The 72,089-nt window shown below is 36.5% G+C and overlaps 4 protein-coding genes across 14 annotated transcripts; 2 read left to right on the forward strand and 2 right to left on the reverse strand.

Moving 5' to 3' along the window:
* Positions 1–10,157: 10,157 nt before the first annotated feature.
* LOC145790341 (protein disulfide-isomerase-like) lies at positions 10,158–16,284 on the reverse strand. 5 transcript variants are annotated; one of them, XM_082868083.1, is made up of 8 exons: positions 16,184–16,284; positions 14,957–15,041; positions 14,453–14,526; positions 14,264–14,298; positions 13,925–14,037; positions 13,694–13,739; positions 13,303–13,385; positions 10,158–10,275 (listed from the first exon to the last, which is right to left on the reverse strand). In XM_082868083.1, the coding sequence occupies exons 3-8, from the start codon at positions 14,497–14,499 to the stop codon at positions 10,237–10,239; spliced, it is 363 nt and encodes a 120-aa protein (XP_082724209.1). In that variant the 5' UTR covers positions 14,500–14,526; positions 14,957–15,041; positions 16,184–16,284; the 3' UTR covers positions 10,158–10,236. The 5 variants fall into 5 exon arrangements, with proteins under 5 accessions (XP_082724209.1, XP_082724210.1, XP_082724207.1 ...); XM_082868084.1 differs by having other exon boundaries at positions 14,453–14,508; positions 16,151–16,284; XM_082868081.1 differs by having other exon boundaries at positions 16,151–16,284.
* Positions 16,285–21,618: 5,334 nt separating this feature from the next.
* On the forward strand, positions 21,619–23,242 carry LOC114316904 (putative galacturonosyltransferase-like 9). Its single transcript, XM_028263599.2, has one exon. It carries the CDS (start codon positions 21,930–21,932, stop codon positions 23,094–23,096), a length of 1,167 nt encoding a protein of 388 aa, XP_028119400.2. The 5' UTR covers positions 21,619–21,929; the 3' UTR covers positions 23,097–23,242.
* A 26,086-nt stretch (positions 23,243–49,328) lies between these two features.
* On the forward strand, positions 49,329–60,481 carry LOC114280520 (uncharacterized). 7 transcript variants are annotated; one of them, XR_014330950.1, is made up of 11 exons: positions 49,329–49,454; positions 50,395–50,510; positions 51,121–51,810; positions 51,947–52,357; positions 52,499–52,563; positions 53,239–53,313; positions 53,607–53,708; positions 53,806–53,877; positions 53,966–54,075; positions 54,553–54,767; positions 59,975–60,481. XR_014330950.1 is itself a non-coding variant. In XM_028222906.2 (10 exons), exons 2-9 carry the CDS (start codon positions 50,469–50,471, stop codon positions 54,050–54,052), a joined length of 1,539 nt encoding a protein of 512 aa, XP_028078707.2. In that variant the 5' UTR covers positions 49,329–49,454; positions 50,395–50,468; the 3' UTR covers positions 54,053–54,075; positions 59,975–60,481. The 7 variants fall into 7 exon arrangements, 2 of the variants coding, with proteins under 2 accessions (XP_028078707.2, XP_028078724.2); XR_003635605.2 differs by having other exon boundaries at positions 53,612–53,708; XR_003635608.2 differs by lacking the exon at positions 54,553–54,767.
* Positions 60,482–61,148: 667 nt separating this feature from the next.
* Positions 61,149–64,017, reverse strand: FH8 (formin 8). Its single transcript, XM_028222894.2, has 2 exons — positions 62,876–64,017; positions 61,149–62,731 (listed from the first exon to the last, which is right to left on the reverse strand). The coding sequence occupies exons 1-2, from the start codon at positions 63,913–63,915 to the stop codon at positions 61,402–61,404; spliced, it is 2,370 nt and encodes a 789-aa protein (XP_028078695.2). The 5' UTR covers positions 63,916–64,017; the 3' UTR covers positions 61,149–61,401.
* Positions 64,018–72,089: the final 8,072 nt, after the last annotated feature.

The raw sequence follows: 72,089 nt of genomic DNA on the forward strand, positions 1-72,089 counted from the left end.
ACATAGACTTATAGCATACTTGGACTTGTAGCATACATGAACTTATAACATACTTGAACTTATAACATATTAAACTTGTATATACTTGAACTTATAAACTTACTTAAACTTGTGCATACTTGAACTTGTCACATATATTAACTTGTAACATTCTTGACTTATAACATATGTAATCTTGTAACAGACTTGAGCTTAGAACATACGTAAACTTGTAACCATTCATTAAGTCATAACGTAACATATTAGAAAACAGGGCCTTTCTTGTCATATTATGTCATTATTGTGCGCCTAACATAATAGAATAATTCATATTCTTATGTAGTCACATAAGGATGTTAAACCTTTGCATTCATTTGTAACACAACCAAACAACTTCAGATTCGTATGGATTCACATAGTTTTCCCAATTATTCTGATTCTTCGAAAATGAACATCAGTTCCACTTATCCTTTAAGAAATCACAAAGGATGCTTATAAATAACAAAGGGTTAATATTTGTCATTAACAGAATAACGGATTCCAAAATCATACCGACGTACGCGAATCTTTCAGTGTTCATGTCAGTTCATATTGAATTCCAATTGTCATAGATGTTCGTATAACACTTACAAAGAACGGAGCATTAGTAACAATAATTATCAACAATAGATAAAATATACATTTTTGTACTACTACTCACAGTGTTCAGGTGCGTGGTCCGTCCTTGTAGCTAATCCTACACAAGTCACGTAATTCAATCATAATTCATCATAGTACAACATCATTTAGTTCATGAACACCATTTGTAATTTAACATAATTCAAATAAATCTTTGAATTCCATATCAACCTTCTAAAACCAAGTTCATATCATCTATATCCTTAATAGATTATTTCCCTAATTTTTCCTTTACATGATAGCATGAATTCCACCATTTATAACAAATTCATTCGCAATTCTAAACACAATTTTCAAAAATTCCCAAATTCTAATTCAACTTCAACATACATAATTCAATACTTCAATTTCATTACTCTACTTTCAACTTGAGCCAATTCATTGGTTATCATCATTAATCAACCTAGGGTTTCCAAGAAAATTGGGGGTTTTCCTCTTTTCTTAGTGAAATCGCCAAATCAACAATTACTATATGCCAATATGCTAAAAACATTCAACATCCTTTGTGAAGTAGAGTGGAAGCCCCAATTGTGCATAAACATAAAGCCATAAGTGTCCCTATCCCATAATCAACTCAAGATTCCAAAATGTCAATAAAATCCCAAGGTTCCAACAAAATCACTTTGAATCATAAACATTCAAGGCTAAGAGAACCCCCTACCTCGAAATTGAAAGCAAAGAAGCTAGGTTGAATGCATCCTCTCGAAATCCCAAAATCTAATCGGTTGGAAATGTTGATCTTCACTTCTTCTTCACCCTTGATGCACGATCCATGATGGATTGTTGGTAAAAAATAGATGAAATCAAAGGTTTGAGGGTTAGGGTTTCGGACTTAGGCAAGAAGGAAGGGAGAGGGAAGAAGAAAAATATCTGAAATGATCCAAAATCCCGTTTTTAAAGCTGCTGTCCCGAAAATCCCGCTCGAGCGTCCTTATTCCCGCTCGAGCGGACCTGTTCTCAGCACAGATTCCAAAATTTCAAACAGGTGTAACTCTCCCATCCGGACTCCGTTTTAGGTCGTTCTTGTGTCGAAATTGAAGCCCCGGAAATAAGCTTTCCAATGGTTCTAACCTCACATCCAAATTCAAAGTGTGGAAAAAAGAAAAGGACAAAAGAGTGACGGCTGGTCGCAGACAAATCATTCTAATTCAAGCTTTTGGTCCAATCTTGCTTTACCATCATATTACCACCTCAACCAATACTCCAAGATAAAATAGAAAGTTCCAAAACACTAATAAAAATGTCCAAAAACGAACCCCTGTGCTTCAGAAATACAACTCAACTTGGAGACCCGCTCGAGCGCCCAACCTTGCGCTCGAGCGCGAAGACCAACAAAGACGTCCGCTCGAGCGTCAACTCCCCCGCTCGAGCGGAAAATCACAACTCCCAGAATCTCAGGCCGTCTGCACAATTTGCTGGAAACCCCAAAAGTACGCTCGAGCGCCTACTGCTCCGCTCGAGCGGAGGGAAAAAGTTCCAGATTGTTTGGTAAGGTCACCAATTCCAGTTTCAAAGACATAACTCAACGGATAGTTCTTTAATTCCAATAGAAAACACATTAACCCCTAATTAAATAAGGATAACTTTCCATACGCGTTTTTGGGGTCGTTACAGGTATTCAAGTGCATATTTGTTAAGTCATATTGGGCATTGCAGTGATTTTATATGATCTGAGGCAACCACGCTAAATTACATTGGGGTTCAAAATCATTTTGTGAAACATAAAGGACACTTGTATATTTGTATATGTGCAAAATACTACCATGTTTTTCTTTTTTATTTGTTCTCTATTACAAACATCATGTTCGGTCTCGTGGCAGTGAGATACATTAAACTACCCACCAGCTGCTTGTAATACATCTCATCAACTAAGTCTCCATTTCCGTGCTGCTTTATCATCAAGGATCACTTCAACTCTTTGAAGTTTTGAATTGTTATATACATTTCTACTAAATTGGTTTATAAAATAAAATTATTTATATATGAGTTTAGATGTAATTGATAATATATTAATTTTTTCCTTGTTTATTTTCTTTGCAGATTGGTTTTGATGACGTTCGGAAGCATACTTGCAAATGAAGATCAACTGTTGAATTTTTTTTCCTAAACTGATGCTTAGTTGTAGTTGCAAATCAAGATTGAGTGTTGATTTTTTTTTGTGGACTCCACGTTAGTTCATTTTGGGATTTGCTTTGATAGTTTTTTTGTGGACTTAATGGTTTTTTTGCTCTGATGCTTAAAGTTGTTTGATGGATATATTTTGATTTATAATATAAATTGTTTAGTGAATTTTTTTGTGGAGTGATGTATAATAGCTAATGGATTTCTTAGTACAATTAAAAGGCTATTGGGATATGAGCAGGAATATTTGTGAAATAATAATTTAAATTGAATATAAAATATGGAACAAGTTTAGTGACGAATTTGTTTTGTCATTTGTACTTGTTATTATGACAAAGTGATTATTCGTCACTAATAAACTTTTCTTGTGACAAAATTTACTGCAGTTTATATATGAAAGTTTCTATTTATTTTGTTGTTTGGTGACTAAAAATTTCGTCATGTATATTTCGTCACCCATGTATGACTTTTGAAGATGAAAAATTTCATCACCTTTACATCTAATTATGACGAAATTATTTTCTCATCAATGATCAACATGCGTGACAAATTTATTCGTCAACTAAAGTTATAAATATGGTACTGAATAACTATTTGGTGACGAAAATGAGAATTTTTGGCGGCAAAATGTTGTTTTATTGGTGACAAAAAATTATGACTTTTGAAGACGAAAAATTTCGTAACCTTTACATCTAATTGTGACGAAATTATTTCCTCATCAATGATCAACATGCGTGACAAATTTATTCGTCAACTAAAGTTATAAATATAGTACTGAATAACTATTTGGTGACGAAAATGAGAATTTTTTGCGACAAAATATTCTTTTATTGGTGACAAAAAATTTCGTCGCTGAAGTAATTTTATTGGTAACGAAATTATTTTTCATCACGTTGGTTTTTAGTGACAAACGTTCAATGGCGAAACCGGTGACGAAAATATTTCGTCACAAATATCTATAGTGACGAAATTAGCTCTTTGAAGACAAAAAAAATTCGTCATTTAAGACCCAACTTGTTGTAGTGTCTTCTTGTCTTCGACGTCTGCTTATATACTCTGGTAATCATTTCGTTGTCCCTTCCGACCTGTCACCTTGGCCGAAAGTCTATGCTCTAGCTTATCTTGTTCATGGTGAAGACGTTATGTTCCGACGGAGAGGGCTTGTCGCAATAAATGCTGTAAGGGGCTTCATTAATGGCGATGTGCAGTGGCAATAACTTTGCAGATCTTTGTCTGCTTATGTGGCTTGTCCTTCTCCTGACATGTGTCTTGATATCATTGGTTCTTATTGCTACGTGGGGCTTCGACAGTGCTGGGCCTTAGTATTTGAGTTGTGTATTGGGCCCTAAATGGTGGGCTATAACCTTTATGGGCTTACCCATGTTAGTAGTCCCCCATTCCCAAGTGCAGCTTTAGTCCAACGAAGGAAATAATCAAGAAAATGAAGGTGGTGAGAGACCGGCAGGGTGAAGGTCGACGGAGAGGAGTGACCGACCATGGGAAGGGTCGACCGCGAAGGGTGGCCGAGAGCAGGGACCGACAACGAGGAGGGCCGACCACGAAGGGTGGTCGAGTGGAGAAGCCGACCATGAGGAGGGCCGACCATGAGGAGGGCCGACCATGAGGAGGGCCGACCGTGAGGGGGGCGACCGCGGGGAGGGCCTACCGCGAAGGGTAGCCGAGCATATGGGCCAACCGTGAGGAGGGCCGACCGCGAAGGGTAGGTGGTGGTGCGCGGGGCTCGAGGGATGGCAGGGCACATGGTGATTTGAAGTGGAAAAGACAAGGTAGGGGAAGCGGGCAACGAATCGTGGCCGTACACGTGGCAGAATCCTAGAGGAGGGAAGGTTAGACGTTGGGCAAGAAGTGAAACAATAGGTCATTATAGGGTGTTTGAAAAGACAGTTTCGGGGGATTGTTGAAAATTTTCAAACTGGCAAAAATTAATTGTGACCCTTGGAATACAGGCAAGCCTTGGGCTTTTGGTACTATTCGTTTTACCTACTTTTTTGTAAAAAATCAATACCTTTCTATTAACTCCTTCGTTGCTAACGATACACTACTGCAACACTTTTTGAATTTTCTTGCGCCCGCATCTGAAGCTATTCGCAGACATACAAGAGAGATGGCTCAAGAGGAAGCAACAACCACGAGGGTTGATCCCCTAGGCGACGATGACGCGGTTGACTTGGCAGAACAATACCGGACGGAGCGTATGGAGGGGAATGGAGCGAGTCAAGCGGTGCGAGCTTGCCCCAGGACAATGATTTCGGCCGCGAGGCCTATCAGTCAGGTGGAGCCAGACCATTGGCACAATAAATCGGATAGATCTGTACTAACAGCTGAGGAGTTGGAGGGGCTAAGGAAGAAGTACCAAATACCCTCAGAGATAGGGCTGAGATTGCCCACCACCACGGAAAGGGCATCAGACGTACGACCAGGTGAATTTAGTTTGTACGAGGAGGCATTCCGAGGGGGTTTGAGGCTACCTCTCCTCTAAGTGGTGATAGATATTCTAAACAAGCTAGGAGCGGCGCCAGGGCAACTGATGTTGAACGCGTGGAAGATAATAATGGCCTGCGCGAGTGCTTGGCTTCAGGCGACCGGAGGGGCGGCAATGATAGTAGAGGAGTTCTTCTCCTGCTACAAGGGTTTCGGTCAGCAGGAGACTTGGGTCACTCTGCAAGCGGTGGCGGGGCGAGGGCTGGTGGCAGGTCTGCCATCGTCGGTGAAGGGATGGAGACCAAGATGGTTTTTCGTGATAGCGAACGCTGGGGCGAGAGTTTGCACCATATGGAAGGTGCCAACCAAATCGGTCGAGCCCAAGTTGGACAAGGCGGCTGAGGATCGAGTGAAAAGGGTGAGGGAATAGAAAGAAGAGAAGGGGTGAAGTGGGATGAGCTGGTCCTGCCTTCAACATTGTTCACTTTGAAACTAGGACTGCAACCGTTGGGGGAGGACCCAGTAAGGGAAGAGCTGGAAGCGCAGAGAAAGGCGGAGGAGGAGTAGAAGGAGGAGGAGAGAAGGTTATTTGCCCGAGCGGACAAGTACAAAGAGACACAACTGGGGCCTACGCTGAAACCGATCGCGAGGGAGCGCATCCGATCGCGCCCCAGGCCATTGGAGGAGAAGGATCTGGGCAGCTTCGAGCCACGACCGCCCCCAGTGGATTCTCTAAAAAAGAGGAACAAAAAGGAGATGGAGGGTTTGAAGAAGAAGAAGAGAGTCCGTCAGGCTGAGGGGGAGCCCGCCTTGAAGATGAGGAAAGAGGTGACGGCGAGGGAGACCCCTGAAATGGGGTTGGGGGGAGCGGCAAAGAGGGCGAAGAGTGGGGTGATTGGCCCGGAGGAACAAGTGCAAAGTGGGGCGGTCGGCACTGAGAAGAGGGCAGAGCCACAGCCTAAGAAGGGTTTGGCGCCCCAAGGAGAGGGGGAGAGGCCTGGGTTAGGACTGCCTTCTACCATGTCCCTGCGGTGTCTGGGCGTGCGGAAGGAGAATGGAGAGAAGCCAGGATGGCTGCAAACCGCCTTTTGGGGGTGGTGGAAGACGCAACTGTTTGCTCAGTCGCCGGTTTTACTAAGGCTGAGCTGATGAAGGGGTTATGTTCTGCCCAGATAGAGGTGGCTGCCTTGGCAGGAGCCTTGTTGAACAAGGCAGTGGTGGCGAAGGGTGAAGTGAGGAACGAGAGGGAGAGGTTGGAAAAGGTTAAGGCCCAGCTTGAAAATTTCAAGAAAGAGAGTGTAGTCTAGAGAAGGGCAGCGCAATGGCTGACACCAATGTCTTGGGCTAAGCGGAGACCTGCTATCAATGCTTCATATTCTGCCTCATTATTGCTTACATCGAACAAGAACTGGAGAGCACACTTGAAATAACCACCCTCAAGGGCAGTGAGAATGAGACCAGCCCCGTTGCCCTCTTTGCAGGATGATCCGTTAACGTTGAGAGTCCAAGAGTAAGGGTCTTTTGGCTCGGTAGGGGGTGGCGGGGACGGAGGAGCTGTGGGTTGGAGTGGAATTAGTAAATTCCAGGATGAAATCGGCAACAGCCTGCCCTTTAATCGCCGTTCGAGGCTGGTAGAAGATGTCAAATTGACTGAGCTCAACCAACCATTGCATAAGTCTTCCGGAAAGTTCGGGTTGTTGCATTATTTTCTTCAATGGTTGGTCAGTGAGGACCAGTATGGAATGGGCTTGGAAGTAAGGGCGGAGTCGTCTGGAGGCGGTGACCAAGGCCAAGGACATTTTTTCTAATAATGGGTAGTTCTGTTCCGCCCCCCTAAGAGCCCAACTGATGTAGTAGACCGGTCGTTGGACAGAGTTGTCTTCCTTGATGAGTGTTACGCTGACTGCAGTGTTTGACACGGCTAGATAGAGAAAAAGGGGTTCGCCCGTGATTGGTTGAGAAAGTAGAGGGGGTTAGCCGTGCACTGTTTCAACTGCTGAAAGGCCTCTTCGGATTCTGTCGTCCATTCAAAAGTTTGCCGAAGAACCTTGAAGAAGGGGAGGCACTTGTCCGTTGCTCGGGAAATGAAGCGGTTGAGGGCGGCCACTCGGCCAGTAAGCCTCTGAACCTCCTTAACCGTTTTGGATGACTGTATTTCGATTAAGGCCTTGATCTTTTCGGGGTTAGTTTCAATGCCCTGCTGACTGACCATGAAACCCAAAAACTTCCCAGATCCTACGCCAAAGGCGCATTTCTTCGGATTAAGCTTCATTTGGTACTTTCGCAAGGTGGCGAAGGTCTCTTGCAGGTCGGCCAGATGATCAGTGGAGAGCTTGCTCTTGACCAGCATGTCGTCGACATATACTTCCTTGTTCCAGCCTATTTGATGATGGAAGACAGCATTGACCAACCGTTGGTAAGTGGCCCTGACATTCTTCAACCCAAATGGCATTACACGGTAATGATAGGTGCCTCGATCGACGATGAAGGAGGTGTGTTCCTGGTCAGACGGGTGCATCAGGATTTGGTTGTATCCAGAGAAAGCATCCATGAAGCTGAGCATTTGATGACTGGCCGTGGTGTCAACCAGCAGATTTATACGAGGGAGAGGATAGCTATCTTTAGGGCAAGCTCGGTTGAGGTCGGACTAGTCGACATAGAGTCGCCATTTACCATTATTTTTACGAACCAGAACCACATTTGACAGCCATCTGGGGTAGTCCACATTCGTGATAAACTATGCCTCAAGGAGCTTATCTACTTCAGAAGCAATAAGGTTATTGCGCTCCGGGTGAAAAATGCGCTGCTTCTGGCGAATAGGTCAGAAATGGGCCTCAATGCTGAGATGGTGGCTGATGAAAGAGGGGTCAATACCCGGTATGTCAGAGTGAGTCCAGGCAAACACATCGTTGTGTTCAATCAGAAGGGAGGTCGGCCTTGGCCTGGGGGGATAGTTGGCTGCCAATCTTGGCGGTTTTGGCCGGGTTGATGGGATCGATGAGGACCTCGACGAGCTCCTCCACTGGTTCCCCTCTGACCAGCTCGTCCTCGTCTCTGACGTCGAGTCCTTCAATGATCATAGCCTCCTTGAGCTTGACTTCTTTAAGGGAGGCGACATAACATTGTCTGGCCACGGTCTGCTCTTCCCTCACTGTGCCGACCCCAAGATCAGTGGGGAACTTGATGGCAAGGTAAAAAGTGGATGTGACAGCCTTGAAAGCATTTAGGGCGGTGCGGCCAAGGATGATGTTGTAGGCAGAGGGGCAGTTGACAACAAGGAAGGTGAGCAACTTTGTGGTCTGGCGCGGGTACTCGCCGATTGTGATGGGAAGATCGATGGAGCCGATGGAGGTCACCTGGTCACCAGTGAAACCAACCAAAGGGGTTTGGAGAGGAGACAGACTTTCTTCCCCAATCTGGAACTCGCGAAAGTAGTTGAGGAAGATGATGTCTGAAGAACTACCGTTGTCGATGAGAACTCGTCTGACTTTGTAATTGGAAAGGAGGGCAGAAATGACGAGAAGGTCATCATGGGGGTAACGGATACCTGTGCAGTCGGCGTTCGTAAAGGTGATAAGCTCAACCCACTGCCTGGACTGTTTGGAGGGTCGGTCCAATGTGGCAACTTCTTTGTCTGAGCCCTGCCTTATTTTTCTAAGTTCTGCCCGCTGAGCCAAGCAGGATGGTCTTCCACAAGCAAGCCCGCCGGAAATAATTCTGATTTCCACTACAACAAGTTGGGTCATGAATGACGAAATTTTTTTGTCTTTAAAGAGCTAATTTCGTCACTATAGATATTTGTGAGGAAATATTTTCGTCACCGGTTTCGTCATTGAATGTTTGTCACTAAAAACCAACGTGACGAAAAATAATTTCGTCACCAATGAAATTACTTCAGTGACGAAATTTTTTGTCACCAATAAAACAACATTTTGTCGCCAAAAATTCTCATTTTCGTCACCAAATAGTTATTCAGTACCATATTTATAACTTTAGTTGACGAATAAATTTGTCACGCATGTTGATCATTGATGAGGAAATAATTTCGTCACAATAAGATGTAAAGATGACGAAATTTTTCGTCTTCAAAAGTCATAATTTTTTGTCACCAATAAAACAACATTTTGTCGCCAAAAATTCACATTTTCATCGCCAAATAGTTATTCAGTACCATATTTATAACTTTAGTTGACGAATAAATTTGTTATGCATGTTGATCATTGATGAGGAAATAATTTCGTCACAATAAGATGTAAAGATGACGAAATTTTTCGTCTTCAAAAGTCATAATTTTTTGTCACCAATAAAACAACATTTTGTCACCAAAAATTCTCATTTTCGTCACCAAATAGTTATTCAGTACCATATTTATAACTTTAGTTAACGAATAAATTTGTCACGCATGTTGATCATTGATGAGGAAATAATTTCGTCACAATAAGATGTAAAAGTGACGAAATTTTTCGTCTTCAAAAGTCATAATTTTTCGTCTTCAAAAGTCATACATGGGTAACGAAATATATTTCGTGACAAATATATATATACGTGATGAAATTTTTAGTCACCAAACAACAAATAAATAAAAACTTTCATATATAAACTGCAGTAAATTGTCACAAAAAAGTTTATTAGTGACGAATAATCACTTTGTCATAATAACAAGTACAAATGACAAAACAAATTCGTCACTAAACTTGTTCCATATTTTATATTCAATTTAAATTATTATTTCACAAATATCCCTGCTCATATCCCAATAGCCTTTTAATTGTACTAAGAAATCCACTAGCTATTATACATCACTCCACAAAAAAATTCACTAAACCATTTATATTATAAATCAAAATATATCCATCAGACAACTTTAATAATAATCCATTAAGTATCACAAAAAAACCATCAAAGCAAATCCCAAAATGAACTAACGTGGAGTCCACAAAAAAAAATCAATACTCAATTTTGATTTGCAACTACAACTAAGCATCAGTTTAGGGAAAAAAATTCAACAGTTGATCTTCATTTGCAAGTATGCTTCCGAACGTCATCAAAACCAATCTGCAAAGAAAATAAACAAGGCAAACATTAATATATTATCAATTACATCTAAACTCATATATAAATAATTTTATTTTATAAACCAATTTAGTAGAAATGCATATAACAATTCAAAACTTCAAAGAGTTGAGGTGATCCTTGATGATAAAGCAACACGAAAATAGAGACTTAGCTGATGAGACGTATTACAAGCAGCTGGTGGGTAGTTTAATGTATCTCACTGCGACGAGACCGGACATGATGTTTGTAATAGAGAACAAATAAAAAAGAAAAACATGGTAGTATTTTGCACATATTCAAATATACAAGTGCCCTTTATGTTTCACAAAATGATTTTGAATCCCAATGTAATTGAGCATAGTTGCCTCAAATCATTTAAAATCACTGCAATGCCCAATATGACTTAACAAATATGCACTTGAATACCACTCCTATAAATGATAGAAAATTGCAAGCTAATTGAATTCGTACTCCTAGACCTTGAAATTGCTCCAATACTGCCTATAATTTGACAAAGTACATTAAGCACTATAGCCACAACTGATTCAAAATGTGCTACAGGCTCCGTCTGTTTTTCAGGTCACAATTGAAAGCATTGTGAATGAGGGGATGTATTAGAAGCAAACATGCCATAATATGTCCGTAGGTGCAGCATCTTGTCAACAATGCGTGCATATTAAAGTTCTTACCAAAAATACATCAAGCACCAACCACAGTTCATCAAACTAGTTAAACCAGCCAAATCTTACCATAATTACAAAAAACATACAGGGACTTTCAACTTCTTCGAAGCTTTTAAAATAAATCCTTTTGAATTGATTTACAAATTTTTCTGAAAATAACTAATGATCTGAAAACTTTAGATTACTTCCGTAATGATAATATAAGCTATTTTTTTTTGTCAAAATCAAATACTTTTTCCACTATAATCTATTCTCACACTTCCTCGAATCACAAAATTCTTAAAAATATCTTTCAGTATACAAAGGTAAGTTAATAAATCTAAAACCTACCACAATGCAAAGACAAGGGATAATCCAATCCCCACACAAAACGAATCACAAGGGGTCATAGATGAATTCTGTAAGATATCTACTTGCTAATAATATCTGAGTATTTATCTGAGAAAAGTAAACAAACAATAAAATTTGTAACTGTAATAGTATTCTCTTTGCTTTACTTTTTTCCGGTCAAAAATTTTCAGTTGAAGCAAATGGTATAGTTAAGAATGCCTCAGCAAAGGCCAGCAAACATAAATCTAGGAATTAAGACAACATAATAGTCAATACAAGCATAACTTCTCATTTATAAACCTTCAACAATAGTTAAAATTTTGGTGGTCTAGAATTGATACTTCAACAACTAGGCAGTGCACTCTCTGAGATCATCAATCGTTGCCTAAGAAGCATGAACATGGACACATGACCCAACATGGACACTGACACAGTAAATTTAAAAATTTTAAATATATATATATATATATATATATGTATATATATCTGGAGACAAGACGTGAGCGACACACAAAATATATAGTTTACACATTTATAAGCACATGCTGTGCATGGAGACTGCTGCGGTGGAAAAAGCAACAACACTCAAGCCTGGTGAGGAGTGGAAAGGAAGGCAGGAACTCTCTGCTATTCCTTCCAGTTATTGCAGTGGGCAGCTTGATCCTCAGAGTCCTCCATAGCAGCTAAAATGTCCATTTTCTGGTCTAAATACAGTACAGGTACTTTGCCGACTTTATTATTATCTTTTGTTTAATCATCTCAAATATTGGTTTTTAATATATTTATATTAATCTGTCAAATAAAATTGGGAAAAGAAGATTGCTTATGGGCCCCTCTGAGATAGCTTTTGCTTATGCATAATTGGTTTTCTTTGGATGCCATGTTCAGAAGTCTTAGTAGTTGTCAATAGTGACTATCTGACCATTTGGTTTATGGAATGCCAAGTCATTTATCTATTTTATAGCGATATAATATTTGATTATAAATTAGATACATAAAAATTTCAACCAAATAATAATCTACTATAAAATATGTATTTTTTGTGCTTTTAAATGTGGAAAAATGACTAGATAGGCATATGCCTCGCACACACACACATAAAAAAACAAAACAAAGAAAGCTTATCCAAATTAAAGTCCAAATCATATCTAACACAGACAATAGCAGATGTGTCAATGTTGGCATACATATGACTTGTTTGACAAAGGAAACTCATATGAAAGTGAGCTGGAACAAGCAGAGACCAGGTTGCAGACTCAACTGCAACAAAACACCAGGCCACAGCCCAAGCCACAGTGGCTGCAGCCTAGGCCACAAGCTCAGAACAGAGCAATATCAACTGCAGCCTAGACCATTTCTCACATATGTTACTTGAATGATTCATGTACAAGCCTCTAAATACACCACAAAATTATGTAAGTACTCCTAAAAATTCATTTAAATTACAGTCCCCTTAAAGTACAATTAAGCGAGTTGGTAAGTGAGTATGTTTCTAGTTCGAATCTTCTTCTATTTGCGCACTAGTTGATGGTGTGACTATTAAACCTCAAATTTATCATATGGAATGAGTCTAGATGAGTTCTCAATTTTAAAAAGAAAAGAAAACTTAGGGTAAAAGCCCTTAATCCATAAGAAATCAATTGTTTCAGTAAGCCCTTAATCCATGAGAATGAATGTTAAATCAAATTAAAATACCCTAAATCCATGAGAAAATATTAGTGTTAAATCAAATAAACCCTAATTCCATGAGAAAATACCCTAAATCCTTGAGAAAGTAGATGTTTGAGTGTTAAATCGAATTAAAATGCCCTAAATCCATGAGAAAATATGTGTTAAATCAAATAAATCCTAATTCCATGAAAAAATGACATAAATCCATGAGAAAGTAGATGTTTCAATGTTAAATCAATGGGAAGTAGGTGTTTCAGTGTTAAACAATTAAGAAGTAAGTGTTTCAGAGTTTAATCAGAAGATTCTTTAGATATAGAGAAAAAAAAAATTGAAAGATTCATACCTTAAACAAACCAGATTCTTCTAAAGTACAACTATGGTGAGCCCTAGGGAGGAGCAGCGCTTGGGGAAGAGGCAGAAGGAATGTCGTGAGAGAGAGAGAGGAGAGCAAAAGAAATGAAGGAAAGTGAAAGAGGATTAAGGTTGAGCATAAAGAACTGAGATTGAGCTAATTCATGTGTAGTAACAATGTTGTACAATTCTGTCCACAACTTTTAGGACCAAAGAGAGAGAGAGCAAATACTACACACCCAAAAAAATTTCAATAATCAAAAAGCTTCTATATATGGATGAGAAATAAACCAACATAGATGAGCCAAAATATCAAGCTAAGATTAATTAAAAATAATTTTTACTATATATTGTTGTAAAAGCCTGAAGGAAAAGAATTTTACTCTTCAGTTTTAGAAGCCATAGATGAACAGTACATGAACCTGCAACCTAGAAATGACGGAAGAAAACAATTTCAATTTGCAAGGCAGAAATAACATTAAAGGAAAGGTACTTTGAGAGTAATATTGAAACATAATTCAAGTGCACAATATTTGCAGAAAATAACCGTCTATACTGACAAAGCAACAAATCTCTTCGAGTAGTCTTTAGCTAGTTTGGGTTTTAGATCTTACAATCTTTGCAATGCCAACATCAGCATCACTTTCAAATGAAACAGCAACTTCATCCAAGATTGGAGCCAAGTTTTTGCAATGACCGCACCAGGGTGCATAAAATTCCAAAGGAACTGTGTAACAAAACCTAACCACATATCAACATGAATTGACTGATAACATGACAATCATTAAGATCTAATAAATTTTTCTTGGTTTCTGAACTCTAAATCAATTATACAAAAACAATCCAGAATTCTAATTGACATAAGGACCACATAAAAGGCCAAACACCAATCCCAAGTTACTAATATGGATACGAACAAATAAAATGTTGAAAAAACTACAGTTAATACATACCATTTTCCCCAGAGTTGAAAACATTGTCCTGAAGGCTGTCAGCAACAATAAATTAATCATTATTTATAACTATATAGTAGTTGAAAAAGATTTATTATTAAGAAAATTAAAATAAATTCAGTAATATATACAACCTATATGGAAAGTCATATTCATTAAAAGGATTTAATTAACACAACATTGACATACCTGCCTTTGGGTTGAAGTAATTTACTACGACAAGCCACAAACTCCATGGGAGAGATCTAAGATTGAACCAATTTCTCCAACCAAAAAAAAAAAAAAAAAGAACAAAAAAACAAAACAATAAAGAAAAAACCTAGCCATTGTGGCATTTTATCAAACACCTAGCAAACACAATCAGAATATCATGAGACTTTATAGTGTGTAGAATCAACAACAATCCATTCAATTCAATGATTATATTGGTTATAATATGAATATCATAATCAGAATATCGAACATGATAATCATTATATTTTTCATATTTTTTTCCCAAATTAAAATCATTCAAGTTGTTCATGGAACCTTCAAAGTAGAGAGGTTATAGAAATGTTAGAAGCAATGAATGGAATGGATTTAATCTCATCTTGACCCAAACGCGTCTGAAGACAGAGTAAGGGTAGAGAATGAGAAACGAGAGACCCGAATAGAGAGAGGGGTAGAGAAAGAGGAACAGAGACTACAACTAACCTGGATTTCGTGGACGGTGCTGTGAGTTGGACAATGGTGCGAGAGAGAGAAACGAAGAGCTTTGATGAAGCTATACAGTCTGCCTCTGCGTGTGAAATGAGAGCAATGGATCATTTGGGTCAAGAGAATAGATTTGGTGAGGAATAGAATTTGTCTCCAAAACACAAAACTACGTAGTTTTATAAATTGAAATATTTGGTGGCAAAATATTTACCCTCACTAATAATATTTTTAATGGAGACAGAATTTTTTGTCACTAACTTGGCGACATAATTCCCCTCAAATTTTTTAATAGCGGGAAAAAATTTTGGTGACGAAAAAAATAAAAATAATGACGAAAAATAATTTTGTCACCTAATTTTTTATTATGTATGTAGATAACGAAGTTTTATTTTTCTCTCTAAAAATGGCACATTTGGAGACAAAATATTATTTTCTTCACTAAAGGGTAAGTCTTTCGTGACAAAATTTATTTTCGTCATTAGTTTTCGTCTCCAAAGACACTTTTTGTTGTAGTGGAGAGATAGATAGAGATACAGATTGATACGAAGACTGATAAAAAAAAAACAAAAAAAGAAAAAAAAAAGGAGGGAAAAATAAACTGATCCAAAAAAAAAGGAGGGAAAAATAATTTAGGAAAATTGATCCAAAAAAAAAAGGAGAGAAAAATAATAGACTATTTTTTTTCATCACTGCTTAATATGTTAAAATTCGTCTTTCAAAATTAGTGACAAAACAATTTTCTCACTAAAAGGCCTAAAAATATTAAAAATTATTGGTGACGAAAATATATTTCTCACCAAATGGTTTTAAAATATTTAAAATCAAATTTTTCAAAAAAAAAAAAATTATTGGTGACGCGAATATATTCTTCATTATTAATTTTTTAATTGTTGAAAAAAAAATCTCACCAAAAGTTTCTAAATTTTGGCACCATCAAAAAAAATTAGTGGGAAAAATTTAGGTGACGAAACTTATTTTTTTTCTCACCTAAAAGTAAGTATTTATTGACGGAAATACATTTCGTCACCTATTATTTTTATATTCTTATTATACGTGACAAAATTTATAATTTCTCATGGATTATTCTTATTTAGTGACGAAATTTGTTTTCTTCACTAATTTTCGTCACCATACCAACACAGAGAATAAGAGAAAGAGATACCAGAAAAAGAGCAAAGAGAAATCAAGTACCAAATCACCGAGCGAAGAAGATGTGGCGGTTACCGGCAAGGCTACTAGTGGCGGCGACGATTGGCAAGGCTAATAGAGGCGACGATGGTGATCGGCGTGGTGGAGGAGCAAGAGATAAGACAAATTAATACCCTATTTTGAGAGAGAGAGATAGAGATGATAAACAGAAAAGGGGTAAAAAAAATTAATACCCTATTTTTTCTTAATTGCCGCTCAATATATCAAAAATTTCCCACCAAAATTGGTGACAATATTATTTCCTCACCAAAAGATATCAAAAATATTAAAACGTTTTGGTGACGAAAATATATTCCTCACAAATAATTTTATAATTAGTGACAAAATTTTTTCTCACCAAAAGGCTCAAAATTTTGGCGCCACCCAAAAAAAATAGCGGGAAAATTTTTGGTGACGAAAATAAATTTTGTCACCTATCATTTTTATTTTTTTATTATATGTGACAAAATTTATAAATTCCTCACAAATTATTTTCATTTAGTGACGAATTTTATTTTCTTCACTAGTTTTCATCACCATAGGTTACTTTTGTTGTAGTGTTCTTCAACAGGTGGGGCGGGGTTACCTTGTGCCCTAGGTTGTTGTGGAGGGTGATCACGACCTTGGTTAGGTTGTGCTGGTTGTCGGGGAGGGGTGCGCCGACGGTTATTTCTGGTGGGTTCAATCCGTTGCCTTTGATGAGGGCGAGTATCTGTGAATCGACTGAGACGTCCTTGACGAATCAAGCCCTCGACCCGATCTTTGAGGTTAACACACTCCGCAGTATTATGGCCGTGGTCTTGGTGAAAGCGGCAATATTTGGACTGGTCCTGGTGAAAGCGGCAGTATCTGTGAGTTGATTGGAAGGAGTCCGTGACGGTTGGGGCCATTTTAGAGGGTAGTTCCGCTGGATCTGATTGAGGACTTGTTCCATGGAGGAATTGGGAGGTGTGTACCGCTCGAACCGGTCGGGCGGTCGGGCTGGTGCCGACCGGTCGGCTCGTGGTGGTCGGTCATTGTACTGAGGTGTTTGGTGAGTGCACTGGGTATTCCTGGTTTCTGAGTCCTTTCTCTTCTCTCTGGAGGTCGGGTTTTTGGCTATTGGGTCTTGTCGGGCTGCTAGTGAATCTTCGGCATTCATGTATTTTTAGGCTTTAAAGAGTAGGGTTGCCATGGAGGTCAGGAGGTTTTTTGAGAGGGAGAAAAGGAAATCAGATGACCGTAGACCGGCCATGAAAGCCGTAAGGATGACCTTGTCATCGTTTTCCGCTACCTGCAAGGCTTCGGTGTTGAAGCGGGTAACGAAACTATGCAGCGACTCCCCCTCAGTCTGATGGATATTAAGGAGTTGGGTTGCTGGGCATTGTTGGCGCTGGGCTCCAATGAAATGGCTGAGGAAGGAGTCACTAAGGTGCTGGAAAGTGGAGACAGAATCTGCTGGTAGTTGACTAAACCAGAGTCGAGCCGACCCCTTGAGTGTTACGGGGAAAGCCCGACACGTGATCTCGTCAGGGAATGCATGGAGGATCATGAGGGTTCTGTAGGTCTCCAAGTGATCGACTGGGCCTGTTGTACTGTCGAAAGAGTCGATGGTGGGCATTTTGAACTTGGGGGGTAAAGGTTTGTCCCAGATGGAGGCAACGAATGGCGAGTTGGCCGTAGTGGATGGTTTATGCTGTATGTTTTACATGACTCCTTGGAGCTGGAGCTTCACGGCTCGGAGTTCTGCATCCTAGAGAGGAATGTTGTCACCACCGGAGGGGAGCGGGGGCTGGATAGTACTGGCCTCTCCCTCGGGGGTTGGTTTTGAGGCCGATGGGTGCGGGGCCCGGGGTGGCAGGTTTATATCCGGGAGAAGAGCTCGCAAGCCTTCCAAGTTAGGTGGGTTAGGTGGCAGGATGGTATAGCTCGGGGCTCGTTCTTGGTTGGGTGGAATATCTGAAGGTGGTGGGAGGGGCATAGGAAGGTTTCTTTGGAGTAGAGCATTAATCAGGGCTTGGTTTTGCTCGGCCAAGTGGTTAATGTTGTTGGTGAGTTCGGTGAAATACTGCGGTGGGTTATTCGGATTGGGAGGGTCAGCTTAATAATCGGGAACATTGGGGTGAGAAGCCATGGATCTAATTGTGACCATCCACCTTCACAGGTGGTAGGAGGGGGTTATTGGAATAGGGTCTCCGGCGACAATGAGCACAACTGGCGCGCGGAACAAAAACCTTTCCCACAGACGACGCCAACTGATGATACAGCGGGTTCCAGACGGAACGGGTCAGACTGATCCACGCTTCCCAAACCGGAGTCCGAATGACCAAGCCCACAGAGGAACCTGCACAAGAGTTCAACGGGGAACGAGGAGTCCCCCAACGAACCCTCCGACGAGCAAGTTAGAGAGAGAAGTAGAATGTAGGGATGAATTAGAGACAGAAAAGCTTAACCTTCTTCCTGTCTTCGACGTCTGCTTATATTCTCTGGTAATCATTTCGTTGTCCCTTCCGACCTGTCACCTTGGCCGAAAGTCTATGCTCTAGTTTACTTTGTTCATAGTGAAGGCGTTCTATCCCGACGGAGAGGGCTTGTCGCAATAAATGTTGTAAGGTGTTTCATCAATGGCGATGTGCAGTGGCAATAACTTTGCAAATCTTTGTCTGCTTATGTGGCTTGCCCTTCTCCTGACATGTGTCTTGATGTCATTGGTTCTTATTGTTACGTGGGGCTTCGGCAGTGCTGGGCCTTAGTATTTGAGATGTGTATTGGGCCCTAAATGGTGGGTTATAATCTTTATGGGTTTACCTATGTCAAACTATAAAAAAGTATTACATTAAAATGGTCAAAAAGCCGTGGTTGGTGTGTTTGACCCCGCGCCGGAGGGGGGGGGGGGTTTTGTTAGAGTCGCAACAGAATGGTAGGATAGTTAGAGAAAATACAGAAATAAAGAGATAAAAAACTGGTGAGAGGGAAAGAAAAGAACAACAATATACATTAAGGTTGTATTTAATTTAAGGATTTAAGGAGGAATTTAAAAAAATTAAATTAAGTTAAATATAAATAAATATATTTATATTTTAATTATTATTATTATTTTTTAAAAAAATTCCTTATTAAATTCTATAACCAAATACAATCTACTGAGTACCAATTGATGGTATAGTTATTGGTTTTAGCCACCATATGTAAAACTTTGGCAAAGACTACTATTCTAGAGTATCCTCTTCATTCTACTTGAATGAAAATCTGAAGAAGTTTTGAAATTTTGAAGATGACAACAATGATTGTTGAGAGGATAACGAGGAGAGGCGATGGCGTTGAGGAGTAAGAGAAAGAATTAGTGTAAAATCTATTAGATGAAAATAAGAGAATGACAAAGGGGCTCATTTGAAAGCAATGACTGCATAAAATTCTTAAAAATTAATAATGAAAGATAAAAATTAATTAACATGATACGATTGCTTTCATCAGAAGTTAATAATGAAAAGAGTAGAAATGGATAAAAGGTTTGTGGGCATAGAGAGGGATAAAAAAGAAAAACATGAAAATAGATACTCAATTTTGTAATTGACCCTTAGTTTTACAATTTTTAACCATTAATAAAAAAAAGTTAACTATATTTCAAAAATAGTATACAATGAAACTGTTATTATAATAGTGAACGCAATGCAATTTTGACATATCCACAGGGAAAAAGCCTAACTCAAAAAACAAAAAGGTTACGGGATCATTTGAAAAGCGGGTTGAAAGTTAATTTTTGATTTTTAATTTATTTTGAGTCACTTCATTTCTTACATTTTTTAATTACTAAAAAGCAAAAAAGTTTTAAAAAGTCAAATTTTTTTTAACCAACTTCCTAAAATGGTATGTCTCCTTATTTCATTTTTTATAAGATAATGATTAATATATTAGGTCAAGGTTTCGGATTGTATCGTATTGTTAGATTTTCATAAGTCTATCGCGAAACTTATATTGATAATCAAAATTATTTAATATGTAGGATTTGTCGAGTATTTTATTCTTACAAAGAATTATATTGATTAAATATCGATTGCTACTTAATCATATTACATTTTTGTTAACATTTTTTGTTTTAATCATACTAAATGTTGACAGAAATGTGTTTTGATTAAATTACTATCGATATCTGACTAACATAATTTTTTATATGAATAAAATACTTGACGAGTCCTACATATTAAATAGTTCGAATCATTGATACGGATTCCATAATAAACTTACAAGACCTAACAATATGATCCAATCTAATTATGGACTAGACACACATAAGTCACACCCAATATATTAAATAGCTAAATTACCATTCAAGTTAGGGGTGGTTTGGTAAACATTTTAGACTAAAAAATCATAAAAGAATAAAAAAAAAAAGTCAAAAAATTACAGAATGACAAAATAAGTAAAAAATCAAAAAAAAAAATACACCATTCCAAAGTCAAAAAAGTCAAACAAGAATACCAAACAACTAAAAAAGTCGTAGTTTAAAAAAGTTAAAAAATTTTAAAAATTAACTAAAAAAGTTATTGCCAAACGAGGGCTTAGGCCTCGTTTGAGAACATGTTATTTTAGTAACTTTTTGATTTTTTGACTAAAATATGAGATAAAAAAAATAATATGTTTTGAGTGACTTTTTAACTTTTTATAAAAAGATGTGCAAAAAATAAAAAGAAAATAAAATCTTTAACTTTTTAATACATATTATAATTTTTTTAATTTTTTTAATAACTTTATAATTTTTAAATTAAAATAATTACTTGTCAAACGAGACCTTAATATCTATTTATAAATTCGAAAAGAAAATCTCATTGACATTAATATTTACCTGACCAACTGTTCAAATCTTATCTTCCAATGCGATTTAAAGAAGGGAAAACCGCGTATTGTTTGAAAATTGCGAATTTAGGAACACCGTGTCTACACACACGAAAAAGGAACAGCGTCCCTCTGTGCTCAAAGCACAGTAGTGTTTGTGGTGTCTTCGTTTGAGATATATTATAATCTTATTTTTATAATCTAAATCATTCATATTGTAGGGTTTATTGAGTACTTCATACTTATTAAAAATTATATTAATCGGATATCAATAACTATATGATCGAATTACATATTGTTTATGCTATTTCTCAAAAAAAAAACTTATTATTTATTTTTTTGGTTATCAATCATATAGTTGTCGATATCCGATTAATATGATTTTTGATAAGCATGAAGTACTCAACAAACCCTACAAAATAAACGGTTTAGATCATAAAAATAAGATCATATACACCTCAAACGGAGACACCACAGTCACTACTGTGTTTTTAAGCACAACCGTGACCCATTTTTTCACAAAAAAATGTTTTAGATCACTAATTAGTGGTGGCTCTAATGATATGACAGTGGGTGAGACCCACTGCTACAGTGTGTTGATGCCTTGTTTTTTTTTTTTTTTTTTTTTTAATTGTGACCTCACTAATAATGAAATTAATGATAAAAAATTAGTGATCTATATAGCATTACTCCTACCCACACTACACAACACAACCCTTCTCCTTCTATATTCCCCACAATTTTCCATACAACAGACACAGCTAAGACGCATGTGCTCCACTCATAACTCTCATTAGTACGTGTTGACTTGTCTCTACTTTTTCTTTCCTTTTCGCTCCCTGGACTAGACCAACACATTTCTTTTTCCTCTTCCTAAAAACTTCGATTCATTTTCACTCCAATGCAATACCAATAACAAGAATTGTTTGCAAGAACAAAAAAAAAAAAAAAAACTCAACAAACTCCACAAATGCTTCAATTTCGTTGTCGTCTCCGATCAATCCCAGCCGTCGTCCTCCTCACTCTGCTCGTTCTATGGCCGTTGATGTGTCTCGCGATTCGTTCTTTTCCCAACTCCGGAGAGTCGGAATTCGAGAAATTGATGTTCCAATTCTCTGAAGCACCAGAGTACCGTAACAACGGTGAGTGTCCGATCTATTCCAATCGGGAATTAGTATATTCTTGTGACCAATCACTCGTCCACATTGCAATGACTCTCGACTCCGAATACCTCCGGGGCTCCATCGCCGCGGTCCATTCGGTCCTCCGCCACGCCTCCTGCCCCGAAAACAACTTCTTCCATTTCATCGCCGCCGAGTTCGACCCGTGGAGTCCCCGGGTCCTTACCCAACTCGTCCGATCCATTTTTCCTTCTCTGAAATTCAAGGTCTATATCTTCAGAGAAGACGCTGTAATAAACCTCATCTCTTCCTCGATCCGACAAGCTCTCGAAAACCCGTTAAACTACGCCCGGAACTACCTGGGTGACATTCTCGACCCGTGTGTAAACCGGGTCATCTATCTCGACTCGGATGTAATCCTCGTCGACGACATTCACAAGCTCTGGAAGATAACCCTGACCCGAAACCGTGTCATCGGAGCGCCCGAATATTGCCACACCGACTTCACCAAGTACTTCACCGACAATTTCTGGTCCGACCCGGTTCTATCAAGGAAAATCGGGTTGGGCAAGCACTGTTACTTCAACACGGGAGTGATGGTGATGGATTTGGTGAAATGGAGAGAGGGGAATTACCAGAGGAAGATTGAGAACTGGATGGAACTGCAGAGGAAGATGAGGATTTATGAACTCGGTTCGTTGCCGCCGTTCTTGCTGGTGTTTTCCGGCGAGGTGGAGGCGGTGGACCACCGGTGGAACCAGCACGGGCTCGGCGGCGATAACCGGAGGGACAGTTGCCGGAAATTGCATCCGGGTCCGGTGAGCTTGCTCCATTGGAGTGGGAAGGGAAAGCCGTGGGTCAGACTCGACAACAAGAAACCGTGTTCGTTGGATTATATTTGGAAACCGTACGATCTTTACAAGCCGAATCACAAGCGGTCTTCTAATCAACAGCCGTTGGTTTTGGCTACTTCCTCGAATTCGAATTTGATTGGCTACTCAAATTATTTCACATGATTCTTTGAATTTTTTTATTTTTAGGGAAAATCTTTTTGGGGGGTTACATAGTGATTCATTCTTTGATTGCCGTGTATAGATTGGGTTTAGGATTAAAATTGTTTTTAAAAAGAATTTCATTTGTTATACCAAATTTGATTTAGTTTTGCGGTTGCTTTGATTGGAACAAATTTTCACTGATTTCGATTGGTATTGTTACCAATTGGGAGGTATTTTGAAGAGAGGAATAGTTGTTCAATTTATTTATATTTTTATGTGTACAGAATCCGATTGCATAGTTAAGGGTTATTTTGGAAAGATGATTAAAAATTGCTTTTTGTAAGAAAGGAAAGTGAGTTATAATCTGAGAAGCGGATAGCCCACTTTCCAAAATAGCCCTAAATATGAGTATTTTGTTTGATTTTATAATCAAAATCTGTACACTATTAATTTTTCTTGTTAGATCATCCAAATTTCAATATATTTTTGTTGTAATTTGCCCAATTAGGCATTGACACATGTCTTGTTTTGATAGGTAACTTCTTTTTCTTTTTTTTTCTCTTATTCTTTCTTTGTGTTTTTTTTTTTTTTTTTGAATTTTTTTAAGTTCAAATAATTTATGGCGGACCACTTTGATGAAGTTATGATTGAATTGATTTGATTAAAATAACGATTTTTGATCTCAAATAACATTGATTCAAAACTAAGATAATATAAGGCCAAGTTTGGCATGAGGCAAAAAAGACAAAAAGTCAAAAAGTCACTATCCTATTTAAGTCACATCATCTTATTTAAGTCACATCACCTCTCTAACACATCACTTCAAACCCAACCCAAACCTAACCCATATTTCATAAAAAGTCAAAAAGTACACTTATTTAGCCTTCTCAAACTAGGCCTAAATGAAGATTGGGAAAAAGTTGCTGGCATCTATCCAGCTCATGAGGCTTTGTTAGTTCCTTAAGGTGGAATAACTATTAAGGGTTCGTTTGAATATGAGTTGACATTTAGACTTTTTGATTTTTTTGAATTTTATGAGGAAAAAATAAAATGATTATAGGTTGAATGTAATGGTTTATCTTAATAAGTTAAAAAGTTTATTTTATCTTTTTGTGACTATTTTAATTAAAAAATCTTTTTATTTTTTTATGTCAAATAAGCTCTGAAGATTACTTGGCTTGTCCAAGGCAAATGGTATCTTTTTAACATATAATGTGGGTTGTGTTATATAAAATTGGAAAATTGTGTGGCAAGTTTAAGTATTCTTGCCTTTTAATTGTCTTCAAATTATGTTTCACATTTCCCCTATCAATATAGATGCACTAGTAATTGTATGCATATGCATACGATGTGCATAATAAGAAATATACAATCAAAATGATTGATAGAAATTTGAAAATAAAAATAAAAATAAAGTACTTTTATATGAAATAATTACTCTTACCAACTTGTCATTGGGCTTATTTAGAAAAAAAAAATAATTATGTAAAATTTTTACGAACTTTATATACACATTTATAAACTTTAAATTTGGTGTCATGAAAAAAGGTTGAATGGTCATTGACGGGTAAAAAAGATCATATTCCTTTGTCAAATTAGACATCCAATTTTATTGTACTTTTTTCTTTTTATCATATTTAACTTGTTTTATGGTTAGAAAATTGGAAATATTCAATTTAGGTAACTTAGATGGTCAAATATGAAAGACCTTTAATATGAACCAAATTTAGGTAACTTAAATGGTTAAATATGAAACAAGTTTCTAATACTCCGTTCGTCCCATAATATTAGTCCCTTATTCCATTTTTCATTGTCCCAAAATATTAGTCCCTCTTTAAAAATCAAGTACAAAAATAATATAAATTTCCCATTTTTCCCTTCTTTTAAATTCATAAATGATATAAAAAGTACAATTATGACATTGATATTCCCAAAAAAGTGTACTATCAAAGGGTAATTTTGGAAAATCAAATTTTTAAAAGTACAATAATTGTACTACCAAAAAAAGTTGGATTCCCCAAAAGGGACCAATATTTTGGGACGGAGGGAGTACTTTTTTTGCTCACTAAAAGCAATGTAGAGATGATAAAAACATACTTGACATTAGGGGTGTTTGTGGTTAGATTGTGGCTGGAAAACTTTTAATTCGTCATTCGTCTGTTAGATTGGCGGACTGAAAAAAATCAAACCATATCCGTCCACCGGATTAACGGATGCGAATTGGCAGATGAGTGTAAATCAGTTTGACGGTTTTAACTTTTACAAATTTTAAACATTATTGTTGGCTACATATTTTGTGCAAGCCAGTGACAATTCGACGCGTGGCAAAGTAAGGGTAATATAGGGAGACAAGTCAAGTCTTCGATCCTGATCATACACGTGGCAATTAATGTTGGTTTTTATAAGATCTGAGTAGCATCGGATCAACAAAGAGATGCAAGGTGACGTGGCTTCAACGGTTACTCACATTCAAATTCAAATATAAGAGGGAAGCCTAACTGCAAGTGAAGGCGTAGTGAAACTACTTATAAGGTAGCATGATCAGCGATCACGGAGGAGCAGTTCGACGGTTTGAAGTGCAGTTCGATGGTTATCTTTGAAGAGTATAAATAGCAGGAAGGACTTCAGAGAAGGGGGCGGAAAAAAGATCAAAAGAAAACCAGTCTTACTTTACATATCCCAGCTTTATTTCCTGTTCTTTACATTTCTGTACTTTAAATTCCTGCACTGCACTTCATTTGTAGGAGTAGTCTTCGAGTATATTGCCGCTGTAAATCTTTACGAGGCTGAGATCATTGTAAGTTTTTTATACTAATGAAATGCTTCAATTTATTTAACTGTTCTTATGCTTAAATTCTCCTAAATCAAGCTACTAATAAACCACCAGTAAAAGTCCTCTTCATTGAGGCTGAAAAAACCATAACACAATCGTCTGAATAATTGGTTGGCAATTACAATTCTGTAAGGACTGGTTGATCCTTGCTGGCACGCTCACAATTACAAAAACAGCCATCGAAAGCCAAAAAGCCAACATATATTTTTGGCACGCCCAGTGGGACAATTTAAAATGGCTAGACGTAGGAGACAAGGAGAAAATGAACGTTTGGAAGAAGGCGTGGAAAGAGAGGTGGAGATACCTAATCTAGAGGATAATGTGATAACGCATCCTGTGGAGACTCCTATCTTATCAGAACCCATGGCCGAACAGGCCAGTACTTCAGAGCAAATACCATTTATTCGTAATAGTGGACGGGACCAAGGAATTGGGTCATCCAGTGTCCCATCTACTCAGCCAGTAAATCCGTGGGGTGGCTTAGTAGATGCCATGGGACAGCAATTAATAAACACAATGGAAAGGTGGGTAACATCCTTTTTGGATCGAATGAATAACCACCAACCAACAAATGTAAGACACATGGAGGAAGTAAATGTCCCTCAGCAAAGATTGGCTAGAGATAAACAGCCTATGCAAGTTAATGGACATTCTAATGGTCAAACCAGTAATCAGATTCATGAAAGATTACCACCTCAGTCTTGGTACGAACCCATTTTGAGGCCTATAGCAGGCTAGAATGCCTCAATGTTCAATAGTGAAGCCATGCAAATTGGTGGATCTGGCCCAGTACAAGAAAATGGCATAAGAATGGTTCCAAACCCCACATTCGAAGCCATACCTGGCACTAGGGGGTACAATAATCCCTTATTCGAATTTATACACGGGGGGTTGGAAGGTTTTCCTACAAATAGAAGGGATACAATACCTGTTCCAGCACCTTTCGTGGGTCCCTTCACAGGACAGGCTCAAAGAGGTTACCTACACCCCCAACAGCAACCTGTACCACAGAGACAGCCAGTCCCAAATGTACCACCCTATGGACCAAGAGGACCACAAGTACAAGTTTGTCTACCAAATCCTATGTTTGTTCCCCCAGTAGTGGTTCAGTAGGCACAAAATATGGTCCCTATGGACCAAATTGCCGATATAGTTAGGGAGTTGTGTGGACCAATGGCTCGGGGGGTCCAAACTCCTGTGTAAAGAAAACCATACCCAGAATGGGTTGACAGGGTACATGAATATCCAAGAGGTTTCAGGATACCAAATTTCGTCCTTTTCCATGGGAACGGAAACCAATCAACAGTAGAGCATATTGCTAGGTTTGCTGCTCAATGTGGTGAATTTACCAATCATGACTATATGAAGTTGAGACTACTCCCAAATTCTCTAACTGGGGGATTGTATGGTACATTAACCTTCCACCTGGCTCCATCCAGACTTGGCAGCAAATGGAAGAGGCATTTCATGCCCAATTCTTCCAATCAGAGCCAGAAGTTTCCATGGCAGACTTGGCAAGATTGAGTCAAAGGCCTGAAGAGAAGGCTACTCAGTTTATTTCCAGATTTAAGAGGGCTCGAAATAAATGTAGAGTAATCTTGCCAGAACCAGAATTCGTAAAATTGGCCCAAAATGGCTTAGAGTTCAGGCTTCGAAAGAAGTTTGACTCAACAGAGTTCAGGGATTTAGTGGAACTGACTTACAAAGTATCTAGATATGAAGCATTACTAGAAGAGGAACAAGATCAAAATAATGCATCATATAGGACATACTACAAAGATCCTAATTATGAGATTGATGCAGCAGAGATTGTGGGAAAAGAACCTATGATCTGTGAAGCATTAATTTATAAAGATACGACAATTGACCAGCAGTTTAAAAAGAAAGATCTCCCCAGGAAGTATTCTTTCGATTTAACTAAGGCAGATGATATTTTTGATCATTTGCTTGCGGCCAACTTCCTTAAGTTACCAAAAGGGGTTAAAATTCCATCTCTTGATGAACTTAAAGGAAAAGTATATTGTAAATGGCATAATTCTTGGTCTCACTCGACTAAAAACTGTGTTGTTTTTCGAGACAGGATCCAAGAACAAATTCGGAAAGGGAGTTTGAAATTCCCAGCCAAAGCTGAAAAAGCCATGGGGATCGATAGCAATCCATTTCCAGAAATTAGAGAGGTGGCAACCAATGTCATTATGTCAGACTTTCAGAACCTGTCTTTGAAAGAATTGGAAGAAGTCAATGTACAAATGCATGTGGCCAACCAGACAGCAATCAAAAAAGACACTAGAAATCTACCAGCTATTGGACGAGATGTCTCATGTCAGAGGGAAGACTCTGATAAAGAAGCACTGGATGATGACTCCTTAGAGGCAGCCGTAATGCAAAGGATGTGTCCCAGGTGCAGACTGAGTTATAAGTGGTTGAAAGGCCTTCCAGTTGATGGGAAGCAATATTACAGGGATGTGCAGAGGCGTTCCAAACCAACCAATGCTTATAATAAAAGGCCGTATCCGGTTAATGTTAGGCGGCAGCCATTAGTAGTTGAGCCTGCAGTTGATAGAATGCATGCTAAAGGCAAGAGGCCCTTATATGAGACCAGGTCACCTAACTATTACAGAATGGAGAGTAGTCATTCTGAAAGAAGATTGGAGAAGAGTTCAGATTTTAGGATCAAAGCCAGAAATTGGCCCCCTGGACTAGCTTCATGAAGAACTGAAATGATCACCATCATTGAAAGCCTGAATCAGGCTCAAAGCTTGGAGACAGGGCCAAACAATTGTCTTCACAGCCAGCTTCGAAGGTGACCTCGAAGGAAGAAAAGGGCAGTTCAACGTCCGGGTCAGTAAGTTCGTGGGTACCTGGGGTCCCAGATTGGTTTGTGATGCAAAACAAACCTAGGGAAATGCCTACCCAAAAGAATTTTGGAAATCGAGGTAGGATGGTTAAGCCTCCTTTGGTAGCCCCCAACAACTGGGTATTGCTGAAACACCCAAGAACGAAGGAACCAGATATGGTCCCCGTTATTTCCAGATCACAAAAGAGGAAAATTCAGCGTAGATACACCTAATACCAGCAAGACCTGAAAGAAAGTGGAGAGAGTTCTTCATTGATCCAGACTGGAGAAAAGAAGAATCGAAAGTCAGACCATACTCCAAAGCCAGTTCTACAAAACGAGGTGGGTTGCAGTAGAGAACAGTTGGCCAAGGTTCATTCTGAACTAAAAGTCAGAAAAAAGGATAGCCTAGCAGGGTTGGAGAAAGCTTTGATGGAGAGTGGTAGCGAGACAGAAGAAGAAATTGGTGTAAGCCAAAAGAAAGAAATGGTGGAAGAAGAAATGTTCGAAGCTTTCATGGCCAAGCAAACATTTTTGGTTGGAAAACCAGCTGAAGAAAATCATTCGAAGGAACCTGTTAACAATGAAATACCAGAATGCAGCATGCAGAATGTTTCTGAGGTAATTGACCAAAGTGGCCAAGAAGGGAAACAGGTACAGCCAGCTATCCAGTTTGGCTCGTTTTTCCCAGTATCAGTAAACATGGTACACGTACTACCACAAGAATTCCAAGCTGGAGATGAGAATCAAAAGGGGCAAGAAGTTAATCCGATTCCAATCTCTAGTGAAGATTCGCAAACGAGTATGGTACAAGATAATTTCGGAATGGTTACCCTAATGGAAGCTGAGTATAAGAGTGAAGAAGTGGTAAGTATTAACCTCTCGTATCCATTTGAGTATCCCTCGAATTCTATGACACAGCATGTTAAGCCTTTGTACATTAAGGCCTTCTTCGATGGGATACAGTTAAACCGAGTCTTAGTGGATAATGGGATAGCGGTGAACTTACTACCGAAATCCTCTTTGAAGAAATTAGGGAAAAAGAATCCCAGGTTGATCCAAACCAGTACAACCATTGCTGGTTTTGCTGGAGACAAACAGATGGCCCAGGGAATTCTACCCATCAACCTGAGTGTGGGAACCAAGGACTGCATGACGGCGTTTTTCGTCATCGACAGCAATGCGAAGTACAATGCTTTACTTGGTAGAGATTGGATCCACACTAATAAATGTGTGCCTTCCTCTTTGCATCAGAAAATGATAATAGCTCTAGGCAATGGGGAGACGGAGGAAATTAATGCAGATCCTCAACCTTTCATAGCCTGTGCAGATTTCGCAGAAGCTAAGTTGTATATTGATGGCGTGGCACCGCTCAGTATACTGATGAAATCCGATGGATCAGCCGAAGTACCGGCTGATGAGGAAGTAGCACACCTGAAGCACTTAGTCCAGGAGAGTGCTGATGAAGAGCTGGTTGTTAAAGATGACAATGATGCCTGGTTGCAAGCAGCAAGATGAAGCACCAGAAGCCAGGTCTTTGGCTTTAATTGAGTTTTCAATATTGGATATAAAGTCAATAGTCCAGAAAGTACGGGAGCAAGAGAAAGAAGTCATGACAATTGGCTACAAGCGGGAGCAGCAACAAGCCAGAGTTTTGACCCTTGATAAATACTGTGCATTGGACATAGAAACGAAAGTCCAAGAAATACAGGAAGAAGAAACCTTGTGGACAGACTTTGTCTATGAGGAGGAGAATAAAGAGAAGGAATCAAAGAGCCTGGAAACAGAACACAGCAAGGAGACTACTTCGAAGTCAGAAGGGATCAAAGAAAGAGTTCCAGTAAGTACTCAGATACAAGACCCCTTAGAAGAAATAAATTTAGGGGAAGATTTTGTACAACAACCTATTTATATAAGTGCTTGGTTGAATTCTCTTGATAGGGACCAGTTGTTGGTTATTCTGAGAAGATATAAAGATTGTTTTGCATGGTCATACAATGAACTACCAGGATTGGATAGGTCATTAGTGGAACATAGGCTTCCCATGAAGCCTAACTTCAAGCCATACAAACAAAAACCAAAAAGAATGGGTTCAGACGTGATCCAGAAAGTTAAGGAAAAAATTCTTAGACTACTCAAAACAGGCTTTATCAGAACAGCCAGGTATGTTGAGTGGCTATCTAACATTGTACCTGCAGTTAAGAAGAATGGCAAAATGAGGGTATGCATTGATTTTAGAAACCTAAATCTGGCAACTCCAAAAGATGAATATCCTATGCCTATAGTAGATTTGCTGGTGGATAGCTCAGCAGGGCATCAGATTTTATCAATGATGGATGGGCACTCTGATTATAACCAAATCTGCATTGCGGAGGAGGATATTCACAAGACAGTATTTAGATGCCCTAGGAATATCGGGACCTTCGAATGGGTTAAAATGCCGTTTGGCCTAAAGAATGCCGGGGCCACATATCAGAGGGCTATGAACACTATCTTTCATGACCTTATTGGTGGGTATTTAGAGTGTTATATTGACGACATTGTGGTTATATCCCAATCCATGGAGGAACATCTGTTGCACCTAGAGGCAGTCTTTGAAAGAATGAGAAAGTTCAAATTGAAGCTTAATCCTCTTAAGTGTGCTTTTGGCGTATCATCTGGAACCTTCTTGGGCTATGTAGTACACAAGAAAGGAATACAGATCGACCAGAATAAAGCTAAAGTCATCATTGAAGCCAGACCTCCATCAAGCAAGAAAGAATTACAAAAGTTCCTTGGACAGGTTAATTTTCTTCGAAGATTCATTTCTAACACTGCAGGGAAAACTAAAGTTTTTTCTTCCTTATTAAGGCTGAAAGATGAAGAGGAATTTGTGTGGACAACGGAGCATCAAAGTGCTTTCGATGGAATCAAAGCCCACTTGGCCAACCTTCCAGTACTGATGCCACTAAATGGCGTTAAGCCTTTGAAGTTGTACATAGCTGCAGCAGAAGATTCATTGGGAGGTTTCTTAGCCCAAGACAATGAGGAAGGCAGGGAGCAAGCTGTTTATTACCTTAGTAGGTTTTTAAATTCTTGTGAATGTAAATATTCAGCTGTAGAAAAACTTTGCCTTGCGCTGTATTTTGCTGTAATGAAATTAAGATATTACCTTTTGCCTACGACTATCTTGGTAATTGGAACCACAGATTTGGTTAAATATATGTTATCTAGATCTATGTTGAGGGGAAGAATTGGCAAATGGGTATTAGCCTTGTCAGAATTTCACTTAGAATATGTGCCTCAAAAGGCAGTGAAAGGACGAGTTTTAGCCAATTTTTTGGCAGACCATCCATCTCAAACAGAAAGTCAAGAGATAATGGAACTTAGTATGGCTAGTGTCGAACCATGGCAAATGTGGTTCGATGGATCGAAAGCCAATGGCCTAACTGGAATTGGTATAGTGATCAAGTCACCGCAAGGAATAGAAACCACACATGGTTTCAGAGTGGATAAAACTGCAGTTGACAAGTAGGATTGAAAATTCTTATTGGATTACAAGTACATGCAGTTGACATATTCGGAGATTCCCAATTGGTTGTTAACCAAGTAAAAGGGATTTTCAAGTGTCAAAGTATAAATATGCTGCCATATTATGTTGTCGCATTACATTTGCTCTCTCAATTTGAAATAGCAAATGTAACTCATATTCCGAGATTCTTGAATAATAAAGCCAATGATGTGGCTCAGGAAGTTTCGAATTTCAAGAGAAAGGATAATACCCAACGAGACGTAAGCCAAACAACATACCAAAAATCTATACCACCCTTAAATAAAAGGAATGTGGTCCTGGAAATCAATCATAATGATCTGCAGGAACAAGATTGGAGGCATCCAATAATACAGTACTTGGCTGGCCCATCCTCAAAAGCCAGCAGAAGAGTTAAATTGCAATCTGTGCAATACATCATATACAACAATGATCTCTACAAAAGGAGGGGAGATGGTCTATTGTTGGAATGTTTAGGGACAAAAGAAGCATTAACAGCTATGGCTGAGGTTCATGAAGACATCTGTGGTGCACATCAGCCTGGTGTAAAGATGAGATGGCTGCTTCGAAGACATTCCTATTATTGGCCAACTATCCTTAAAGACTGCATAGAATATGCAAAGGGCTGCCAGGCATGTCAAAAGCATGGTACAATAAAGCATATGCCCATAACTGATCTGCATGCAGTAGTAAAACCTTGGCCGTTCAGAGGGTGGGCCATGGATATGATGGGGAAAATACACCCACCCTCTTCGAAGCATCATTGTTTCATTTTGGTAGCTACTGATTATTTCACCAAATGGGTCGAAGCTAAGCCCTATAAAGCTGTAGATCAGACGGAGGTTATTGGGTTCATTAAAGACTTGATCCATAGATTTGGCATCCCACAAACGATAACGGCTGATAATGGGACTGTTTTTTATGGTAAAATGGTAAAGTCTTTTGTGTCTGAGTTTGGAATTAGCCTTGTTAATTCCACCCCATATTATGCACAAGCCAATGGTTAAGCTGAATCATCCAACAAGTCCTTAAAAAATGGAATACAAAAGGTTGTGGAAGATAATCCTATGGACTGGCATAACTTATTGTTAGATGTATTATGGGCTTATAGAACTTCCCCAAGGTCAAGCACAGGAGTCACTCCTTATGCCTTAGTTTATGGGCATGATGCAGTATTACCTGTGGAAATCAATGTTAAATCCTTGAGGATAAGATGCCAAGACCAGTTGGATCCTGAGCAGTACTATCAGAGTATGTGCTTGGAGTTAGAAGACATAGATGAAGCTAGAATTCTGGCACTAAATAGCATTCTCTTTCAGAAGAAGAAAGCAGCCAAAAATTATAATAAGAAAGTCAAACACCTTGGCTTTGATGAAGGTGATTTGGTGTGGAAAACAATACTTCCAATAGGAATTAAAAGCCATAGATTTGGCAAATGGTCACCTAACTGGGAAGGACCATATCAAATTCATAGAGTTTTGCCTTTCGGAGCATACCATTTGAAAATTTTGAATGGTTATGTGCATCCCAAAAAGATTAATAGCAGATATTTAAAGCCTTATTTTCCAACTATTTGGGAAACACAAGGAGTAAAATAAACACTGAGTACAAGAACATAAGATGATAAACAAGAAAATGTTTTTTATAAAGAGTCAAGAACATCGTGCCACAAATTGGCCCCAAAAATCATTACAATGTTTTAGTTGTTTTTGTACAACAGATTTCCTATTGGTAAATGACGAAAATAGTTGAATAGCTGCAGCCATGTCTCTCTTTTGATCGGTCAGCCCTTGATTGGTGATTTGCAGTTTGATGTCAGTTCGGAGTAAGGCCTGATTCACTGCAGAAAGCTCCTCTTCGAGTTGAGTTTTCCTTTCCAGTAGTTGAGTTCGAAAGTGAGAGGCAGAGGAGTGTTGTTCCTTAAGCTTCGATATTTCAGTATGCACTTGAGAAACAAAACTTTGGTCTCTAACCAATTTCTCATCCGCAGCCTTGGCAGTATGACAGATGCTGATGTAGAAGTCGATAGTAGCTGCTGCCTGGGATAGGTGATTTGAGACATCCATACCGGACTGCTCAGCAAGTTTGCAGCACTGAAGAAACCCATTTTTAATTATAGGCCTTTGTAAAGCCTCGAAGGGAATCCTCGAAAAGGAAATTAACAGGTCCAGGCAGGTGTCTGAGTCTATCAAAGGTACAGAAAGCTGGCTGCTAGAGGAAGGAAAGCTCTCAAAAATTTTCAGCAAAGAATTAGCCAAAACTAATGGCTCCGCTTCCTCATCGAATGTCGGAGAAGTAGAGGTGATGTCAAAGAGGCTAGCCAATCTTACTTCAAAGACATCAATCTCATCATTAGACATGAGGGGCGCCGAGAGGGTTGCCATGGGAGACACAGAAGACTGCATAAGGATAGGAGAAATGGGTGGAGCATCTTTAACGGTCTCCATGGTCCTAGCCACCAATGAATCAAGTGAAGGAGGGCTGGAGCTAGGTAAAGGTGATAAGTCACGAGTTGGAGAGCTGCCAGCACCCTCAATAGGGGAATCAATTGCCATCAGAGATGAGGTAGCAGTTGGAATCTCTTTGGAAGGAGAAAGAGGAGCAAGACTCGACAGAGAAGTAATTTGAGGAAAGTCAAGGGTCAAGTAGGAAAGACGTAGAGTCAAACCAAGAGAAAGAAGTGCAGGAATGCTTGGCCTCAAGAAAAATGTAGGAAGTATAGACCTTGGAAGTGGAAATATGGTCTGAATAGCCCTTACATCCTGCATCTAATCAACCTCGAGTGAAACTGAGAGAGGTCTCATTGGAAAGATGAACTCAGAAGTTGCTGCTGCAAGAGGAAGGAATGCAAAGCAATGTTAACATCAATACCAAAGGCTGACAGAGGAAAAATCGCAGAAGTATAAAGAATTACCTGCTCCAGAAGTGTCGGCGATGATGGGAGAGCTACGAAGGGTGTAATGTCTGGCAATTTGTTGCCTTCTTGCAGTTTCCCTTTGTAGTATGTCAGCAGCGGCAGCTTCATCTCTCAGAAATTGTTGCTGCCGTCTCTTCTCAGCTCTCTCGAAGACAATCATGGCTTTAGAATGTTCTGGTTCTACTGCCTTGATGGCTGCTTCATGAATGGTATCTTCAATCAAGATAGGAGCGGAAGCAGACTGTCACGACCCAAACCCGGCCCTATGGGTTTAGCACCGTAACCGGCCAGTAATCCGAGATTACCGAAGGCCTGCAGGACAGTAATACAGTAAAACAGAGTACAGGGCCTGGCGGAAGCCAAAACAGTAAATAAACAATGTCCAATGAGCTGTGACAGTCTGTATGCCAAAAAGATTTTTCATACATTTATACATAAACAGTACAGAACAGTAAGTACAATATTTACATCCATTCAAACTAGGGACTCAACCCTATAGAACAGTACAGAAAACATTCCGTCTGTACAAAACAGTACGGTCTATACAAAATTTACAGTCATACAGTACAGGGACCTAATCCCTGTATAACAGTACCGTAAACAGTCAGGCTATACAAAACAGTTAGACAGTACAGAAGACAGAAGACAGGCGGGGGAAAACCAACAAAACACCCCCAAGCCATAGCATGGCAACTCGGAACCTCGCAGTGAGGCACAAAGGCTGGCTTGACAAAATTGGAGTAACCCTGACGCCTCTAGCTGCGGTCTGGTGCCTGTACACCTACATATATATATGAGCAGTGAGCTAAAGCCCAGTGAATAACACAATATGTAAAGGGGTTGAGAATGAATGTCCTTACAGTATGAAAACAGTTCATTTCAATCAGTCATTCAGTTGTTCAGTACAGTAAACAGTCATATGTGGTACATCCATTAGCATAACAGTAACAGTAGGTCTTAAAAGACCGAACAGTAATGATGGCCATCAGTCAGTAAACAGTAGTGGTTCCACGAGGGAACCGACAGAGAATTCTGTCGCAGTAACAGTAACAGTAACCAGTAAGTACTAAGGATGCCACAGTACAGTTCAGAAATAAAGGACATACATTCATTCAGTAAATAATACCAGTTCAGTAAACAGTTCAGTTTAGTATTCGAAAGATAATCAGTTGAACATATCTTTACACAATTGTTACTCACAGAGTTCTGGGCTACAGTATGCTAGAGCGTGCCTCCCCAGTTGCCAACCCTACACAGTTCACAGGTTGAACACACTAAGCTACACAGTTGGGAAATCTTATAACTTAATCCCTAATTTGCCTTGGTGTGTTCTACATCGATATCCTCATTAAGATGTCTTAAACTAGGCCTAAGAATGCCTAGGATGGAATGAGGATGCAAAAATACACTTAGAAAACATTTTGCAAACTTTGCTGAAAATAAGAGCCTCGCTCGAGCGAGACTTTCTACGCTCGAGCGTAAGTCCAAAATCAAAGGATTCGCTCGAGCGAGGAATCCTTCGCTCGAGCGGTCTGCAAAACAGTAAAAGTACTGGATGCTGAAATTTTACGCGCGATCAACGCTCGATGGTCGCTCGAGCGGAGCCCTGGACAAAGGTTCTCGCTCGAGCGGGGAATCCTTCGCTCGAGCGAGGAAGCCAAATCTGGAATTTCCAGATCTGCCTCCCAAGCTCAAACCAAGCATTCAACCACTCCAAACTCGACCTCTTGGGCCCAAATTCTGGAAAACATCATTAAATTCAATGTATAACAAGTTTCAAAGCTCAATTTATGAATTCAAGCCCCAAAGGTGAGTCAAATAAAACCACATTCAAACCCATTTTCAAGAACAACATTCAAACATGCAGGAATGAGTTTTAAACCAAATTGAAGCTCCAAGGCTTGCTCAAATGAGCTCATTTCTTTCCAAAACCAGATGAAAACATGGTCTATAACAACAATATGAGCATGCATGTACCAATGTCCATGTAATCAACTTCAAAATGCAACAATACCAACATGCATGCAAGAAATGGTCTTCAATCCATCATTAATGAACCAAATCATGGCTTAGCTCTACAAATTAACATGAATTGTGCAAGAATGAACTCAAGAACACCATTAAGATGATGAATGATCTACCTTGGGTGTAGAATTAGAGGTGAGGGAGCTCAAATTAGTAATCAACCTTCAATTCTTCAAGTTGACTAAGCCAAACCCCCAAGAATAATTCTATTCTCTCCCTCTCTCCCTCAAGGTCGGTGATGTGCTCAAAATGGCTGAGCAAAATGTTCTTCAAGTGTGTACATAAGGCTCAAGTGTGTGTATTGAGTGGGCCACTAAGGGTGGCAAAATGGTAATTAAGCTTAACTCTTTAATTAGCTTATTTAATCTAATTCAATCATACCTAATCAATTTTCAGATAATTATACTATAAAATCACATTAAATATGAGGGTCACGGAACATCAATCGGTTCCTAGTTCGGCCGCCGATAAGGCCTTCAATTAGCAGTTTAAACATATAAACATGAACAGATAATCAGACAATCAAACAGATAGAATGCAATTAAGTAACATATACTCAGTTAATTCAGATTCCAATTTCAATCAGTCAGTTCAGTACCTTACTCAGTTCAATTATCAGTCAGTTATCAGTTCCGTTTAGCAGTAATCGGTAATTATCGGTAATCAATCAGTCCTTAATCAGTAAACAGTATGAGGGTTGTTACACAGACATCTTTTTTCTCTTTTCCATTGCTTTGGCAATTGTCTCGGAATCAGAGTCTTCGACCATATCAGAAAGAGAGACAGTCACCTTTCTTTTCCGTTTTCTCTGTATTGGCAGGGTTTGTTCCTTCTCAATTTCCTTCTTAATTTCTTCAAACTGAGATCTGGATTCCGAAGAAATGAGTTCATCATCCATCTCTCTAGCAGTTGTCTCATCCCTAACCAAGTCAGATGAAAAGATGATCGCTCTCTTCTTTCTTTTCAAGGGTAACTCTTCCTCTTGATCTGCTTCTTCTTTTTCTTCTCCTTGAATATCAGATGTTTCCTTCTCAAGCTCAAAGAGCCTCCTTTTCTTTTGTGATTGGCCACCTCCACAAAAAAAGAACTAAAGATAAGGCGCAATGCATTATAAAAAGACAAAAGGAGAAGGGACAAGGGTATATACCTTTCTTTGAAGCAGCCCGAGTAACTCTAGGAGAAATTGAAGCAGCAGGAGCAGATTGTGCTGTAGCCTGTGCTACAACGGAAACAGTGGAAGAAGTGACAATTCCAGCTCCTTTGGGCTTGGTCACATCTAACACCGTTAGTAGGTTTAGAGGTGGAATGGCCAAGTAGATCTCCATGTTAGTCACCCACCAGTTTTGGTATCTCTTCAATACGGTACCTTGGGGAATGAAAGGGGTATACTCAAAATTGGCCAAGTCGTCTATGAATTTAAAAGTTGCCTCTTCTAGCCTGGACTTCCGGACTTTCAGATCCCTTCTAGTAAGGCTGAGATTTGTGTTGCTACAGAGAGGTATTGGGACCCCTTGTGTGAGGCCAAATTGTCTAGCAAATTGAGCAGGACAGTAAGGTTCAGCAATGCATTTGTAGGCCTTCGGGTTCAAAGTCCCGATAAATAACTCTCTGGGAATCAGAATGAAAGCCCATATATCTTTGTGAATAGGTGAAGTACAGGACTGGTCACTTAAGAAATTCCTCAACCAAGATGGACAAATGAAGGGTTCGAAGGAACGAAAACGGTAAGTAAGAAGGGAGGCTGGGAGCTGGTGGAAGAAAGAGAAGTAAAAAGCAAAGGTAGAAGGGTAAAGTGAAGCATTGGCCAACCTTATGCCACGAGTAAGAGGGTTTGGCTCAGAAAATTTAAGGCATTTGGATTGTAACTCAGTAAAATAGGCGAAAAACCAAAACTGAAGAATCCAGAATGGCCCCCCTTGATTAGCATCTAAGGGTTTTTCACAGAAAAGGGAGCAGACTCTATATATGTGACCTAGGACATGTGGGGCTAAGGCCACCTTTTTCTGTAAAAGAAAGGCTTTGGCAAGAGGGGCAAATTCAGGCATGATTCTCTGAGAAGAGGTACAGAAGAGGAATTTGCAAAGCCAGTACAATAAGAAAGAAAAGAATTCCCTATCAGTCACAGGGCCTTCTCTTTTATTCTCAGCCCTAGCGAAATCACTATAAGATGAGTTAAGGGAGGGGAGAGAGAAAGAGACTGCTAAATCAAGATAATTCGGTCCACATGGAGTACCAATGGGGGATAGTCCCAGTAAATGGCAAATATCAAGAACAGTAGGAGCCATCATCCCGTATCTAAATTGGAAAAAGTTAAAGACAGGATTCCAAAAACACAGGGCAGCAGGAATAAGGAAAGGGTCCTCTGAGATAGTTACCCTAGATAGCCTAAGAGCATCGAGAAGGCAGAGTTCTTGAAGGTCCAGGGTCCTAGCAGGAATAACCCGATCATACCATTCTTGCCACTCTGGTCTCACCGTGGGCCAGCATCGGTGGGGGCGATTTATCCTCCAGTTCCTCCAGTCAAGACCACCTTCGTAAAGAAGACATTGGTCTTCCAGACGGGGATACAGGGCTGGGAGCTCAGTAAGGATCTCTTTGAATATGGGCCCGAGCACGTAGTCTAGCTGCACATGGCGACGAGGGACAAAGATGCGTCCATCAATAGCGCTTTTTTCCCCAGCTTTGTACTTTTCACATTCTGCATCAATGATCCTCTTCAGGGCCACAGATGGGCTCGTACGCTCTATGACTGATACTAAAGGAGAAGCCATTAACAGTATGCTTTAGAGAGGAGCCGTAGATCGGTAGAAAGAGGGGTTTGTGTGTTAAAAGAGCAAGTGGTTTCAGAGCACGAAACAAAAGGGTTTTTTAAGAAAAAAAAAAAAAAAAACCTCATGTCCGAAAATATATTGTGTGAGCAGTTAGGAGTGCGAATACAAAAAGTTTCCTTCAATATTGATACTTTTGGAGGGAAAAACAAAGCCCAGATGTTGAGGCTAGCTTCGAAGTAAGATATTTGGCTTCGAAGCCAAGTCTTAGCGCCAATTTAAAAAAAAACGGCTTCGAAACAGAGAAGTCGGCTTCGAAGCAGGTTTCCATACCCAAAGTATAAGAATACTCAAGTGTTTATTTCACTTCAAAGGGTTTAAAGACCTGTTTTTAGGTTTTTAACAAAGGTAATGTCCTTCGTGGCAAAACTTGAGATTCTTTAAGAATGGGGTTTGGTGTTTGAAACATCAAAAGCAATAATGACAATGACCAGATGTTGACTATGGTCAAAACAGACTTTAAGCATAAGATTGCTAGATTCGAAGCACTGCTTTTTAATTGAAAATCAGTCAAGACTGTCAACTTTATTCCACAAATTGGAAAGGTTCATAATTGGCTCTTTTCGTTTCATTTAAAACAATTAAGTCCAGATTCAAAGGATGAAATTGTTCAAAATTTGAAGCTCTGAATTGACTTTTACAACACAAGTGAAAGCAGGGTCAAACAATGCCAAATGAAGAAGAATTTTGCTCATATTAAAACCAAAGCGATTACATCAGATGACCCTATCTCGGTATGAACTCGCGCTCATAAAAATAATGAATGGAATAAATAACAAGATCATGAAATTTAGTCCAACAATGATCAATAAACTTTTGTTCTTTCCTTATTCTATCTTCCAAGTCTTCTAGCATTGGCTGCATAAGTTGATATGCTCTCACTTCGTAGTAGAGCTCTTCAGCCTTTATTTAGAAAGCCACCTCTCTTAATCCTTGTTCCAATTCGTCAATGTCTAAGTCATCCCAATACACAGAATCTTTATTCTTGAAATCACCGAATTCTTCAATGAAGTTCTCTGCTTCGTACTGAGCATGAATTCGAAGAGACGAAAGTTGGTCTAAAGATTGTGTAGTAGCCACAGAATTTCGATGCCAGTGAAGGAGCAATGGAAGTTGGTCCAGAAACATATAAGGTTCTGCCTAAGCAAGGGGATTAAGGACATGGCCCCTAGTCAAAATATCACAAGCCCATCGAAGGTTCTTGAGAGGGACTTCGTCCTCAAGAACATTAAAGGGCAAGTGAGAGAAAGCTGCAAGCAGAAGTTGAGCTTGTTTCCGCTCAGCTGGAGTAGGAGAAGGTAGAGGTTTATAAGGTGGGAAGACGTTTTCCATGGATAGGGCAAGCTTCAGTCTCTCTGTCCAGCAAAGAGTTGGTGGGGGAGAAGGTATGAATACTTTAATTTCGGGAGACGAAGAAGAAGGTGCGGACGCTTCTATTTTCGGAGATGACACAGGAGCAGAAGGAACAAAGGCATTAATATAATCAAGCCAATCAGAAGAACAAATCTTCGCCTTCTGGGCTAAGAATGATGAGTTGTACCCTTGTGCTTCTTCTGGGCGGCGGGCAGCGTGCACTATCTTTGTAGGCATGGAGGATGTATACCATGCTACAAGAAGATTCTCCTCCAGACTACGTCGATGGTCAATGGGCACATAGGGATAGACCACTGAACTTCGAGCATAGGAAGGAAACTCTAAAGGGTCAGTGAACTCAACAAAATGATGGTTGATTCGCTCCTTCAAATCATAGGTCTCAGGTGTTGACCAGTTTATCCAGTCAGAACCCCCAGAAGAGGAAGAAGTTGCAGCTTTATCCCATACAGAGATTTGTGAAGAAGAGTTTCTCAAGTCCATATTTGCAACTTTTCGAATCAAAGGTTTGAGAGCAGTTTGTTCGAACTGTAAGGGTGAGTTAGAGGAAGAACTTCTTATGTCTATATCTGCAACTTTCTGAATCGAAGGATTAAGAGCAATGTGTTTATAATCCAAAGGTTGGTAAGTTGCAAAGGCGTCCATAATCTGAATATAGAAAGGTGGGTAAATGTGGCTAATAAATGCATGGACGTTCTTTCGATGAGGAACAGCATCAACATATGACTCTTCGTGTGCTCGATCGCTGGAGGAAAAAATTAATTTGGCCATGAAATGTATCAGTCTGTTCGAATGCTAAGACAGTGGAAGTGCTTAAAGGATTAAACGAGAGTATTAATACAGATGGTAAGTGACAGTTGCATTTCTGGGAAGATGCAAAACCCATGCACATTCTAAGACGTGGGAAAAAGACCCTGATCCACTAATATCACCAAGTCTTGGGCATATTAGTGCGGGGGGTAATGTTGGCTACATATTTTGTGCAAGCCAGTGACAATTCGACGCGTGGCAAAGTAAGGATAATATGGGGAGACAAGTCAAGTCTTCGATCCTGATCATACACGTGGCAGTTAATGTTGGTTGTTATAAGATCTGAGTAGCATCGGATCAACAAAGAGATGCAAGGTGACGTGGCTTCAACGGTTACTCACATTCAAATTCAAATATAGGAGGGAAGCCTAACTGCAAGTGAAGGCGTAGTGTAACTATTTATAAGGTAGCATGATCAGCGATCACGGAGGAGTAGTTCGAAGGTTTAAAGTGCAGTTCGATGGTTATCTTTGAAGAGTATAAATAGCAGGAAGGACTTCAGAGAAGGGGGCGGAAAAAAGATCAAAAGAAAACCAGTCTTACTTTACATATCCCAGTTTTATTTCCTGTTTTTTACATTTCTGTACTTTAAATTCCTGCACTGCACTTCATTTGTAGGAGTAGTCTTCGAGTATATTGCCGCTGTAAATCTTTACGAGGCTGAGATCATTGTAAGTTTTTTATACTAATGAAATGCTTCAATTTATTTAACTGTTCTTATGCTTAAATTCTCCTAAATCAAGCTACCAGTAAGCTACCAGTAAAAGTCCTCTTCATTGAGGCTAAAAGAACCATAACACAATCGTCTGAATAATTGGTTGGCAATTACAATTCTGTAAGGACTGATTGATCCTTGCTGGCACGCTCACAATTACAAAAAAAACCTTCGAAAGTTAAAAAGCCAACAATTATACAATAACTTGTCAATATTTTTTTTTTTATAACAATCCAACTCAACATGACCAAAAGATTATCAAGTAAATTGTCAAATACCAATAATAAATACATAAAAATTATACATTATCAAAACTATTTCATTATTTTTTTTTATATTCAAAGCCTATTTAATTTGATTTTTTTAAAAAAATGACAAAATTAAGTCTTATATTTTCCATAAAAATATCAAATATCAATCTTGCCATTTGATAAAAAGATTTTCAAATTGATAACAAATTGAAAATACATTAATCATCCGTCCAAAACTAGGCGGATTGAAAAAAATCAATCTACAATTGTCTATTTATCATCACGCATCCGTCTATAATGCGACAAATCGATTCAGTTTAATTGATTTGAAAAAATCAAAATATCTGCTACTCACCCTTATTTTACATAGAGACTTGGCTCATAAAGTCGCCCAATACCAACCTCTGAAAAAAAATGCTGCAAAAGTGAAATGCATAATATAAAATCAAATTTAATTCACACATTTCACAAATCTAGTTTATATATTTTGTTTTAATGAAAATTTTTTCTTAATGCATAATATCTATATATTATATAAGAAAATTGAGATTTTTAACTCAAAAATCCTGTGAGAGTTTCAATATTTTAATATTAGTTTTTTAATTTTTTGATTTAAAAAAAACTCAGCATTTAGGCCAAGTTTGGCAAGTTGAAAAAAAATTAAAAAGTCAAAAAGTTACTCAAAAAATTAAAAAGTTATCACTATTCACCAAAAGTCAAAAAGTACGGCTGCACAACTCCCCATCCTAATTTTTCCTTACACACTAATTTATACAATTTTTTAATACACATTTTTCCATAAAAAGTTAAGAAGTTAACCCAAACATCCATATTTTTTCTCTCAACTTTTTAGTCCAAAAAACAAAAAGTGCACTTATTTAGGACACCCCAAACAACCCCCAATTGACTTCTCATAATCCACAAGCCTTTTTAACTTCTCTCATACCTTTTTAACTTCTCTTATACACTATGGTTAGTGATGGAATTGTTAAATTATTTTTATAAAAAAAAATAATTTGTATATTAAAAAAATATCTAAAATAAATATAAATTTTTATTAAAAAATAACAGGTTGTAATTGCGAAAAAAAAAGGAAAAAAAAAAGTACACTGTGCATTTCATTAATAATGCTAAAAAATGTGCTAAGTGTTTGTGTAAAGACTTCACACGTTTCCACTCTCAAATTATCAAGTGAATATAGATGAAACCAAATAACTCAGCTGTAATGACTAACAAATATTAGAAACCACACCATTGAAAGCTAATAGCTATTAATTAATAGAATTCAGGAATGGAAAGGTCTCAAACCACATCTCTTTATCTTTTCAAATGTTCATTTTTTTTTTCGTTCATGCATTCATTCTAATATTGGTAGAGAATTAGAAGTGTGGAAAAGTAAGATATATTAAAATTATATATATTGAGTTATGTAATTGTTGTGATGAAAAATAAAAGTTGTCTTCCCCTTCTATGGCTATTTATCTGGTTATACCTCCAATTAAATCGTTAGATGTGTTTCTACATCATCATTGAATGTTGCTTTCATTTTTTTTATAGATATTTTATCTTACAATTGTTTGTATTTTGTGTTGTATTTGCTAAAACTATTAGATGAACCTAATGCAATAAGTGCATACTATTTCAATGTCATTCTAGGGATTATAAGTACAAAAAATATACACAAAAAGTATATGAATAGATAAGATTTTATAAATTTTGTTTGTAAGTCTCATTTCTTGAAAATCCTAAAATTCATTTATTTTTTGCATTATATTTTATAATTGATTCCTGTACTTTTTTATTTTATTTTATATATATATATATATATATAGTTTTAAGTTTTCTCTATTTTCTTTAAAGGTTTATTTTTAAAAATTAATAAATAAATCAATAGATCATTTTCTACTTCAAACTATTTCATTTTTGTTTTTATTTTTTCTTAGAGTAGTTTTAGTTTTGGGCAATAATATACTCTTTTTTTTCCCCCAATATATTGTAATTTTGTGTATTTTAAATGTATGATATTTTCAATAATACAAATGGAGATGCACTATTAAAAAAATATCATGCGAAAATCAAGCAAGAAAAAAAAACAAAAAATAAAACAATACGATAAATGTGGAGCAAAGATCAAAGTTCAAAGATCAAAACTCTCCAAGCAAGCAAGTAGAATAAAATGTTTAACAATAGACATTTGAAAATTTACAACAAAATTTTATAACTTTCTTTTTTGCTAAGAAAATTCTATTTGGTACTAGCTAAATAAAATACTTTTAAAATAGCTTTTATTTATTTATTTAATTTGAAATTAAAACTATAGTAAATTTATGTAAACATAATTGCTAACCACATTTTTTACTTAATGTATAATATTACATTGACTACCTTTTTCAAGTTTATTTTTTTAAGTATTTATATAGAAATAAAAAAATATCGTTAGAAATAAATTTTTCTTTAATTTAATTATAAATTTTACCCATACATTATTTTTAAATTTTGAATGACAAATATAAAATAATTAATTAAAGATATATGCATTTGTTATATTCTTTTTTCTATGTGAAAAAAAAAAAAAATCATAATTCACATATATATACAAATAATTATAAACATAAACCGTGTAGGGGTGGAACACTAGTTACTGAAAAAGCAAATGCGCCAATTTGGAGTTCGATGGAAGAAAGCTCCTGGTTCAAGGAGTTCGATGGAAGCTTGGTAACGGTAACAAAGTGAGAATTTGGAAAGATTGGTGGTGTGGTGTTGGGGCTTTTGAATTGGTTTTGAACACACTTACCAATCCAACCCCAAATTGTGAACATACAACTGTGGAGTCTCTTCTTGATACTCATGGTGATTGGGATTTAAATCTTTTGCAAAATTCCTTCCCTTTATCTATGGTTGAAGCTATTTTAAAACTACAACCACCGAGACCTAATGCTGGAGAAGACACTCCCAGATGGTTTAAATCATCTGATAGGGAATTCTCCACATCAAGTGCATATGCTTTAATTGTTGATCATCATAACCAGGAAAGGGATTGGGGATGGATTTGGAAGCTTAAGTTTCCTCAGAAACTTAAAGGCTTCTTGTGGCTTGTCTTTCATGGGAAAATTCTCACTAACAAAATGAGAAACCAGAGGGGTATTACTTCTGATCCCAATTGCCCTTACTGTGCTAATATGGAAGATCTTGAACATTTGCTTTGGTTTTGTCCCAAAGCTACCCAGATATGGTGCCATGTTTATAGTAAGGAGTGGTACTGCAGTTGGCTCTCGTTACCTTGGAAAGATTGGCTCATCCAAAATATGAAAGGGAAGAACCATAATTCTTATTTGTTCCTCATCTCCCTTTGGACTATTTGGAAAAATCGAAATAAGATGGTTTTTGAATCTAAAACTACTAATATCCATGAGAGTGTTAAACTCATAACAGATTATGCCAAGGATATCTTTCAAGCTTTTAGTTTGGATGTTACTCAACCACTTCAAGCTAAAGTCTTTCTGTGTGGTCTTATCCAAATGCAGGTAAAATCAAACTTAACACGGATGGTAGCACTCGCAGGCATGGAGGAGGTGGAGGTTTTGGTGGTTTATTTCGGGATGAATCCGGAGCATGGATTAGTGGATACTGTGGAAGACTTGAAATATGTACTTGTCTAGAAGCGGAACTTTGGGCAGTCTACAAGGGGCTGACTATAATACTTCAACGAGGATTCAATGAAGTGATTATAGAAACTGATGCGGAGCAAGTGGTGAAATTATTGAGTGAGGATTTGGGAGAAAAATGTCCTTTTCGGGGCATTGTGGAAGATGCGCGCATTATCATGAGAGGATGTGACTGCTCCATCCAACACATTCGAAGGGAAGCTAATATTTGTGCGGATGCAATGGCCAAGTTAGGTGACTATCAACCGGCAGACTTGCTTATTGTAAATGAACCCCCTGCAAAACTCCGCCCATTACTTGTTGCGGATATTGTTCATCTCTCCCAGGAGGGTGGTAGGATGTAGTCCTTCTTTATTTTATTTCCGATGTACCCAAAAAAAAAAAAAAAAACAAAGCAAATGCGCCTATTTTGTTCTCTGAGCTAATTAACATATAAGGAGTTTGGGCTTGGGCCCTTCTGGTCAAATAACTCTGCCCTGATTTATAAGCAATTGCATGGATCAATCTTAAGAATTACACTGAAATGGGCCATTAAGAGCTACTCAATGGGGGTGATTACAACTTCTTTTATTACTGAAAATTTGTGTCAAGTTTACTTGATGGTATGGTAGCTTCTATTTTTACACTCCATAAACTCTTAGTTCATACAATAATATTTTCTTTTCAAATTTAATTTTATTCATTAGTTAAACTTTTTTTTTTTAGGATAAAAGTTTCTAAAATTTGATTTCTCAATATGCCACCACCACGAATCTCCTCCGTGAACCATCCTACTATTGTGAACTTCTCATTACAAATTGCCCCACCGTTGCAAACCTCTATCACCATGAATCATCTTTCGTGAATCATCGATATCTCTCTGTCTATATTGCAAAACCTAATCACCGCTGACAAATCATAGCAAGGAAGGAGCTGGAGTCGTCAGTGGAGGGAAGGAAAAGGGTGAGGGAATTGTAGTAGTAGTAGTCGAGGAGAAGAAGAGGGAGGTGGTAGCGACAACGAGTGATTAGCAATGGTTAGGGTCATTATTCATTTTTTATCACATACCACCTGATGAGTTGATGAACAAAGTGGCCCCAACAAAGCAAATTGTGGCCATAAATCAACACTACCAGACGATATGGGTCATCCATACCATATTATACACAAATTGACATTGTCCAGCACAACCATGAGGCTTTGCTATAGACAATTCCAAACCTTATTGCCCCACTGAAAACATGCCGTCGTTTCAATGTTTTAACACTAAAACGACATCACTTTAACCTTTCAGATTTCATCAGCTCTTTTTGGGACGTGACTTATAAGGAGAAGTTATTTGTGGTATTTGGCACAGTCACGTGGTGCACAGTGAGGTTTATAATTTTGTATTGATGATTAAAAAATAAGAGAGTATGAAAATTTATAACCAGCCTGGCCTCCAAAATCAACTACTAATTTTTTACTTCTAAGCACCCTAGGGACGGTTTGGTAATATGATTCAGGCCTCGTTTGGCAAGAGACTATTTTAGTCAATTAGTCAAAAAGTTACTAAATTAGCCAAAAAACCAACAACCCATACCAAAAAGTCAAAGATTCTCTTTTCTCTCTACTTTTTGCACATCTTTTCGTAATTAGCCAAAAAGTCATCCCAAACATACAAGTTTTTTTTACCTACCTTTTTAGCCAAATAGCCAAAAAGTTACTAAATTAGCCTGTTCCCAAACAAGGCCTCAATATTTAAAATGGAATTGATTAAGTGATAATTAATTAAGTTTGTTTGATAATTATAATTGACATTATTTAAAAATTTAAATACCTCTTAAAATATAAGCTAAAACTTAAGTAAATTTTAAGTTATATCAAATTTTAATTGAATTTATAAAAACGAAACATAAGTCTTGATATATCTTATTATAAACTCATTATCACCACCATCATCGTTACTATCACCACTCCCATCATCCACTACCACCACTGTTACCACCACCACGTCACCGTCACCGCTACCATCACCACCACCATGACTATCACATCATCACCACCACTGTCATTACCATAATATAAAAATTAATACATACAATTTGTAAATAATAAATTTTAAATTTAATCTTATACATATCCAATAATTTATTTTTAATCTAGTACTTAAATTTTTATCAAATAGCTTTTCAATTTAAAAAATTTAACATTCAATTTTTAATACTTAAACTTCGTTTGGTATTGGCTAATATAGCTAACTTTTTTTTATGTTGAGGCTTTTTTGGTTTGAATTTTTTGATTTTTGTAAGAGAAAAAGTATAATAATTATGAGTTGAATTTGATATTTTATCTTATTAACTTATTTAGCCTATTTTATCATTTTATGCTTTTTTTAATCCCACAATGATAGCCAAACAGAACTTAATTTTCAATATTCAGTTTTCAAATTTATCAAATACCATTTTAAATCAGATCAATTCTCTATTTTTTACGCATTTTTTTTATGATAAATAAAAAAATCAATTTATTTAGCACAACCCTTGCTGCTTCCATTATTTCTCTCTCTCTCTCTCTCTCTCTCTACTACACTACCTTTCTCGGTGGGACTGCTTTCATCGCTGATCTGATCAATATCTTGGTGAGTCTCTCTCTCTCAAATCCACGAATGAGAAATATTCAGGTTATTTTTTTAAAAAAATTAGTTCTTTGCAAAAAAAAAAAAAAACAAATTTTTGTTCTTGATTTGCTTTGCGTAACAAATGAATCGACAGTGTTTTGTTGAATCTCGTTTAATTCGGCCAAGCCAACTAATCTTTGATCTCTCATTAAAAACTTCTACAATGTATTATTAGTATTGCAATTTTCTCTGTTCCATTCCCACAATCTCAATTAACACTCCCAGAATCAACAAAAAGTCCAATCTCTCTCTCTCTCTCTCTCTCTCTCTCTCCAAACAGTATTAGTAGTAGGAAAAATATGAATCACCTTTTGGAGTTATTAAGAATTATATGCAAAACTTTTGTGTTTCTCTTCAGTGTATCATAATGTTGTTTTTGTGTTGATGATTGAGGTAATAATCCCTTTAGGTAGTGTTTGGAAGGTGGAATAAAAATGGCAATTCCGTCATAATAAATTTTTATATTTGGTTCGGTAAAAAGAAAAGAAATTTACACTAGAAATGTAATCACTATTCACCAATTTTTTTATTAAAAAAAAAAAAAATCATTTCATTGATTGGATTGGCCAATTTTTTTTTTTAAAAAGTCATTTCATTTATTCGATTCGCTAATTTAAGAAAATGATCATTCCATTTGTACTTAAAATTATTCTAGCGAACCAAACAGGAGTTTTCAGAAGCTCCAGAAACTGACAAAAGTTTTCATAATAACTGTAAAAAAAGAAAAAAGGTGTATATATAATTGAAGTAACGAACAAAATGGAAGACACTTCACATGCTTATGTCTTCATTGGTTTCCTACTTTCATATTTTTATAATTTTCTTTTTGTCTTCATTGTGATCTGCTTGTTATTGGTCTCTTGGAGTGGTATGTATTATGAATTAATCTTTTTTGTTACAGGCCATGGTGTGAAATTTGTGTGTACTTTTATTGGTAGCTCTGCGATAATTCAACATTGAGATTTAAGAGAATTAATGGGTGAATCAATTGTAAAAGCACTGAATGTCGAAAATAAGGTACACCCATTTGTCCCTTGGTCAGTAAAAACTTAGCCAGTTGTTTCATTTCTATCCAATTATTTCGGATCCAAATTATCTTTTTTGTTTTGGATTTATGATTGATTTCTAATTCGTAATTGCGAAATTCCCATACTCTTTGTGTGTGGTTGTGAGTTGTCAATCTGTTTCTTGCTTGACATTTTGTGTGTTTTGAATTTTGTATCAATAAATTGTAAAAGTACTGAATGTCAAAAATAAGGTACTCCCATTTGTCCTTTGATCAATAAAAACTTACCCAGTTGTTTGATTCCTCTCCAATTATTTCGGATCGGAATTATCTTCTTTGTTTTAGATTTATGATTGATTTCCAATTCATATTTGCAAAATTCCCATACTCTGTGTGTGTGGTTTTGAGTTGTCAATCTGTTTCTTGCTTGACATTTTGTGTGTTTTGGATTTTGCGTTATATACAGATGAGAGAGTCACTTGCCTTATCTTCTCTGTTTCAGATTTATGATTAATTTCCAATTCTTAATTGCAAACTTCTCAACTGTGTGTTTTTGTGAGTTGTCAATCTGTTTCTTGCTTTACATGTTGTGTGTTTTGGAATATCCGTTATATAAAACAGATGAGTGAGTCACTTGCCTCTGGCGCTACCCTGGACCCATCGGTCTCATTTGGTAGGTTTGAGAATGATTTGCTTTCTTGGGAGAAATGGTCATCTTTTTCTCCAAATAAGTACTTGGATGAAGTTGAGAAGTTTTCAACACCCGGATCGGTAGCTCAGAAGAAGGCTTTCTTTGAAGCCCATTACAAGAAAATTGCTGCTCGGAAGGCTGAGCGACTAGAGCAGGAGAAGCAAATGGAAACTGATAGGTTGATGACAGACGATCAAAATGGTGAAGGTCATGAAGGAAACACTTCTGGGACTGATATTGAACTCAGTGTAGCCAATGGTCAGAGCTTTGATGAAGGAGATGAGCAAGTCAACAATTCAAATCATAATTGTGTCATGAGTAGCGGCCTATCTGATGTGTCCATTGAGAATGCTACAATCACTATAGAGTGTCGAAGCTCATCAGTCGATGGAGCTAAGGAGGAATCAGATGGCATACCAGATAGCCTTGAATTGAACAAATCAGAAGAAGTTGTTTTGGTTCAAGAGAATGTGAAATTGCCACCTGTTTTGGTTCAAGAGGATACTCCCCTAAATGAACCTCAGGACAAGGTGCAATTACGAATGAAATTGGTGGAGAGAGGCAACAGTGTTGGAAACAAAAAGAACGCAAATTCAGATGCATCAAACAAACCTCAAAAGGTGAAGTTTCGAAATTTGCCAAACCAGTTGGTATTTAAAGTAAAAATATGACCGGAGATATTTTTAAAAATTTCTTGGCAGTTCTAATTCTGTGATTATTCTGATATCTGACATTATTTCATATTGTGGTGTTTAGATGACTCCCACAAAAAAAGAGAGGAATTTGGCAGGAACAAAGAAGCCGGCATCACCTTTACTAAAAAAATCACCACAAATTTCCACCCCAAAAACATCAAAAGCAACATCAGCGTCCACTGTAATATCTGCTTCTCAGACCTCAATGAAAAAGGCAAACGGATCATCATTGCCAAGGAGCGGAAAACCTTATGCAGGACATAGCAAGAACGTAGCTCCTTCATCCCTGCACATGTCATTTAGTTTGGGTCCTCCAAATTCAGAATCAGCTTCTCTTACCACAGCTCGAAAGTCTCTCATTATGGAGAAAATGGCGGATAAAGACATTGTTAAGCGAGCATTTAAGACATTTCAAAATAATTTCAACCAAGTAAGATCTTCGGGTTATGAAAGATCTCCTGGACAAAAGGAGGTTGGTTGTTACTTATTATGTGATGTTTATTATTAGCTCATGTAAAATGCTCATCTGTTCTTCAATATATTGTTAAGTTGATGGTAACGAGTTTTAAATCTTTTCCATTTTGTGCATTTTGATCTCAACCTCTTTGGGCAGGTGTCAACCATGAGGCCAGAGCAAAAGTTGTCGACTTCTTTGACTCCTCGAAAGGAGAATGAAGGGTAATCTGGAATCTTGTTCTCTTTCCTTGGAAATGAATTAGTGCTTGCATATCTATTATTTAAATCTCAGACCAATATGTTTAAAACCTTAAAATTATTATCAGATTTAAATTGCTTAGAAATTGAAATTTTTTATATTTATAATTTACTAAATAAAAGTTCAGAAGCTAGGACAACTTTTATATTTTTGCCAATTTTGATTCTTTATTGATTCAACCGGTGAAATCAATAGTTTCATACTTGTTTTAAGTGCAGTTTATGACTCCCCAAATCCAGTATATAACTTCTATTCAGTTTACTGAAAGGTTTAATAACCATTTTGTCCCTTGTCTGCATTCTTTCTCACACACTACCATATCACAAAGTTTGTTGGTGGATGAGCATTTAAGATTTCTTTGCACTGGTAGATTTTAGATTGTGTTACGAAATCTCATTTGTATTGTTTCCAACACTAATTTAAAATATTTTTGTAAAACTTCAGCATTTTATAATGTTAATAATTTTAATGTCTTTGTGAGGATCAAATTGCCTCCAAAAGATTATTGTCTAGATTGTAATCTTTCTATGATGTCATGTTGGCAATATGCAGGCTGCATCAGTGAATGTTTTTGCTGTTTTCTAGTACTAAATTGGTTTACTTGACCTTAAAGTATGAATTATCTAATTGACTTGTAGAATAAAGATGGCGGCAGAGAAGATGGATTCGAGAAGAGGTCAATTGGGAAGAAGTTGGAATTCTCCCTCAGCTAGGTATGATGTTTGACTTTGGTTTATTTGGAAAGGTTCAGATGTCTGATTGTTTGTTACAATAATATGTGTACACTGTTCTTGGGTCTGATATACCAGTTGTTATCGCCACATTTTCCTACGAAAGACATTTTAGTTTATTATGCATGGATAGAAGTTTTCATTGAGGTTGTTATTAAGAATATGTATATACATATGCACGTGTATATGTAATATATTGTATGTAGTTGTAAATTGACTAGCTAATTTGGAAGTTCTGTTAAGTGTTTCCCACTCAATGTTGTTGGTTTACTTAGAACAGGTCATTAAAAGGAGCTGGTATGGATCAAAGGAATGCAAAGCCTGCCCCATCTTCTTTTAGCTTGAGAAGCGATGAAAGAGCAGAAAAACATAAAGAGGTATGTGTTGACCACCTGTCCTTCCTTTCTCCTATGATCTTTTGTAACATCTTGTAGACATAATTGTGTTAACCATATGTATAAGAATTTGTTACAGTTTCTCAAGAAACTGGAAGAAAAATCATATGCTAAAGAAGCAGAAAAAACACACCTTAGTTCAAAGACAAAGGTACAATTTCAACTATGAGTAGAATTTGTCACCAAGGATGTTGGTGCCTTATCTTATTCACAATCATGTATGGCTATACTTGACTCAGGAGGAAAAGGAGGCTGAGATTAAAAAGCTAAGACAGAGCCTCAATTTCAAAGCCACCCCAATGCCAGGTTTTTATCGGGGCAAATGATATCAAAAAATCAGTTAGATATGGTATGCCTTAATTCTATTTCCTTTCTCATCATTAAGTTTACATTTCTTTTTCTTGTGAAGGTTGATTGGATCTCAGTAAGTATTTGTCTGGTTGTGTTGTCATTTTTTTTCCTGAAAAAAAAAAAAAAAAAACGGTTTGGAAAATTGTTTCTAAAAACTATTTTCAAGATTCATTTTATAAAAACAATCCACTTTTGTTTTCAAAAACATGAAAATGAAAATAAAAATTAAACAATATTTTTTATTTGTTTATTTATTTATTTGTTTCCAGGAAAAAAAAATAGAAAACAAAAAATGAAAACACAACCAAATACACACTTTCCTTTTTATTTGAGCAAAGGCAATATGCTAATGTATTCCTTCCTACCAACATTTTGTCTCTCATGGTAGTTGGAAATGGTGGGGCCAAAAAAGTTAGGTATCCCCTCCACTCATCATTCTGAATGTTATCTTGAAAGTTCCTTTGTGCAATTATAGGATAAAGGAACAACTCAGGTTTTCAGTAGAACTCAACTACTACTAGTACTAGATAAGTTATTGCTGCTGGTGGGAGATGGATGGAAACGCCAATTGTTGCTTTCTTTGCTGGCAAGGTTCTAAAAAGTGGTTGCGGTCGCTGTAATGGTGGCGGTGACGTGGTTGCGGTTGCGGGGTGTAAAGGCCATAGCGTAACGGTTGCGGTAACCGAAACCGTAATTTTTTTTATTTTTCGCACAATTTGAAAAAAACTTACAAATATGCATATTTTCTTTCCATGATCATATTTATTGGGTTTAAAATAAATATTGATCAATTTTTGTAAATTTTTAAGTATGATCCAATATATTTCATATTTTTAAATCACTATAAATTGAATTTTTTATATTTTATTTTAATAATTAATGACTTTATATTATACAAAAAATCAATCGCTAACTAGTATATATAAGATAAACAATGACAGAAGTAAGAGAATAAATAAGAGCCTAAATATATATATACATATTTTAACCAAGCCAAATAGATAATGACCACACTTATTATTATCATTATTTTCAAACAACTTATAGATAGACACACACAAACAAAATGGTTAAGTGATAGCAGTTGAATAAAATAGCAGTTGAATAAAATAGCATAGGTCTTATAGTTTCAACAAATTAATAACACGTTCTTCATCTTCTCTCTTCTCTTTCTCTATCTCTTGCTCCTCCATCTTCTCTTTTTATCTTCCCCCTTCTCTCTATCTATCTTCTCCCATTTTTAACCTTTTTTTTTTGTGTGTTTTTTTCAAAAGAAGCAGTTCGGAACCATTATGGTGCGTGACAGGCCGTTACGACACCGTTACGACCGCTACGACAGCCGCTAAGGCCGACGCATCTATGAATTTCAATCACACTGCAAAAGCGGCTGTAACGGGTGGCGGTAACCGCTACAACCGTTACGTAACGGCGTTACGTAACGGTTGCGGCCGCTTTTTAAAACCTTGTTTGCTGGTAAAACTGGTATTGATTTGTTTTCAAGTGGGCATCACATTGAGAACTCCGTCGGGGTTGTTAACAACTCCGCCGGTCCCAAGCCCGAGTTAAGGAGGAGGGTTGTGTGTTAGGTAGCCGACAGCCAACAAGTAAAAAAGCCGCTCGGATCCCTTATGAAAATGAATCTTACTTTGAATCGTTTAAATGCTAGGTCGTTCCCCTCAAGTGACGCATTGCGCCTGCCTCCGGGTGTTTCGAAAAGTGAGCAAGGGGCGCCGCATCGACGCCTGGGTGCGGTGAAAAATGGGCAAAGGTTTCCGCGTTTTTCTGGACGAGCACGAGTAAAGAAGCTAGTCCAAGACTATAGGTTTAGGATAGCCACTTGGAACACAGGAACCTTAACTGGTAGGACGATGGAATTGGTAGATGTTATGATTAGGAGGAGAGTTAGTATAGCTTGCATACAAGAAACTAAGTGGACGGGAGAGAAAGCTAGGGAAATTGAGGATACTGGTTTTAAACTTTATTATAGTGGTAAGGATAGACGCAGGAATGGGGTAGGAATCATAATTGCCAAGGGTCTTGTGGAAAATGTGGTGGCGGTCACTAGGAAAGGAGATAGGATTATGCTAGTTAAACTAGTTATTGGAGGGAATATAGTGAATATTATTAGCGCTTACGCCCCTCAAGTAGGGTTAGATAATCAGACTAAGAGGGATTTTTGGGAACAAATGGATGAGATCTTACAGGAGATACCCGTAGGAGAGAACCTGGTTATAGGTGGAGATTTTAATGGCCATGTGGGCATAGATAAAGTAGGCTATGAAAGGGTGCATGGTGGATACGGTTTTGGTGATAGAAATGAGGCTGGAGAGAGAATCTTAGATTTTGCGTTGGCTTCTGACCTGGTGGTGGCCAATACTATGTATAAGAAGAGGGAGGAGCATTTGATAACCTTTAAGAGTGGATTAGTTCAGAGCCAAATAGATTATTTCTTAATGAGAAAAGTGGATTGCCTAAAATGCAATGATTGTAAGGTGATTCCTGGTGAGAATCTGGTCTCTCAACATAGGATTTTGGTACTAGATTTATGTTTTAGAGGGCAATACCAAGTTAGGAAGGATAGTGGGCGTTGTAGGACAAGATGGTGGGACTTAAAAGGGGATAAACTAGAAATATTTAAGAATCGAATGGATAAGGAAGGTACTTGGGACTTAGAAGGTGATGCTAACACTATGTGGAATTCGATGGCCAATTGTATGAGGAGAATCTCAAGGGAAGTGCTTGGAGAGTCAAAAGGAACGGGACCCAGCTCTAGGGAAACTTAGTGATGGAGGGAAGAGGTCCAAGCGGTAGTTAAGGCAAAAAAAGAGTGTTTTAAAAAGTGGCAGAAGGATAGAACTGAGGAAAACCTTAAGAGCTATAGATTGGCTAATAAGAAGGTCAAGAAAGTAGTGAGAGAGACTAAGTTGAAAGTTTATGATGACCTATACGCTAGACTAGATAGTAAGGAGGGAGAGAAGAGGGTATACAAACTTGCTAAGATACGGGAGAGGAAAACAAGAGATTTTAATCAAGTAAAGTGCATCAAGAGTGAGGATTCTAAGGTATTGGTGAAGGATGATGAGATTAAGGAAAGATGGAAGAATTATTTTGAGAAACTGTTAAATGAGGAACATAGAAGTACGACAATAGGGGAAGAAATAATCAGTAATACGATAAACCAAGACTATAGGTTCTATCGCAGGATTAGGAACTTTGAAGTGGAGATTGCATTTAAGAAGATGAAATCAAATAAGGCTTTAGGACCTGATGATATCCCTATTGAAGCTTGGAAGTGTTTGGGTAAAAAGGGAGTTGCTTGGTTGACTAGGTTGTTTAGCGAAATTTTGTTGACTAGGAACATGCTAGATGAGTGGAGGAAGAGTATTTTAGTGCCAATCTATAAGAATAAAGGTGATGTCCAGAATTGTAACAACTATAGAGGAATTAAGCTAATGTGTCATATAATGAAAGTGTAGGAGAGGGTGATGGAATGCCGATTGCGAGACATAACAGAAGTGTCAGATAATCAATTTGGGTTTATGCCTGGTAGGTCAACAATGGAAGCGATCTATCTTTTGAGGAGAGTAATAGAAAAGTATAAAGAGAAGAAAAGAAACATTCATATGGTGTTTATCGACCTTGAGAAAGCATATGACAGAGTGCCCCGAGATATAATATGATGGGCGTTAGAGAAGAAAGGGGTGACAAAAGGCTACATTGACGTGATTAGGGACATGCATGAAGGGATGGTGACTACTATTAGATCACCAGCTAGAGAAACAAATGAATTTCCTATCACTGTAGGGTTACACCAAGGATCTACTTTAAGTCCTTATCTTTTTGCTTTAGTTATGAACGAGTTGACGATAAATATTCAGGATGACGTGCCATGGTGTATGCTTTTTGCAGACTATATTGTGTTAGTGGATGAGACTAGAGAAGGAGTTAACACAAAGTTGGAAATTTGGAGAAAAACTCTTGAATCTAAAGAATTTCGGATAAGCAGAACTAAGATAGAGTACATGGAGTGTAAATTTAGTAACAGCAACAATGAAAGCAGAGGAGAAGTGAAGATTGAGAACCAAGAACTGCCTAAGAGTGAACATTTTCGTTATTTAGGGTCGATTATCACAACAGCGGGAGAGATTGATGCAGATGTGGCCCATAGGATTAAGGCGGGATGGTGTAAGTGGAGAAGTGCGTCTGGGGTATTGTGCGATAAACGAATACCCACTAGACTAAAAGGTAAGTTTTATAGAACGGCTATTAGACCAACTATGTTGTATAGGACGGAGTGTTGGGCAACCAAGAAACAACATGTAGATAAGATGAGTGTGGCTGAGATGAGGATGCTAAGGTGGATGTGTGGTAAGACTAGACAGGACAGGATTAGGAATGAGTGTATTCGGAAATGGGTAGGAGTAGCACCAATAGAAGATAAGTTGAGAGAGAATCGTTTGAGATGGTTTGGTCATATTCAACGGAGACTAACAGAAGCAGTAGTGAAGAGATGCGATGCTGTAACGGTAGATGGAAGTGTTAGGGGACGGGGTAGGCCTAGATTAACGTTGACTAGCGTTATAAATAGAGATATGAATCTACTTAATTTGACTAATGAAATGGCCTTTGATAGGGCCGCGTGGAGAAGAAGGATTCATGTAACCGACCTCATTTGATGGGACTTAAGGCTTGGTTTGGTTTGGTTTAGTTGGACATCACATTGAGCAAGTCATGGTAAACATGACATCCTCTATTAACTATTAAATGTTCGTTTGTAATTGAGATTGGAGTGCTATTTGTCCGTTTTGGAGTCTTTTATGTCACGACTTCAGCAAAAACTATCCTTGTTTTGATAGAGTATTATTAAGCAAAGTCCTTTGAGAACTCTGCGGTTACTTAGGTTGTGTGTGGCAGAGCAAGTTTGAAGAAGGGTTCTGACAAACTTTTTAGCTGTGTATAAATGTGAAAATTATTTTAGATCATGTCTCTCCTATAAGTTGGTCTGGGCAATTTTACAGAACAGGATTGCAATGACATGGGGAGAATGGTCCTTTTTATGCTGTATATCATTATTTTGGTACAAATCCGTCTTTAAAAATAGATCCATCGTGGAAATTGGTGGACAAGTGAGTCAGTTTTTGATGGCTTTGTTTCATAAGATGGGAAATGCTTATATCACCTCTCATTGTGCGGTGGTTAATATTGGTATGTGTAAAAAGTGTATTGAAGTATGTGAAAAATGTGTAGAATTATAAATGAAAATATGTGAAATGCTTATTGAAATTTTATTTTATTTTTTGACATTATTTGGTTCATGCCCAGCGGGCAGTCGTTAGTAGGACCCTTACAAGATTGTGAAAGTATTGGTCAGTGTTAGGTAGTGGTCTCTCATTTTCTATGGTGTCATAATTTGGATTACTAGTTTGTACCATAAATTATTTAAAAAATAACTAAGACGATTCACTTTTTATGGGATGTCAATGATGTCCTATGGATTCATGAAAGAAATAGGTACCAATTTTTGTGGCTTGGGTGAATAAACATGCCCAAACCATTATATTGGGCAGGATGATTCTGATTAACCTTTTGGTGCTTTTGTAAATTCCAGGTTTGAACCTCCTGGATATCAAGTTAAATCGGAATTAACGTATATTGATATATGTTTGCATCATTCATAACAAAGGGGGAAAAAAAAAAAAAAAAAAAAAACATAGAAGGAAAAGCAGAGACAGAAAAAGTTATGCATAGGATCAATGCTTCATGTCCGACAATGTCTGGCTTTTCCATTGGCTTTGTTTGTCTATTATTTACCTTTTCTTTTCTTTTCTTTTTTTAAATTTTATTTTATGTCTAGTTCTACTTAACATAAACTTACAGCATGTGGTTCTACGATGCAGGAAAATGCCAAGAATGAACACCATCATCGCCGACCAGAAATGCACAGGTGAAAGTTTCATGCACAATTAACTGGGTTAAATGAATTCATGAATCTTTGTCAAAGATTGGAATGTGGGCAGATGAACAAGCGGACAGGACACGGGCACGTGTGAAGAAGAAATTGATTTAGTAAGATCTCCATGCCAGACTGTTAATGCTTAATCAAAAGCAACACCATTGATGAGTAGTAGGCTGTATCTGTATAGTTAGAGCAGACAACCCATATGGGCCAAGGCTCTTTGTTATCTTATATTTGACAAACTCTTCCCCTCTTTGGCCTGCCTTCCCTTTGAATTGCCTTTGAAAAGTAAGTGTCACTGTAATGTTTTTGGATTACGTAGAGAGGCGTCCATCCATACAGATAACATGAATTCCCTGTAAGTTGCATATTCATATATATTATTTGTTCTAGACTTTGTATGGTTACCCATATATATATGTATAAAACTCGCTTTTTGTCCTGCTCATTCTTGTACCTTTTTCACAATCCTTGGAATGTATAGTTCTCTGTGATTGCATACTAACATTTGATTAGATAGATTTTCTGTTGTGCCATGGGCATGCAGTAAATGTAGATAAAATGTCGACTTGTGATTTAAAATTTCTCTGTTTCGATTTGGTGTTTAAAGTTCTTTAAAAACATTTTTCAACTCATACACAGTTACAAGTATGCTAGTATTCATTCATACCATCACTTTGCATTTGTGGGTAGCAAGATATTCACTTGATTTGCTATTCTTATGTTATGTTTGTTTTGGCAGAAAATATTTTCCAACAGAAAATATTAACCTCAAAGCTGAATATAAATAGGTGGGGTGGCGGCAGCGGTATTGATAGTGGCAGTGGCATTAACAGTCACAACCTTAAACACTCTATCTATTAATCTCAAAGCTAAATATCACAGTGCAAAGACATAATATTTATAAATTAAAACCCTAATTCAAAATAGGAAATTAAATCCTAATAGAAAATGAAAAACAAATATTAATAAAACTCCCAATCAAAATATAACTCTGATATTAAACTATAGTTAAAGAAAAAAAAAAAAAACTAAATGCTAAAATAAATAAAATAAGAAATACTAAAGACAATTATAAAATAAGAAATTATATCTCCATCACACGTTTCGCATCATATCTTTCTTGAGTTTTCTCAGTAACTTGATTAGATAGATCTGTGAAAGTTCAAAGAAAATTTCTCTGACTGTGCCAAACATATTATCAAAAATAAATGTAATCACTCAAATTATGTTTATGTACCCTACATTTAAAATTTCTCTGGCTGTGCCAAACATATTATCAAAAATAAATGTAATCACTCAAATTATGTTTATGTACCCTACATTCTATCTCCACTGTGTACACCCCCCTGTTGAAATAAGACCTATTTAGAAGTCATCATCATCTGATTCACTTGAATTGCTGTTCGACTCGTCCGACAAAAAATTTGCCGGCAATATCGGGAACCTTACCGAAATCTTCCTTGTCGGGGACTTCGGCGATGATGATCCAACATTTGTTATTGAATTTTTCCTCTTCTGCAGGTTTTTAGCAATACCAATGCAGACCTGATCAACCATGCCTAAGAAATCTTTAACTATAACAAATAGTTGAAAAGGGTGTTTCTTTTTATCCTTAGAAGCCCCTGGTTGGTAGTACTCTGTTGTTCTCTTCACAAGCTCCATCACTCTTGTTAGCTCTTCACTCACTGCCATTATTTCTTCTTCTGCCGCGTCAAGAAAACTTTTCATCTCCCTCACAAACCCTCCTCCTTCAGCATTGCCGCACCTTGTCAAAAGTTTGCGAATTTCAGCAACACGGGCTGTGAGAGCCGAGCACGTTTTAGCAAAGGTGTCATGGTCTATTGTAGCCGCTTTCTTTACATTTCCAAACTCGTCACTAAGGCCTCCTAGCACTGGTAATCCAAACATTAAATATTCCCTCTGTCTATTGTCTTCTAATATCAAACTGTCAGAATTTTGGCCGCTATGGTTGCTGCTCCGGCTGCTAGTGTGACTCAAGCTGCGATTTCTATTGGTAATGCAACGCTTACCCTCTGCTCGGACCACTTCTTCCACGACAAAATGAAGTAATGTGGTTTTTCCATCTGCGCTCTTAACATCAGAGAGCTTTCGGAGAGATGTAAGGTTGAAAGCTTGCGCATGCCCTCGGGAAGTTCCGGCATTCATGCGATTGCCAGCCTTGAGGATGGTTTCTAGAAGTTTCAAGAAGAGCCCGCGAGTCCTGAGCTCCTTGCAACCCGATTCAAGTGTTTGTAAAGTTTCCTTGATGTAGAGAGTCTCCGAATCGTAATTTGATCTCAAAAGCATAGCGTTGAAACAAGCAAAAGCTGATGGAACAGTTCTGAGGAGGTGGTAGAGGAAGGATTCAGCGTCGGCAAGCCTTGAAGGTTCTCCATCAAATGCTAGAATTTTGGATTCTTCTTCGTCAGTGGGGGCTATTGTGGTAAGCTTTTCTAGAGTGTCTGCATTTAGACCTTCCCCTTCCGAGAGTGCATCAATGATGTCTTTGCGTGAAATGGCTAGGGACCGGAGCACAATTGCTATGTTTTGGGACTTCCGGGCATCAAGGACGACAATCTGAGAAGTTGGATTTGATCTTTCACTTCTTGGACTCAATGAGTTGATGTTACTTCGAGGGGATTTTCGGTTGGTTGCAACAGTTCCAAATAGGGCTTCCATAAGATCACCGTCAAACCTGAATCACCAATAGACAAGTTTAGGCCTCGTTTACTAATATTTCTGTGTGTGTGTGTGTGTTTTTTTTTCATTTACATTTTTTTTAGAAATTGGAAACAAAAAGTTGGATTATGAACATTAGAATTCTATAGATGATTAATACCTGAAAGAACCGCCATCCACTTTGTGCCACACCATTGAATGATCAACATTAGGATTCACCTTATCCCGGTGCAAGGGCTTAAGTTTAACCTGATCACTCCCATCTCCTATCATGCCTTCTTTAGAGGAAGACTCGCCTCGCTTGTTGTCGCTTGGCAAAACTTTTGGCGGTGGCGGCGGTGATGTTGATGATGAAGCCAAGCTTAGTGCTCTATGTGATGGTGGTGGTAGTGCCGGACTTTGTGTCTTTGGTATAGCCAATAAAGGTGTTGGCAGAGGACGAGGAGGTTGTGGTGGTGCCAGACTCTGTGTCTTTGGTGTAGTCAATACAGGTGTTGGCAGAGGAGGAGGTGGTGGTGGTGGTTGAATTGGCGAGTCTTCTTTCTCCATAGCATTGAGAACAATCCCATCCGAGCGAGAAGTTGAAGACTTGCCTCGGAGTAAAGAAATTTCTTTTATGGTTGGTTCAGATTTCTCGCTCCTATCACATCTACTTATCATCCATTTTTCATCTTCTGAACTGTCATTCAAAACCTCTGTATCGAAATCATTGATGATGTTACCCTCTTCTAATCTTTTCCAATAAATCGCATCCAAACCATTCTCATCAACAATCACCCTGCTTATATTCCCATCAAATCGCACGAATTCATCACGAGGCACCACTCGATCATCCCTGTAGGGATTACTACTAGTATTTTTACCATTCTCTCTCCTACGCCGTGAGTATCTCATGAGTAAAAAGAACAGCCATGCTAGCACCAAAGTGCTCGCTGTAGTTATAGCAACTGCCTTAGTGACAACCTCTTTTGAAAATGACTTTGTGTGTTGGGGTGGTGGCGATGGTGATGGTGGCGGTGGCGGTGGCGGTGTTGGTGGTAGCGTTGGTGGTTCTGACGGACTTGGTGGAGTTGGAGGAGGTGGAAATGGATAGAAGGTCTGAATATTTTGTGGTGAATTGCATTGAGAAGAGAGAGGTATTGAAGAAATGAAGAGAGAGAATAGGCAGAGAGCTACCCATTTCTGAAATTTTGCAGCCATGAAATTTTTTGATAGAATTGGAGAGAAGTTGAACTAAACATTTGTTATTTAGTGTTTATTTGGGGGAATTGGAAGGTAGTGTTTAGGCGTCTGCTTTTGGTTGTTAGGTTGCTGACTGTTTCAATGTGGAGTTGTTGATTGTTTCTTTATTTGAAACCTTCCCGGGCTTTTTGTATTTGAAATGACTATAATATCCTCTTCTCGTAACAAATATTACAATTGCAGATTAAGGGTGTTTTAGAACTTTTATTATTATTTTTTACTAGAGTAATATCATATGGAGTCATAAAACATCAAAAAGTGGTATACGTCAATGACTATAATATAAATTTATCTATGGTGCATATTGTTCAAAGGGTGTGCATCGTATGCACATTATAACTAAAATAAAAAATTACATAATTTTAATTTTTTAAGTCATAATTAAAAAAAAATATTATAACTAAACACAATATGAGGCATAATTAAAGAACTCATAAGTCATAATTAAAATAATATCATAATTAAAGAAGAAAATAACATAATTAGAGGTGCATATGATACACCATTTTTAAATGGGTGTACATTAGAATTTCCGTAAATTTATATTTAGGTTTGTTTGGCAGTCACTGAAAAGCTTATTTGCTAAAACAACTATTTTTGTTTAAAAAGTCTTAACTCATTTTGATAAATTCATTTTTTGCCAAATAACTCATTTTAGCAGTTCTAAACAATTTATTAAAAAAGTAAAAAAACTGAGAATTTGCCAAACAAATAAATTTTTTTAGTATTAATTATATATATATATATATTTTTTTTTTTTTTTTTTGGAGGGGGAGGGGGAAAGGGGGGTTTATTTGTAAGACTAATGATTGGTTCACCAAATTTAAACTTGCTAAAATTGCCTGAATTACATGAATCGGATGATCGGCGTCACCTTTGTAACCTAGGAGTGAGTAGCGGATATACCTATTCGTCCAAGCCGATCGAATCGAACTGATCCGCCGCATTTTGGATGGATGCGTGATGATGAATGAACGGTTGCAAATTAATTTTTTTCAATCTGCCTAGTTTTGGACGGATGGCGGATTTGAAGTTCCTTTAGTCACAACCGAACTGCCAAATTGCGAGTACTCCTAATAATTTGTAAGATTTTGTATTTTCAATTTGTTTAGATATTTTGTTTGTGTTTTCAGTTGAAAAAGAGTTTGAATATTATGTTGAATATATTCTATTGAAAAAGAGTTTTCAACTTGAATATATTTTTTGAATTAAAAAAAGTAAATGTATTATTTATCTATATTTTTTATTTTTAAATCTAACTCTAAAAATAATAAATAAAAAAGATTATTTATGCTGGTTGGTTTTTATTTTCAAAAACAAATATAGATGTAACAATACAGAGGCATACAATCTCTACTACTACTATGTTTATGGTTTTGGTGGTTTGAATTGTTTTTATATTTTAAGAACCACAAATTGTAATACTTTATGTGAATGAGGTATGTTGTGATTGTAATATGTGGATGAGGCATGCAATGATTGTAATATTCTAAAGTTTCAAAGTTTCTTTTTTTGGATGAGACATGTAGTGATTGTAATACTTTTTTAAGTCATTGACTGTAATACTCTTCTTTTTTTTTGAGAAAGTGCATAAGTTAAATTATGTTAAAAATTTATAAAATTTTAAACCACCAAATTGATTCGCATCCATCTGTCAATTTGCCAATTCGCTCAATCCACATCCGCTGAATTGGCGGATGAATGCGGATTGATTTTTTCCAATCCACCAATATAGCGGACGGATGGCGGATTGGAGGTCCCGTTGCCATAACCGATCCATGCTCACCCCTCTTGTCAACCACGGCTGTTACTCTTGTCATTTGATATGTCAACCGACATTTACTTAGATGACCGGTCAGACAATCGTCATGTACAAATTTAAACAATTCAGATGAGTCAAAATTTGATTGATGTAGCACTAATTTTAACCAATAAGCTATAGCTATTTAGCTAACTCCTAGAGGAAGTCTTAGAGCATGTTTGTTTGGACGGACTGGATAAGGGGGGATTGTAATCCATCGGACTGTTAGTTCTGGGATACATTATCCCCGGACTATTTGGTTAGACTGGATTTGTATCTTATGTTTGTTTAGTCACGGGATTAGATGTCTGAATTGGACTATTTTTAGTTAATCTAATATTTGGTTGAACAGACTGGATAAGGATAAATGTTCAAAATACTATTTTACCCTTGTAATTTATAATTTTTATTTAATATATAATTTTAAATTTGTAATCTATAATTTATAATTTAACAACACTAAAAAAATTTAATTTATAAGGCCATAATTTATAATTTATATTCTTTATTTAATATATAATTTTAAATTAACAACACTAAAAAAATAATTTTATTTAATATATAAATTTAATTTTTTAGCAACACTAAAAAAATTTAATTTATAAGGCCATAATTTTTAATTTATTATTTTTAATTAAATATAATTTATAATTTATAATTTTTATTTGATATATAATTTTAAATTAACAACACTAAAAAAATAATTTATAAATATTCAAAGTCTATTTTACCCTTTTCTAATTGTTTATTAAGTAATAGCATGAGGGTAAAATGGACATTTCACACATTAGTCTGATGGGATACCAATCCCATGGAAATAATCACACCCCTCCCCTTAGGATACAATAATCTCTCATATGAGGGACTAATAGTCCGGAGGGACTATTAGTTCGGAGTAAAAAAATTTGAACCAAACAACTGACTATTATCCTGGATGGACTAATAGTACAATCCCATGGCCCAATCCTTCAAAACAAACACTACCTTGCGTTTGTTTGGACGAACTGGATAATGGAGGATTGTAATCCATCGGACTATTAGTCCTAGGATACATTGTCCCAGGACTATTTGGTTGGACTAAATTTATATCCTATGTTTGTTTAGTCATGGAATTAGATGTATGTATTGAACTATTTTTAGTTATCCAATATTTGTTTGGAATATTATGGAGAAGGATAAATGTTCAAATGACTATTTTATCCTTTTCAATTATTTACTAAGTAATAACAATATTAAACATAGCTTTAATATTTTAATTATTTTTAGCTAGATTAAATAAAAATTTGTTTTATTTTATTTTTTTGCACAATATTTTAATTATTTTAATTTATTATTTTCAATTAAATTAAATTTATAATTTATATTTTTTATTTAATATATAATTTTAAATTAACGACAATAAAAAATAATTTTATTTAATATATAAATTAAATTTTCAACAACACTAAAAAAATTTAATTTATAAGGCCATAATTTATAATTTATTATTTTAAAATAAATTTAATTTATAATTTATATTTTTTATTTAATATATAATTTTAAATTAACAACACTAAAAAAATAATTTAATTTAATATATAAATTTAATTTTTTAACAACACTAAAAAAATTTAATTTATAAGGCCATAATTTATAATTTATTATTTTTAATTAAATTTAATTTATAATTTATAATTAATTTTTTTTATTTAATATATAATTTTAAATTAACAACACTAAAAAAATAATTTATAAATGTTCAAAAGACTATTTTATCCTTTTCTAATTGTTTGCTAAGTAATAGCATGGAGGGTAAAATGGACATTTCACAAAATAATCTCATGGGATATCAGTCCCATGGTTTTTATCCCACCTCCCTCATGGGATAGGATAGTCTCATATTTGTGGGACTAATAGTTCGGGGGGACTATTAGTCCGGAGGAAAAAAAATGAAACAAACAATGGACTATTAGTTCGGTGGGACTAATAGTCCAATCCCACCCCTTAATCCTTCAAAACAAACACACCCAGGTCATGTTTGATTCACAAGACTAATAGTGAAATATTAATAATTCTATCAAATTAGTGTGGTATTCACTATTCAATTGAATTAATATAAATCATACTCAATCGAAATGTATCTAGTCCCTTGTTACTATCGCCTAAATTGGTCACATAATTGGTCAGCGGTGGCTTACAACTGTGGGGGCAAACATGTTTCGTGGAGCCAACAGGTTCTGAGTAGTTGGTTTTCAATTCTATAATCAGTTTCGGCGGTGGAAACATTTATTAAAAAATTTAGTGCGGGGGGGGGGGGGGGGGGGGGGGAGGACTGCTATCGAAGGAAGACTTCATCAAATTTCCCTTCATGTTTTGCATTTGGAAAGTTTCTCTGAGTCAATAAATATTTATTATGTTTTGTATATATGGCTAGTTATGAACGAAATGTCCAAGGAAAGTTAGGCCCTGTTTGGTGATTGATTTTAGTTTTTTTTTTTAGTCTATATTAAATTATTCATTGTAGTTAGTTTTTGCTTATAACTTGTGAGATATAAATAGTTTATATAAATTTTAAAAACAATATTGAATATTTAGAAATTGAGAGAAAGGCATTTTTAATTTTTACTTTATGATTATCAAATTTCAGAATATGTCTTGTTTAGTGCAATTTATTAAATTGTAAATAATTTTTCTTTTTTAAAAAAAATAAATAAAATGTGTTAGTGTGTTTTAGTGTAAAATTTGTATTTATAACCTAATGAGAAAGAAACAATATAAATAAATTTTTTTAAAAAACAATTAATTATTTAAAAATTAAAATAGATGTATTTATGAATTTTAATTTTTGATTAAAAAAAAAAATCACCCAATAAGGAAGGAAGAAGGCGTCTCACCCAAATGCTACATATATGTATATATAAACCATAAAGTATAAGGCTAATGCACTGACTTCATCCACGCATATAATGAAAAAGTTGAAAGAGACAAATGCTAGCCTAGGAATCCGAAATTTTGGAGTTTTCTACCTAACCCTAAGTTTTGATATCTTATTTTTGAATCTCAAATGGTTTTTAATTTATTTTTTCGAATACAGATTTGTTTCCATGAAGTGTTTTGATAAGAATTGAGTATTTTTTTTTTTAACCAAAAAAAATAAAAGAGTTGAGTTTTTTTTCAACTTTAAATCCAAACTTAATCGTCATATTTGGTATTGTAAAGATTATCACAATTTTACAAGTTTCGTTTTGATAATTTAAATTGTTCATTTTGTAATATTTTTCATATATATTATTTATAAAAAAAATTAGTCGATTTGATAATTGTAACATTTTTATTTTATTATATCTGTCTCTAAAAAAATAAATGACAAATATGTTTCTCAAAGTAATTCATCTATTTTTTAGAGACAATTGTGATAAAAAGTTGAGAACAAATTCATTTTCTAAATACAATAGAATGAAAACGTTTTGATTATCAAATTAACTTAAATTTTTATAAATGATATACAATAAATCTTACAAAATAAATTATTTAAATTATTAAATTAGAACTCATGATAAACCTCACGAGATTGAATTTGACAATTATTTTCAAATTTAATTAAATTAAGTTTATAGACTTATGAGAATCTTAATCGGAAATGGAATACGGCTTTAAGTTTATAATGTCTTAAAGATAGGATTTGACTTTAAGAAATACATTAAACAAATATATAATCAAGAAATAAATATTCAAACAACTAGAGTTTGATAATTAACTTTCCAAAGTTACGATATAATCTATACTATATATTAAGTAAAATGGGATTTTTAACCCTAAGACCTGTGAGAGTTTCAATATCCCAATCAGAATTTTCTAAATTTTTTATTAAAAAAAAAAAACTTAGCATTTATTGATTTGGTCAAAATCCTCTAATCAACATTTATTAACTTTTTTCAATCCACATGTCTTTCTACATGCCTGCATTTATTGATACAATCTCCTGATCAGCATTTAAAATCCCCTCATACAAATAATTATATATATAATCCGTATATAGTTACTACAGTATCCTTTTTAACTTCTTCCATACACTATGGTTAATGATAAGATTGTTAAATTATTTTTATAAAAAATCTTTAAAAACATAATTTATATATTAAAAAAAATTTAAAACAAATATAAATATCTATAATTATCTCGTGCAGCATAGTACGGGTGATAGACTAATTGTTAATGATTTTGAAGTATCCATTTCGCATTTGGGAAAGTTTAGCCTGTAAATCACCACATAAAAGTTTTTAATGCAGACCAAGTTTTTTTAATTAACTAATTATTTTTGGTATGTTCTACGCACCGGACAAGGGACCGTGCTGTTAGTGACGTTTTGGTTGAAATTTGTATTGATTTTATTTTAATAATTTAAATCTTTTATATTATAATATTTATTTAATATATTATTTATATAAAAAATAAAATTAATCGGATATATGTACTTCATAATCGGACCATAATTATTTTTAAAAAATATCAAAATTATATTAATTATTTATAATTTTTAAACATAAATATGATCTTATTATAAGTTATAGATATTTAATTGGTTTGATTTTTTTTATAAATCTACTTTACAAATTCTATAATATTAACAATTTGAATCATCAAAATAAATTTAAAAAACCCTCCCATACATAGACTCACAATACGACTGTGTCCATCCCAGGTTCCATGCAGGACCAAGTAAATTATTTGGAGCTAACGTTTGGATCTAAAAATGACACAACAGCACGTGTTTGGCTTAATGTAGTTAAATTTGTTTTTAAAGGCCAAATGTTCAAATAAAAATGGTTGGGTAAAAAATGTAAAAAATATATATTTCCTTAATACTGCCAATTTTACAATTTTCTCGTTTTAAAAAGGTTTTGTTTTAGTATTTACTTTGTCTAGAAAATTTTTGTTTTTAATACGGCTTATTTCAACATATTTCTTTAGTTTCTAGTACCTAAATTTCAGTTTAATTCCCTTCTTTAATTGATGTTTAGTTAGGAAAAAAAAACTTAATTTTTCCTGGCAATGTTAGAATTTTTAATTTTTTTTCTTCTAAAGCCTTAGGCTAACAGTTCTTGATATTATTATAATTTAGCGAGAATTATGTTCTATTATTCAGCTTGTTTGTTTCCTATTTTCATGATTCACTTTTCAAAAAATTGAAATTTTTATTTTATGTATTTTTTTGTTTTCACTAAATTTTTTTAATATTCTAAGCAATTTTTTTTAAAAAATTAAATACATTTAACATAAATACACTTAAAAATATAATAGTTGTGAAAAACTCTTCAGAAAATTCACCAAATACCAAAAATACAAAAAAAAAAATTATGAGAATTCATTACATTTTTCGTATTCTTGTGTACTTATTGATTTTTTAAAATATTTTACTTTTTAGATACATCTAAGTAAAATGAATCTAAAAAGGTAAAAAATGAGATGATTGGTGGTTAGAATATTATAATATCTAAGGCAACTCTCTTTTTCAAGTCTTCTTTAATTATTAAGCAATTATCTCCCTTAAATATTTTAATAGACTGTCATCTTATTGATTTTAAAAAGTGAATTTAAATTTTAAGTCTACATAGGTTCACCATTGCATTACTTCATGGTTCCTCTTGTTTAACTCTTGATTCTATGTACTTCATTAGTCCGGATGTTACTCTATCAAGTTTCAACTAATTATTTTCTAGTGAACAAGACTTTTGAGATAATTAATTGTTTAAGCTAATATTGAAGAAAACATATTCAGATATTAAAATATTTTGTTCATACACAACTCATCATAAGCACCTCAACCCCTCCTCTACTATCCACGACCACCCCCCAAAAGCTTCAACTACTACCCACAAGAATGCTAGATATGTTCAATGTTGATTCTCCAAACAAACACACTTGGTCCGATCGGGACAACTATGGTGAATCAGCCTATCAATATTGGATAAAGACAATTAGCTAAAGTTTTTCTCTTCTTTCCAAATAATGTGCCATGAATGTGTGTAAACTATTTTATTTTTAATTTTTATTTTGTAAATAACATTATTACACGAGTGCCCCCACAAAATGGAAACATATCAAGCATGTCCAACTCAAATCCAGATCTAATATCCCTTTTCTAGCAGACAAGAATCAGCCATAATGCACATATCATATCCCAACCACATCAATTTTGATCCACCTCACTCCCCTTCCAGCCTTATGATTCCAACTATTTCTGATTTCAGATCTTGAAATCCCTTTATGAAACTTATTTGCATTTCCCATACTAAAAAAGATGGTTTCGAATCTTACTTTATGTTTTACAATTTCTCTTTTTCTTATCCCT

Source organism: Camellia sinensis, chromosome 5 (genome assembly GCF_055761805.1).
Source record: "Camellia sinensis isolate YWXY chromosome 5, ASM5576180v1, whole genome shotgun sequence".
Lineage (NCBI taxonomy): Eukaryota > Viridiplantae > Streptophyta > Magnoliopsida > Ericales > Theaceae > Camellia > Camellia sinensis.

Coding starts and splice junctions, on each gene's coding strand:
- LOC145790341 (XM_082868083.1), bottom strand. CDS start 14,499: ATGGAGTTTGTGGCTTGTCGTAGTAAATTACTTCAACCCAAAGGCAG. Junction 13,740..13,924: donor ATGTTGGCATTGCAAAGATT/GTAAGATCTAAA, acceptor CGTCATTTCTAG/GTTGCAGGTTCATGTACTGT. Junction 10,276..13,302: donor AAGAATCTGGTTTGTTTAAG/GTATGAATCTTT, acceptor TTTTCTTTGCAG/ATTGGTTTTGATGACGTTCG.
- LOC114316904 (XM_028263599.2), top strand. CDS start 21,930: ATGCTTCAATTTCGTTGTCGTCTCCGATCAATCCCAGCCGTCGTCCTC.
- LOC114280520 (XM_028222906.2), top strand. CDS start 50,469: ATGGGTGAATCAATTGTAAAAGCACTGAATGTCGAAAATAAG. Junction 52,358..52,498: donor GATCTCCTGGACAAAAGGAG/GTTGGTTGTTAC, acceptor CTCTTTGGGCAG/GTGTCAACCATGAGGCCAGA. Junction 52,564..53,238: donor CCTCGAAAGGAGAATGAAGG/GTAATCTGGAAT, acceptor ATTGACTTGTAG/AATAAAGATGGCGGCAGAGA.
- FH8 (XM_028222894.2), bottom strand. CDS start 63,915: ATGGCTGCAAAATTTCAGAAATGGGTAGCTCTCTGCCTATTCTCTCTC. Junction 62,732..62,875: donor GTGGATGGCGGTTCTTTCAG/GTATTAATCATC, acceptor TTGGTGATTCAG/GTTTGACGGTGATCTTATGG.